Source organism: Lissotriton vulgaris, chromosome 1_1 (genome assembly GCF_964263255.1).
Source record: "Lissotriton vulgaris chromosome 1_1, aLisVul1.2, whole genome shotgun sequence".
NCBI classification, from domain to species: Eukaryota; Metazoa; Chordata; class Amphibia; order Caudata; family Salamandridae; genus Lissotriton; species Lissotriton vulgaris.
In genome coordinates, this window is record NC_141685.1 from 1,603,632,655 (window position 1) to 1,603,704,743 (window position 72,089).

Below are 72,089 nucleotides of genomic sequence, written 5' to 3' on the forward strand. Positions count from 1 at the left end.
GCAAATATATCTGCTGGCAGAGGGCGCATTATTGAGACTCATTCCAGTCAGTGTTGGACATCAGTACCGTGGTTCCAGCACCTGGGTATCCATTGCGGGTATCAACATAAGTTCAGGACCTACGGTGGGGCACTATCTGCTTTGAACCTATTAGTCACGGAGGAGGCAGCTGCGAGACATATACTGGCAACCCTGCTGGGGCCAAAAACAGAAATAAATCCAGGACATAGCCCACACTGCGGGTGAGGTAAATAGTGCACGTTTTCTGCGCTACCCGCCACGAAGCTCGTGAAAGCATGGAGAGGAGCGCCTCCTACGGTTCAGTTTAGCTCGTTGAAAACTACCACAATTTCTCAATAGACTATGTGAGCTGCAGCGTTGCCACAAGTATCCATAAGGAAAAACCGACGGCCAGAGCACGCATCACCTTACCTACTGGCCCACTTCAGTACTTAGGAGCAGAGAGGGGCCCGGTGGTAATCGGACGGCATGGGAACAGCAGGGAGGGTGTCTCATGGTGAAGACAAGTCCGCGGGGGTTGAGGGCCCAAGTGTGAGAAGTTGGCCTGGTATATGATGCTCACTATTCTAGTGAGCACCTTGCACCAGTCCAAACAACCCTTATGGTGATGGTTGTAAAGTCAATCTTATTGACCAGCAATCCTAGTGGTAGCATGGACAAAGCAGTCTTAGGCTAAATTCAAGAGGGCATGTAAGGCCAGCTGTTTTACCATATGCAATCCCTTTAATACCAAATGAAAGGACACCACACAGGATATATATAAAAAATATATGTATTTATTTCTAAACAACCCCTCTGAACTCTTTATGAGGTCAGAGGGCAAAGCACATAACAAGAGACTTAAATATCAAACAGTAAGTTGCACAAAATACAGTAATGCCCTAGGGGCACTTCAAACCATATACTAAAATAGTGGTATAAGAACCACGTCATGAACAAAAGAAAGGCCTAGGGCCTGGAGAATCGCTGGGCCTACGCTGTACTACCAAAGGATAGGGAGCAGGAGGCCCACGTGATGCGTGTGCAGTGTCTTTACACACACACGAGTTACTATAGAGTTAGAATGGGAACAAAAGAAATGGAAACTAGTTCTTTTAGGACACTTCCGGATGGACTAGGGAAAACCTACTTGAAACTAGGACACTAGGATAGTCAATACCCACAGGAGTACCGAAATACTTGCGTTACCTCACCCAAAGGAAGCGGGTGCATAGGTGTCAAAGTGTGTCGGGTTTTGGCGCTGATTCCTATGGAGCCTTGGAGAAAGATGCTGCAGGCGACCAGGAGAGAAGGGTCCAGGTGGATCCAAGTGCGGATCGAGGATGAAGTGTACCTGAAAGCAGAGGGGACAGAGTCTGGGTCACTAGCCAGTGACCAGGATGGAAGCAGGAAAGAACCAGGCGATGTCGTGAAGCAATCAGGTGATGTCATGAAGCTTGTCTCTGCAGCCATGTGGACCAGGAGGTGTCGAGGACAACCAAGAGCTGGGCACGGACTGTCCCATAAAGGATCTCGCTGTTGGCGGTGTTGGCTTCCGGATTGGAGTCAACAAGCCTTGGCAAAGGCAACCCATGCAGAAAAGGAAGATGGCTTCTTAATCAGACCAGCAAGGTCTGATGGGCTGCTCCTTTTCAGGGAAGCAGGGGCCATTCTGGATCAACCAGACCAGTAGTGGAAATTAAAGGGTTCGACATCACAGGGGCCACTAGCCAATGGGCAAGTAACCGGACAGACGCATCAAGCAGAAAAATGCAGAAGGGTCCCACGCAGAACTCGTGGAGTGTGGAGAGCTGATCTTCGGTGCAGTTGGTGCTCGGGCTGGGGTTTCTAAATCCCCAATGCACAACTTTGAGGGTGCCTCAGAAGTTGCACGGAAAGCGATTCACTGGCTTTCCAAGATGGCTGGTCCCACATCTCTCGTCGCCTCCACAGGTCTCAGCTCTGCTGTGACTGTGGATCGGGCTGCTGGAAGTCTGGAAGTCTGGGTCTTGTCAGGCTCTGTGCTCGGGCTCCAGCGGGAGCATCAACAAAGCAAACCGTTGATCGCTTGATGGTGCCTGCTTGTGCAGGGTGGTCACTTCTTGACCACAAGGGAGATTCTTCAGTCGTCTTCTCGCAAAGTAGATCGTCGAAGGTCCAGAGTTTCATTTCAGAGTTTCAGTCAGGATAAATCTAAAGTCTTGGGACTCAGCTCCTACCTATATACCAAATTCAGGGGCTGGATTACCTGCTAGGTCCCTCCTACGGGTGGGACCCCGGAAGGGGGTGGTTACACCCCTTTCTCTTTGTCAGTTTCGTGCCAGAGCTGGGGCTGGAGTGCCCCAGCACAGGTTTGAACTGGACTACGCATGGGACACCTTGAGTGCCCCAGGCAGTGTCTCATTTCATTCAGCTCTCCCTGCCCCAACACACCATGGCCTGTCTGGGGTGGTGCTAGCACCTCCCAAGACATGAAACCTATTGTCCAAGCTTCCCTCGCTGGAAGGACTCCCAGCAGCAGGAGGTCAGACTTGTGTCTGTGGCAGCAGCATCCATTTTGTGATGCTGAGGCTCTGGTTAACTTTAACCGGGATTAGTAGGAGCAACATGTCTTCTCCCTCTAGAAGGGTGGAATGCTACCCCCATTGCCAAAACTGGCGGGGGGGGGGGGTAGTATTCCAAAGCGTATGACACCTTACATGACATGTTTTGATAAAGCCAAACCAAAGTTAGCATTTAACCGCGAGGTTCATAATGCACTTAAGAGTATATGGTATGGCTATATCCTAGAACAGCTATTAGGACATGGTTCCAAAAGCTGCAGACAGGCTCAGCTCATGCTAGAGCCTCATCTCACATAAAACCAAGCACTCTGCCTCCAGGATTGTTAAGGCCTGCTTAGGAGTGACTTATAGGTGTATATGTGTCTAGATATAAGGTTAGATATAGGAATACCATACCTAAGCAAGGGGTGATTACACAACCTTGCCCCAGCTGATTGATCAACCAGTTGTGTCAGTTTGGATGACCAGCCAGGGGTGGCATAATACATGCTGCAGCCCCTGGTAGGCCTTGGATGCACCTATGCCCTGGGTACCTATGATACACTATACAGGGGCTCATAAGGTGACCCAACATCCAATTAGGTATGTACCTAAAGTACATGGAGTCCATTTTACAGAGAGAGCAGATAGCCTGGTGCCCGGATTAGCAGGATCCCAGGCCAACTAAGTCGAAAACCAGCTAAACACTAGGCAAAAAATCTGGGGTAACCATAGTCAGGTATCCACCTTCCTACACCAAGCGACTACAGCACCTTTTGACATCGAGGCGCTAGAACGCCCTCAGCCTGCTGGCGAGATTCACATACACAGAGCTTGCGATAAGCAATTAGCGACTGGACACTTTCGCAGATTAGCTCCGGAGCCTGTGGGGAAACAACATGGCTGGCAGAAGGACTACCAAGGCCGCAACGCAGGCCAGGCTGAGCAAATATGCCTGGAACAATAGAGCGGGCCAAAGAGACAAAGAAGCGGAAGATCAGCCAGAACAACAGCAGGCGAAGAGTCGCCAGAGCTTACTCTTCACAATAGAATGACAGCCATTACAATGGTTCGGACGTCATTGGAGACCAGGGCTGCATCTGTGTCTGCCGACGTTTCCCTAATACGTGCAGACTTGCGCAACATTTTTTACTTTGTTACCCCATTTACGCATTGTTGATGGTGAATATTTCCTATATGGCATTGTATGAAACGGCCTGCCTGAACTGACTACCCTCTGAGGTTTTATGTATGAATCGGCCTGCCTGAACTGACTTCCCTCTGAGGATTTATAGACACAGACTGCCTCCTTAGAGTTTGTTCTTCTGCATTTATCCCACACATGTGACTGCTTAGTTTGCCCTATCAGCTCATAGTTGGAGATGCCTCAGAGTGATGGGCCAGCGATGTGTCTGGGAACTGACGGCGCAAAATGGCGGATGACGAATGAAGCCCCCATTTTTGTTGTTTGTTGTCCTCTCCCTCGGTCCATTGGACTTCATCCTGCTGACCCTCAGACATTGCTCCTCGGCTGGACGGTCTTATCTCTGTCTCCCCCCCTAGGTCCCCGTCTCTCCTGTCACCTATCTCCTCTCCCTCCCCTCCCTCTCTCTACCCCCTTTGGATGTCTTATTTCTCTGTTCACTCTGTTGAAAAGTAATATACAATCGTGTTTAGCCTAATCATTGTGAAAATGGAACCATGAGTGAATTTGCTAGTTTGCCTGGTTACAACTCTAACCACTAGTATATGTAGTAGTTCTTTGTACTTAATATCACAATGTTGTGATTCTGACATTTCCCGTTTGCATCTTTTTCCTGAGTGACTCTACAATGTATACATTTCCTTTTCTGCTATCCGTACCTCTTCCTTGTGGGACTCTTCAACTTGCTGACTCCGTCCCTTTGTCCTCCCTGACCCTTGCCTTTCGTGGATCCTGTCTTTTCTGGATCGCTAATTTACCCTGGTATTGAATGTGTTATCTTTTTGTAATTAATGCGATTTTCTTTTGCCATTTGTTCCCCCTCTTTTGACCTGCCAGTTCCGACCCGCCTCCTAGCCCCCTGTCCCTTGTTGCCCTTTGACTAAGCACTCCTTCTCCCCTTGTTGGGGAAAGATCCAATATTCTTACTCTGGAGTCTCAGTGACCCCTCTGAGAGAGTCCACAGCATCAAGGGAACCATGCACAGCTGAGGCATGGTATGCACCCCTTACCAAAGCACTCCCTCTCCCCTTTTTGGGGAAGTATCCAGTAGGTAGGCCTTGGAGTCTCTGAGACCCCTCTGAGAGAATCCACTGTGTCAAGGGAGCCTCTTGCTCTCTCTCACCCCCCCCTACCGCTTTCCCTCTTTCATTCTTTGTCTACTTCTTCTGCCCCTATCCCCTTAATCTCTCCCCTTGCCTGTTACACCGCCTAGCCCCCTATCCCTTGTGCCCTTTAACTAAGCACTCCTTCTCCCCTTGTTGGGGAAAGATCCAATTACTTATACTCTGGAGTCTCAGTGATCCCTCTGATATAGTCCATAGCGCTAAGGGAGCCACTCACAGTTGAGGTATTGTATGGCGCCCCTTACCAAAGCACTCCCTCTCCCCTTTTTGGGGAAGGATCCAGTAGGTTGGCCTTCGAGTCTCAGAGACCCCTCTGAGAGAGTCCACGGCGTAAAGGGAGCCTCTCGCAACGGAGTTGGGGGCATGATACCACTTCCCCTGGGATCACAGCTTATTGGATTTTGGACACAGCTTTTATTCGTCTACCTGGTAGGGCCCCCGTCACCCCCGCCCCTCTTCATTCATGCTGTGTCTCTCACCCTCCCCCTCCTCTTTCCCTCCTTCATTCGCAGTCTACTTCCCCTGCTCCTACCCCCTCTCCAATAAATCTCTCCCCTTGCCTGCTTTTTCCCTTACGCATATTGTCCTTATTGCTTGTCTCGTCCTAACATGTCACTATGTTGCCAGGCTCTAATAACTGTGTAACCTTTGTAACGATGCAACCTGTAACTATTGTCTGATACTCATGTAAAGTGATCTGATACCTCCGGGTCTAGCCAGCGCCATATAAAACCTTTCTAATAAGCGGGTATGATATTCCAAAATGGATGCATCTTAGCACCATAGGGAGCGTCATGTATTTGTCTGACACTTTTATTCAAGGGGACTATATCGTAAATGCAGTAAAGCAAACAGTGTTTGAGACGTTCTTCTGTCTTTTGAAATACTGAGAACTGCATATTTTTTTTGTCCATTGCTCATTCTTGTGGCAGGCATGGATAAGTAAATGTCTGGGTTCATATTTCTTTTTGGGCACAGCTAATGATTTGCATAGAATGCCTTAGTTGCACCAATGGTGTTGGAGAGGTTGCTTCACTTTCACCTGCCTGCAGTTGGTCACTATTTTTTCCCAGCTTTGGACAGATCTGCACAAGCAACGCACTTACATTGACCCAAACTGACAATTAGGTTTCGCTCATCACAGGCAGAGTGCCTTCCTCACTAACGTACCGTGGGGAAGGCCTTAGAAAAAGCAGAGGATATTACTAGTCCTAGGCTTTGCGTCCCCGTCAATCACAACGATAGAAGATCGTGACCTCATTGACCTATTGCTAACGGCGGCAGTCAAAACGGTCCTAAATAACTGGAAAGACACCTCAAAAGCCGCGCCCCAAGCATGGCTCAACTGGGTCACGTTCTTAAGGGGGGCAGACAACATCACAGCGAAACACTCACCGAAAACACACAGGCAAGCGAACATGTGGGGACCCCTGGACCGGTACCTAACATCACATAAACCCCCATAGGAGCAGAATCGCAGAATTCAGACACTGCAGAAGGGGAACACGTTCCTGCGTACCATGCGCTCTTTCTACGGACCTCGACCTCTACGCCCCCCCCCCCCCTCCCCCCCCCCTCACTATTGTCCGGGTTGGGGAAAGAAATATCAACGAACAACGAAGCGTCGCAAAGGAAGAGGCATAAACAACGACCGACAGAACATGGACAATCGAACTTTTAACCCCCCCCCCCGGCGCTCCTTCTTTCCCTCTTTTCTCCCTTCTCCTTTCTCTATTTTTTTCCGCTCACGTATATTCCATGCTCCATGTAAATAAATATTTTTTACTCAATAAAAAATTACAGAAATAAAAAAAAAAGAAAAAGCAGAGGATATGGCATAACTCGGAAGGGCGTGTGGCCTAGTGGCTAGAGCTGCCAACTTTCGATCTGGGGAACCAAGTTCTAATCCCGTGCTCGGCTAAACATTACTTTGTTGATTCCCTCTGATAATTTAAGAGCTGCAATTACCCCAGCAGGGCATCACCTGAAAAGGGGAGCAAGCTCCCAGGGACCCGGAGCACAAGGGGGGTTGCGGGAGATGCATGACCAGGCATGTGCAGGCCCAACTAACAGATAAAGGGATCCCGGCTGCCACAATGGTTTTAAAGCAGGAACTCAAGAATCCAAAGGTTGTAAGTTCGAATCGAGATAAGACTGTGACCTCAGCCACCAGAGGCATAGAACATCAACACTCGCTGGGAAACGGGTGCAGGGATTGAGCACATTTAAAAAAAAAAGTAGAATGGGGATGAGAAGTGGATTGTACGACTTTCAATATAAACTTTTACTGTAAGGGCTATTAGAGGAGAGCGTCTCCACCCACGCAAAACACACGTGCGGGATAATGTGCAATTACTGTAAAAATGCATCCACTATAGCTATCATGGTCGGAATGAAGGAGAGCTATTAAATGAGGCATGCACGCAGTGCCGTGCCACACCTTAGCAAGTTTAGTCGCAGTATTTTAGCATTAGAAAGGCTGCGCCTCAATAGCAGATGAAGATGCCCAGGTAATTTCCACTTTCATGGGGCGGAGAGTATCACTATTCAAAAAACCCACACGAGTAAGCGTCCAGCTAAGCAATTCCCCCCCCCCCGCTCGAGAGCAGAGTTAAAGAATGAATGTACAAAGGAAAGCGCAGCAGAATTTGCCCTCCAGGAATGAGCTATGAAATGGTTGGCATTGGTCCAGCTCTGTTTCTGACAGATTAATTCAGAACCAGGATACAAGCATTGGTATATGTTTACACACAGAACGGGGCACGCTGCGCATTGAACCCAAGGATTGATCTTTGAAACCACACGCGACACGGCGATGTCAATTCTCCAATGAGGAACATTGTCCAAAACTTCTAGGAGCACGCCCAGGCCCACTCAATGACGGTAAAGATGGCGACCGTCCTTTGATGCTCTCTATTCACTGTCCTGACGAAGACCCCAACATGAGGCATGAATAACCCTTAAGCGTACACGGGGTCGAAACGTAGACTACGCCAACCTAACACAGCATAGGACTCAAAGAAAAGAATTGATTTAACCTATGTGTGATGTAACTTGGGAACTTCTATACTAATTTGATTGTAAAGTCGTGTTTGGATTTTAACGCGATGTTCTTAAAAAGTCACACCACCTTTACCCAGTCCCTCAAAACTTTTCCACTTCCCTTCCCTTCCTCACTGAGAGCACTCTAAATGTAATGAATTCACAATTACATTGAAGTAATGTTGTTGAATATATGAGACACAATATGTTGAACAAACTACGGAAGTAAATCATTGCATAAATAAATGCAATTTGAAATTTGAATACTGTATATTCCTTCTTTAGAATTATTCAGTTACATTCGGTGAAATTAACTTGTGGTATTTGTCTGTATGGTGTAATACAGAACTTATTTCGTGAACTAATTGATTTATAACTCGGACCTTCTCTTCTTTGTACAGGTAATTTCCAGGCAAATACGAGTTTGGGTTTGAAATATATATGGGTGTTATCAAGAGACAGGCTTGTCTCGAAACGCGTAGCGGTTCTAAAGAAATAAACTGGTTTTGCAACAGCCCGTAGCCTCCCAGTGTGCGTTATATCGTTGGATTGCTATTATGACCATTTTTGACCGGCTTGGGTTTTGCCAGTAAACGCACCACCTGACACGGGAGCGAATCCCAGAAGAAACCCTCTCCTGCACGTATATATATGTGATCAAGGCACTCCGGTGCCGAAACGCATAATGGCCGACAAGAAAATGACTGAATAAAGACTATTCTGTGCACCAAATTGGGTCCGTGCTCCATGTGCTTAGGAAAAGAATTTACATGAGGCCTACTGGCAGTGGAGTTCTTGGAATATATATATATATATGTATATATATATATCTATACTACTATTATAAAGAGAGAACACAAACCTTTTGGTAAGGTAAACTCGGGAACCACAGCGTCAATCCACACACCCAATACATTGTTGTAATCCTCAGGGTGTGCAGATGGACATAGGCTATAGAAAATTAAAAAAAACGTAAATTTAAAAATATAAATAAAAAAAAAGTAGTGCCCTGAAAGTAGCGCCGGCCGCGACACTGTGCTGGCCGCGAAGTAGCGCTGGCCGCAACGTACGTGATAACGAGAAGGAGCGGCGGTGAAGTGAGGAGCGCGGGGAGGAGCGGTGGCTCAGGTAAGGCTCTGGGACACGGGAAATGTTGGGGCGGGAGAGAGCCGGTGCGGGAGGTTGGCCTGAACAAATGCGGCTGAGGTAAGGCTCAGGCTCAGGGGGCAGCATTTCAGGCTTGAGTGCACTCCCGCCCCGGCCCCTGCCTGCTACGACATTGTCCGGGACACAGACAATGTCGTGGCGGGCGGGGGCCGGGGCGGGAGTGCACGCAAGCCTGAAATGCTGCCCCCAGCCCCCTTCTGCACCGGGCAATGCTGGGGCGGGCTGCTAGTATATATATAATACACGAAATTGGTGCAAAGTTGGGAGCAGCAATATATATACATATATATATATATATATATATAGATATATATATATATATATATATATATATATATATATATATATATATATATATATATATATATATCTATATATATATATATATATATGTATATATATTGCTGCTCCCAACTTTGCACCAATTTCGTGTATTCCCGTGCGGGTGCTTCCAAGCGGGTGGTGCCCCCACAACAATGACTGCTTCACTCTTCATTTCGCTTAATCACAAAGAAAAGCACTCGTGGTGGCGAGTCTTAAAAGATTTTATTAGAGACTCACGGTGTCCAGACGCGTTTCGGCTAACGCCTTTCTCGATGGTAACATGGCGCCGCCGAAACTGCCATTTTTTATGTCCATTACAGTGCATTGACATCAAGGTAAGACACATCCGCCGTATCCACGGCCACCATTTTGTAATGTGCAAATGTAAAACCAATACAGATATTATGTGCAATAATCAACACAAAATATAGCCCATGGATGGGCAGTTTCTTGTCGTTCTTATTCAGCCCACAGATGGGCTTATGCTACTGCAACAAATGCACACACATTAAAATGTCAAAACCCAGATACTACACAAATGCAAACAGAAGTATACATAACAATATAAACAGCTTCCCAAATAAAATACTATTTACCCTTATTCATTCTTTGAGCACAAAAAGTGATCATCATCAGATCCATAAACAATGTATACAGTTCTCGACATCCAGAATAAAAGACAGTCAATAGACGCAACATCAGTTCAATCCCCCAAGTGTACAGCCAGTTCCTCATGTGAATTTAAACCCCTAGGAGTCTTGGTTTGAATGTCTATTATGTACCTTGATTCTAACCTTCTAAGGCTCATTAGCTTATCTCCCCCTCTGGGGGAGATAGGCTAATGAGCCTTATAATATATTATTATAGTATAATATATTATTTAATTTGAAAAGGGTTCGTTGTCTAAGTGGAATGAAAGTTTCACTACAATGAAGATGCCCAGGTACTTCCTAGGCATAAACATGTCTGGGTTAAAATATGTATATATAGTATTAATTTGGCAAAGGACGGTGTCTTGTGTAAGGTAACTGGTGCCCAAGTGATGCGCTCGGCGTTTGTGATATACAAACCTGAAACACGAGCTCCCCTGAAGTTGAACTGCTGTTTATTGGTGCATTTTGATATAGCGCGGATTTTTCCACAAGGGGTCAGTGCGTGGTACAATACAGTTCGACCTGCGGGTGCCTCAGCAGCAACATGGTGTAGGGAAAGTAAACACTTTGGCGCGCAATGGGGTCCAGCATAGAGCACCAGAACAGGTCTTATTCTGCATACAGACTGATGCAGGCAGGGAAGGAAGGTACCAGCAACCACGTAGCGCATGAAAGCACAGGGCTCAGTGCTTATAATGCCAAATCAAGTATGCCAAGCGCGAATATCATGAAGCGCGCCCTTAGGACCCGGGCCCCCCGGGCCACGCCCCCGGTCACGTGATCATGGGCGGCCGGTCGCCCAATCGGCACTCGGTCGCCCAAGTACTTCCGGGTCAGGCATACGTATGTCCGGCTGGGGTGTCAGGGGGCGGAGACCTTTGCCCTATTTAGGGTCAGGAACCGTGGCTTCTGTCTCTCTTTGCCCTCTGCCACCCCAGCTGACGACCTCGCCGGGCGACTCCTTTTTCCACCCCCTCACCATTTGACTTAAACTTAATTTGACTTAGATTGCCCCTCGTCCCCCGACGCTCGCACCTCCCGTTGGATTGTCGAGGGAGTGCGAGGAGCTGCTTGGAGGCGGTGATCCGGAGCCCGGTGGCGAGGCTCGGCGGCTGTGAGGAGAGACGGCGGAGATCAGCGCGCGCAGCGAAGAGAAGCCCATTGTGCCAGGTAAGGGGCCGGGAGTTCTGGGGGCCTGCTTGCAGCCGCTGATTGCGGGAGGGGGTTCGCGGGTTTTTGAGGGGCTCACTTCCGGTGGTTGGTGGCTGCCGGTGGGGCTCCTGGGGTCCGGGTTCCTTTGTGGCAGCGTGGGCGGCTCGGCAAGGGGAGACCGGGGAGCGGGGCTGGTACTTGCACAGCAGGAGTCTGGGCGGGCGCACGAGGCAGCATTGGCGAAGTTAGTAGTAGCGCTCACCTCGAGGGTACAACAGTCAGTTTCCCACGCTAAATCGCGTTGTGGGAGCACCGGTCCTCACGCAGAGAGCGATGGCCCCCAAGAAGGTTAGCCATAAACGGAAGGGGAAGGACCCCGAGCTTGCGCAGTTATTAAAACTTGTATTAGCTAAGCTGGGCAAGGATCAGGAGAGCGCGAGCGATAGCGATGCCTCGCAGGATGAGCCAGAGCAGGAGAGCATTAGCGAGCGCCCGCGCAGGGAAGGGGTGCCACCCAGGGCTGCTTCCCCCCCCCCTAGTAAAGAAGCCTAGAGCCCAGCAAAAACGTAAAAGGGGTACATCACAGAAAGGGCGGAAATCTCATGGCAGGGTAGCTGAGGACGAGAGATCAGTAGGTCCCGTCCCCCCTCTGTTAGAGGAGATACCTGCTACCCCATTAGAAGATGTACTTCCTACTGCTCCCATGCCAGTCATACCTAGGGCGGACCTACCTCTAGGAGCAGGACCTGTGGGGGGAGCACCCATACCTGCAGTAACGCCAGCTGACGCGGTGGGCTCAACATTGGCAGAGATCAGGGAAGCACTGAAAGCATTGGCCCCGGGGAATCCACACCAGGCCGTGGTGAACGTGCCAGCACCTCCCCCCCCTCAACCAGTGGTGGTGGCGGCAGCAGGCACACAGGACCCGATGGCTGGGCTTTTAGCATCTGTGGCTAACCTAGTGGGACAGCTAACACCCCCGGCAGCGGGGCAGACTCCCAGCGCAGTAGCGGCAGCCCCATGGGCACCTGGGCAGGCTGTAGAACAGGGGGCGCTGTTAGAAATCCAGAGGCAGTTAGCACTCGTAGTAGAGGCGCAGAATACAAAGCCCAGTGGGACTACAGGAGCGTCACCAGCAGTAGCAACGGTACCTGTAGGAGGTAAGGCATGCGAGGTGGCGACCAAGGGCGGGGAGGCAGAGATAGCGCCGAGGGGGGTGCACGGGAATGTGTTATCCCAACCGGGAATGTTAGCCACACATGTGTCCACGGAAATGAGAGAGAAAATCTGGAAAGGGGCATATGTAGATATATTTGCGCTCATCAGGCCTACTAGGAGGGACATGGAGTTCAGGGAGAGAGAAGGTAAAGAGGGCTCCTTCAAAGACAGGAGGCCAAGGGTGGAGGAGTCTCTCACTAATTGGCTCTTTGGCTTCCATGTGTACACGACGGTGCTGTTAGAAAAAAGGCCAGAGTTAGCGATACCATTGGTTTACTACACAAATAAAATTGTGAAAGCGCATGCGACACATGGGGGGTCTGCATGGTTGGATTATGATAGGGAATTCCGGTGGGCTAAAGAGGAGAACCCGAGTATTGGCTGGGACCAGGTGGAAATAAATGCCTGGCTTGAGAACGTTAATGGTGGGGGGCACCACACGAAACAGCCTTTTCGGACCTCACAGGGTGGCCCAGGGGAAAAGAAAGGAGCTTGCTGGGCATTCAATAGAAAGTCATGTAATTATCCCGCAGGGCAGTGCAAATTCAGACATGCCTGCTCCTATTGTGGTCACTCCTCGCATCCAGAGTCTAAATGTAATAAGAAGTTCAAGGAGCGCGGGGGGGCTGGGAACAAGGAGCACAAGCCTCCTCAGCAATAGGCTTCCTTCTCCTGTAGACCTAGGGAAATTGATTTACTGGCTCAATCAGTACCCAGATAGGGCAGCAGCCAAGGTTTTGTTTGATGGTTTTTCTGTAGGTTTCCGCATTCCCGCCCTAGGCGTTCCTCCTGTTGACCTATGCAACAATCTCATGTCAGCTAGAATGCACCCAACAGTAGTAGCAGCAAAGGTAGAGAAGGAAGTGGCCTTAGGCAGGGTCGCTGGCCCTTTCCCCGCTCCTCCTCTGGCAGGTTATGTTTGTTCCCCCCTAGGAGTAGTGCCTAAGAAGGATCCTGGGCAGTTTAGGATGATACATAACCTCTCAGCTCCTAAAGGTTTCTCTGTGAATGACTGCATTGACCCAGCTTTGTGTTCTGTGACTTACTCATCCTTTGATACCGCTGTGCAGCTGGTGAGGGAACTAGGGCGGGGGGCGATGTTAGCAAAAACTGATATTGAATCTGCCTTCCGTCTGTTGCCAGTGCATCCCGAGGATTACAAACTATTGGGTTTCCAGTTTCAGCAGCAATTCTACTTTGATAAGTGCATGCCCATGGGTTGTGCGGTGTCTTGCAAGTATTTTGAGACCTTTAGTTCCATGCTGCAATGGGTTTTTTCGCGCAGGACAGGTTGTGTTAATGTGGTACATTACCTGGACGATTTCATGGTGATGGGTCCGGCAGAGTCAGGGGAGTGCGCCAGAGCGCTCAAGGAACTGGTGTCAATGTTTCGGGAGTTCGGGGTCCCCCTGGCCCCGGAAAAAACAGTGGGCCCGGCCACGTGCATGTCCTTTCTGGGGATAGAAATTGACACGGTGGCGGGGGAGTGCAGGCTGCCTTTAGACAAAGTTCAGGCCTTTTTCCGAGCGATTGACGCCACTCTGGCGGGACCTAAGGTTACTCTTCACCAGCTTCAGGTACTTGTTGGCCAGCTCAATTTTGCCCTAAGAATCATCCCCATGGGGCGCCCTTTCTCTAGATCCATAGCCAGGTCAATGGGGGGGTTAACGCACAAACACCACCGTGTTCGGCTGAGGGCAGAGGTGAAAGAGGATCTGAGGGTTTGGCGCAGTTTCCTCAGAGATTTCAATGGTAGGGTGGTGTGGCCTGCCCCTCCGGTGTCCAGCTCGGAACTCGGCCTGTTTACTGATTCGGCCGGCAGCATCGGTTTTGGAGCCATTTTAGGTCCTTCCTGGTGTGGGGCGGAGTGGCCAGCAGAGTGGCACAGGACAGGCCTGACAAAAAACATAGCATTCCTAGAACTCTTTCCTATAGTTGTAGCGGTGACAATTTGGGCCGACCGCTTCAGAGACAGGGCAGTGATATTCTGGTCTGACAACATGGCTGTGGTGGAAGCTATTAACAGGCAGGGGGCCTCCTGTGTGCATGTGCTCAGACTATTGAAACAACTGGTATTGGTATGCTTGAAGCTGAACTTGACTTTCAAGGCGGCGCATATACCGGGGGTTGACAACAATGCTGCTGATGCTTTGTCTCGTTCCAAGTTGCAGGAATTCCGGAGGTTCCACCCGCAAGCAGAGGGGCGGATGACAGAGTTCCCACCATCACTGTGGACAATTGGTGCCCCGCATTAGCGGGGCTGGTAGGTGCTTCCCTGAACGATCGCACCAGGAAATCTTACCAAAGGCATTTTAATTCCTACAGGTCGTTTGTGGATGAGGCTGGGTTGCCTCAATTGTTTGCTCCAGACGCTATTCATGGGTACCTACAGAAGTTAAGGGATCAGGGCAGGGCTGTCTCTTTCGTTAAGGCTAACTTGTCAGCAATAGGCTTCTTTGCAAAACTTGCAGGGGTACGCGACCCGGGTTGCTCTTTTTTAGTCAGGAAAGCTGTGGCGGGCTGGGCTAGACTGGAGGGACCTAGGCGGGATTCTCGTAGGCCTTTGAACATCCCGACCTTATGTGCTATGGTGGACCTCTTGCCTTTGGTTTGTGATTCCCCCTTCGAAGGCATTCTGCTGGGGGCGGCCTTCACTCTAACATTTTATGGGGCATTCCGTCTGGGTGAAGTGGTGGGGTCCTCTAGAGTTGACCAGGAAGGGGGCCTCCAACATAGGGACATTTGCCTGTCTTCAAATAGTTTGGCAGTGACTTTAAGGAGATCTAAGACCGACCAATTGGGCAAAGGGGTCACCATTCGGCTGGGTCCTGCGCCAGAGGTTTCGGCCTGCCCGGTAACCCGGATGAGAGCGTATCTGGCCCTGCGCCCAGTTGGGAGCGGGCAGGCCTTGTTTGTTCATGAGAACGGGGACTGTTTGTCCCAGTTTCAGTTTAAGGCGGTCCTGGGACTGGTGCTAGCGCGATTAGGTCTGGGAGATGCAGGATATTCGTCTCATTCATTTAGGATTGGCGCAGCTACCTTTGGCCGCAGGGGCGGGCCTGCAGAGCGATGCGATTAAAAGGGTGGGACGCTGGTCGTCCGATTGCTATCTCAGATATGTGAGGCCTGAATTGTTGTGATGATGGATCAATGATTGACTGTGACTTGTGCCTGACTTTTCCATTTCTCTCCTCTAACTTAGTATGCCCGCGAAGCTGGTGTGGGTGTTGGGGCACTCGTTCGTGCGTCGCGCTACGGTGCGTTTACATCAACGGCGAGTGGTGAAACCGGCAGACTTGGGCGGGACGGAATTCCTGTGGCGAGGCGTCGGGGGCATGCGAATTCGTCACCTAAGGCGGCTCGTGGAGGAGTTAAGAGATCAAGAAGGGCACAAGTCCCCAGACTGGATTATCATTCACTTGGGAGGAAATGATATGGTTGATCGTGGTCGCTTAGCAGTCAAAGAGGCGTTGCTGACAGAGTTTGCGTGGTTGGGAAAAATCTTCCCATCGGCCAGGATTGCTTGGTCTGCAATGATACCGCGCAGGACATGGGGCCCGGGAGTTCGAACAAGGTCCTTGAATGTGTCAGTAAGACGACTCAACGGGGAGATGGCAAGGTTGTGCTCAGTGAAGGGCCGCTTATGTCATATTCCACACCGGATGATCTCGGGAGAGGCTATGTACCACAACGACGGAGTGCATTTGTCGGACTTGGGCACAGACACATGGATAAAAGGACTGTGGTCATTTATACAGAGCGCAGGTGGGGAGGGTGGCAGACCTGAGGGCCTTGGCCACCCTTGTGGCGGAAAAGAGACCTGCGATCAGTGACATTGACTAACACAAGGGACTGCCTTACGTACTCCATAGGCCAGCACTGAGGGGGGAGACGGTAAGCTCTTCGCTGGGAAGATGTGACCACCGGCTGGGGAGGCTAGGGCGACAGATCACGAGCCTCCTGGGTCCCTGGGCAGTCCGGTGGTCGGGGAGTGGGCCCTGGAATTGGCGGACAAGGATCAGAGGGTGGGGCCCACTTCTCTTTGGCGCAGGCGCGGTGCACCTGGCGTGGTAGGCTCAGTGCGAGATGCGAGCCTGAAGGCCCCTTGGTGCTGGGGGGCGATGAGATAATTTTGCATTTATGATTTTGCAGTTATGAAGATGAATATTAAAAGTGTCTGTGATGATGATTATGCATGTTACTTTGCTTTTGTCATGTTTATGATATGTTGAAATTAAACATGGCCTTTTTTATAACCCACTCAATGCTTTGAAGATTCAATTGTGGGTTGGTGTGTCAACTAGGGGGGGCGGGGCCATGCTGGGGGGATCCGGGTCCTATGCCAAGCGCGAATATCATGAAGCGCGCCCTTAGGACCCGGGCCCCCCGGGCCACGCCCCCGGTCACGTGATCATGGGCGGCCGGTCGCCCAATCGGCACTCGGTCGCCCAAGTACTTCCGGGTCAGGCATACGTATGTCCGGCTGGGGTGTCAGGGGGCGGAGACCTTTGCCCTATTTAGGGTCAGGAACCGTGGCTTCTGTCTCTCTTTGCCCTCTGCCACCCCAGCTGACGGCCTCGCCGGGCGACTCCTTTTTCCACCCCCTCACCATTTGACTTAAACTTAATTTCCCACCCACCATCCCTGTTGCTTAGGAGTTGGAGGGGTGGTTTTTTGGTGGAAGAGAGACCTGCGATCAGTGACATTGACTAACACAAGGGACTGCCTTACGTACTCCATAGGCCAGCACTGAGGGGGGAGACGGTAAGCTCTTCGCTGGGAAGATGTGACCACCGGCTGGGGAGGCTAGGGCGACAGATCACGAGCCTCCTGGGTCCCTGGGCAGTCCGGTGGTCGGGGAGTGGGCCCTGGAATTGGCGGACAAGGATCAGAGGGTGGGGCCCACTTCTCTTTGGCGCAGGCGCGGTGCACCTGGCGTGGTAGGCTCAGTGCGAGATGCGAGCCTGAAGGCCCCTTGGTGCTGGGGGGCGATGAGATAATTTTGCATTTATGATTTTGCAGTTATGAAGATGAATATTAAAAGTGTCTGTGATGATGATTATGCATGTTACTTTGCTTTTGTCATGTTTATGATATGTTGAAATTAAACATGGCCTTTTTTATAACCCACTCAATGCTTTGAAGATTCAATTGTGGGTTGGTGTGTCAACTAGGGGGGGCGGGGCCATGCTGGGGGGATCCGGGTCCTAAAGCATTAGCTGTACAGCTTAGAGTCTTACCTACCTGAGTTCGCCCGTTCTCAGAAGCCAAGCAGGGTTGGACCTGGTTAGTACTTGGCTGGGAGACCTCCAGTTGCTGTGTGCTTGTGTTTTCTGGGTTTTGATATTAAAGTGAGTTACTCTGCGGAGCGGGCATCCAGCGCTGATGGAAGCCTCCCCTTTGGTGACATCCGAGTGAGTTAAAAGCTAATTAAGTAACTCTGACCTTTCCGTTCTCTGGAGCACGAGGGGCCATACCTGGTATCTAATTTACCCGCAATTAGGTGAGGAGGTTGATAGAAACACTGAACTGCTAGTAGGAAATAAGAATAATAGCCCCCCCGCAGTTCCTGCAGTTGAACGCACTAATCTAAGGGTTGAATAGGACCATGTGGGGGGGGCAGGTCACCATAGGGTGTCCAGTGGCAGACGAGCCTAGTCAGGTACTGGGGACCTATGATCTTCCTTGTGCAGGGTAATTGCCACCAAGGCTGGGTAACGGTGGGGAACACCATTGCAACAAGTGCTGATTAAGGGCAGGTACCCTTGAGGCCCAGGAACAGTTCTAAGTACATGCGTGCTACCACAATAGTGTAATCCTAAAGGTGACGCTGCAAAGCTAGCCTTAAAGCAGCCGAGAGTCCGTGCAGCACATAGTCCTAGAGCATGCGTTTTGAGTCACAGAGAAAATGTGCTTAGGGACGATCGGAGCGAGAGGGGTCTCAGTCTATTCAAGGTATGCAGTGCAGAGGGTTAGGAGGCCAGCTGCACAGAACAGGTAACACGAAGGAAGATCATGCGGCTGATACTAAATCAGTACCATGGAGTTGGGAGACAATAAACACCTGTGACCCAGTGCATAGAGGGGGTGGATAGGCACTCTACAAATAGGCGGGATTAGGTTCCCTGTGACCCCGGTTGTGCCAACTCGTGAAAATAAGAAACTTGTATAGTTCAGCGGGGTGGCATGTATGCAAAAAAGTCTAACATGATAGTACTAAAATGTACTAAAGCAATCAAGAGCAGCTTCCCAGACCTGTAGCTAACAAGGAGACAGATGTCTCGAGCAGGGCCCAGGGCGACCAGTCCACTGTGCTGCGGATGGTTTGTGGTAAACATAGTAAGGGGACACAGCAGTATGAAAAATCAGTACCTTGGAGTTGGGTGACAATAAAACAGCTGCTATTCAGTGTTAGAACCCCAATGGGTATAAGCACACTTTACAAACACATAGGTGTGGCCCCCTGCACCCCCGGCGTCTACTCAGGATTTCATCCTTCCAAAATAAGAAACAAGTAGTAAAGGGGCATGCGCTGCGTGGGGCAAGTAAGAAAGGAAGGGCAGATACGTGAACAGCACCGTGGATGGACTGCTCAAGCAGCATAAGGCAATATGGCTCCAACAGAGGAGATATAAATTAAAACACAGGCAGTAGTTACACACCCCCACCTGCACTGGCGGTGGGACAAGCACGGGGCTCGGGCGCACCCTCAAGCTCCATCCTACCGCACAGAAGAGCCCATAGCAATACGAAGGTTAGGTCCCCGCGCCTCCCGGCGGGGCCGACTCGGAATTTCTAGCATCCCACAGTAAGAAATAATGACAGTGCAGGGGACGGGACGTAAAGAAAATGTCCAATGCGAAAATACGAGAACAAAATGCACAGTTATGTGTTAAAAGAAGGGATAATGTGATACTAATGAGGGTGGAGGTCATGAAAGTAACATATGTTGTATGTACCACGCCTCCACAAGCGGCATCTGAATATGTCCCAATTTCTAATTTCATGGATGACCCATTGTGAGAGGAGACAGTGCTGTAAGACTCCAACTGGGACAAAAGCGTACGACGCAGAACGACAAGAACGGAGCAGAGCACACCATAGCCTTTGTGGGAAGATTGCCGTCAGACCTTGCCAGACGTCAGCCTACTGGAGATACAGCTAGAGGTGGGTACCCCAGCGCTCGAGTGGTACAACAGCATGGGCAGGCCCACAGAAAGAGGAACAGAGGTGCGAAGAGACAACACAGGGGAGGGGGAGCCGCAGGAAGACGGAAGCCTCCCTGGCGGCATGGCGGAAACAAAAGGTTTATTGGTTTGGTTATGGAAACACACCGACAGGGCGGTCTGTAGAAGGAGGGCCACTCACTCTCAGATGCCTCACGGCTGGGTGAGTACGTCTGACGAGAAATCGGGGTAGCAAACGGAGACTGCACTCGCAGCGCAGCCCCCGCCTGGCGGCAGGGCGCAGGAGAGACTAGCAAGGTAGCGAGTTGGGCCTGGCTCTGGGAAAAGGCTACCCCTCACATGCTAAGGGGCGTGGAAAACAACAAAGAACAATCTACAAGCTGTCATGGTGATTTATGACCCTAGGATATGCAAATGAGCAAAAGACAAACCAGTGATTTATGATCAGCCGATGATTTATGGCTGATGATTAATGATGCCCATGCAGAATGATTTGTGATAACAAAATGATGACAGATTTGTGACCAAATGATTTATGACAGCCAGATGATTTATGCCCATGATTTATGGCGGCTGATTTATGACGATCAGGCAGAGTAATTTATGACAACAAGATGATGACCGATTTGTGACAGAATGATTTATGATACCAGATGATTTATGACCCACGATTTATGATATCCAAATTACACCGAGCGATAACCAATTGTGATAATGTATGATAATGATTTATGACCCCGGCCTGTGTAGGTATCCAGGGGAGTTGTACAAATTTGACGTATGTCATGAGTAATAAAACTGCGGCCAACAACCACCACAAAAACAATGTCTGCTGGCTGTGTGTAGTAATACATGTACACAGGTATGGTACGGTACCGGGAATGGGCGCAGTGTGGCCGTTAAGCTACTCACTGCTTTCTAGTAAGCACTGGCCAGCGGCATAGGGACTTTTCAGAAGCCTTTGACACAGTAGATGATCAGATATTACCAGCCCACAGAAAAGAATGGGATTTGCCAACTTACACTCAAAAGTACCAGATGTTTCTCAACAACCAAAGTCAACAAGTTTGTAGGAAGCCAGTATCATAAAGACGACATGGCGATGGTCTGGGCCCCCCGCTTACCCCTGCTATTTAGTGGGTACAGTGACTACATGGACCCCATGAATTTGATCACCCATAGACTGGTTCTCCCAACATCTTGCAATTCGCACCACATATCCATGCCTACTTTCGTACAGAACATAAAAGGTTTTCTCCTCAACCCATTTCACATCCTCCTTTCTCTAGACACCGATCTTCCGGCTTGTGGACTCTGTTGCAGGATTTGTTCTCTGATACAGGTTAATTTTACCGGCTGATACTGGCCCTAGGACTATGTTACCTACACTGTGCTCACTTACAATGAGGCAACATCTGCATTCTACCTAGCTCTTACATAATTGTACAGTATAATTTTGCACTTTGTATGATGATAACCCACAATGTCTCTTTTAATAACTTGATATAGTTTGTATTATATATTGTGATTGTACTGTTTTTATTCTCTCACTCTTGGACACTTTGTGAAGCACTCTCATGCACTTTGGCCTTGTGGATACTATATACAAATCGTAAATAAATGAAACAAACACAGTCACCTACCTTTACATGTCTATGTTGTGGATGCCCGTCCTATGTCGACTGGAGGATGGATTTGAGAACAAATCCAATAGTTCCTTTTTCTTGCATTACATCTATTTTTAAGGCTGCAGTGAATGGATAAACCACCGGATGAACCTGGTCAATAGATTCTACAGCTAAGTCACGTGAACAATTCTGCTGACACAGCACCTCTATACCTGCAGCATTCTCTACATTAAGCTTCTGAAAATGGAATATACTGACTATATGCGGGAACAGTGCTACTTACTCAAGTAGGGGGGTCATGATGAGTCTGCCCTCCAGATCATCTGTTGGCTTCCTATGACACAACGCATTGAGCTCTAGGAACTTTCACAACTCATGTTGAGAGAAAGGCCTGACATAGTTTCACAGTTTAATACTCCCACGCTCAAATATTCCGAAGTACTAAAGGTTCAGAGTGGAATGGAAGACCATGCTTTCAGGTAAGCCTTCTGAACTCTAGTGACAAGGCTCAAGAACCCTGACCCATTTACCGACCAAATCAATGTTGTGGTCAACCACTTCAATGGATTACACACCATAAAGTAAGGCCTGTTGATGGATTAAAGCCATCCAAAAGCCACCACGTCATACTGCAGTGCCAATCATTATCTGTGTGATTAGTCCTGTTCAGGCACAAATGCAACCACCAACAACTGAACGTCTAGGCACTCAGGGCAAACAGCTGGCACAATAGTCACAATGTTCCACAAAACGGACTATGTTAAGCACAAAATAAAAACTATTTCATAAATGAACAATACATAATATTTCAGCAGACGCCTTAAATGTAGATTACATTGAGTGCCAAACTGATGCACATTGGTTACTGCAACTATTTTTGTACCTGATGCAAATCCACGACTACGATATGGATATGACCGGTGCAAATTTGTGCTTGCACGTTTATGCTAAGATGCTTTTTTCATGACGGATTAACATGCAAAGGAGGGCCCCCAAGCTGTTCACCAATTGATTGAGGAAAGTTACCGTATGTCCCCTCTCTTCATAAGGGAGTGCACTTTTCAGGTTATACTAACAATTGTTCCTTCAACCTCCACAAATATTGACAGAGTTTAAACATACATCTCACATACCTTGCAGAACCACTGCCTCACAAGTGAGGTAATGCACTCATGGACTCGACCGTCCTCCTACAGATGAACTGCTAAGTGGAGGGACCTACTCACAGCAGTGCACAATCACACTGCTCTGAGTTTTTGCATCATGGGAAAGAGAGTGCAATCTCGTAATGGTACAAGACCTGCCAATCTAGTTGGCTCTTGTTCTTAAGGGGACCCCAGTAGCGAAACCCATTAAATTACCCTGGGAAATGCCACCCAACATTTAGTATTCCTCCAAACAGAGCTCAGTTTGCAAAAATGAGTGCCGATGTCCAAAATGTTCCCAGGGAGACTGTCATCCCCTTCCCTCTCTGGCACCTCCAACTTTCACCCTGGGCATCACCTATTTCTACCACTTGCCCCACCTGCTTGGGCAATGCCCAGAGGTGGAATGCAGCGAGTGAAGAAAGTGAGTAAGCAGGATTCAAGGATTCCTCAAGTGAGAACATTATGAAGAGGCAGGCTAAAAGAAATATATTTTATAGTGACATTTTCAATTAAATGTTCCAAAGTGCCATATGTTTAAATTGAGCACACGACCTATGCCTCACACAATGCGCTCACATGAGTGACTGCCAGCACACAACTGTGCAGTCAATGACCCATGGTTTATTTCTCGCATAATATACTGAGAACAAACACTTGGCCATAAAGGCACAGTCCACTGCTCACACCTAACTGAGGCAGAATATACCTTACTGAATGCCAACCAGTGCCTTACAGGCCAAACACGCTACCCATGCTTGGAATAATTTTAATATGCGATGCCCCTCAGTTCATGGCTGATGGCACAGTCTTCTGTCAAGGGATGAGGCCTAAATGGAGACCATCTGAAAGTGGGATAGATATAGAGGAGTCTGAGGAGGGAAAGACAGTGTGGAGGGATGAAAAGGAGTGAGAAATACATACGTCTACTCCAAAGGTGTGAGTGGTTGACCAACAAAGAAAAATTATAAGCACACAAATTTGGCCACATAATATGCTCAATAGATGGTATGCGACGTGCATCTACCCAGTACTTTGTTATGGTATAAGTATCATAATTATGGTCTCCTCGGACCAGAGAGCAGCAAAGTGACACTACAAGGAATGAATGGGTGGAGGGAGAGGTCTTTTAAGCCATCTGTTATGAAACTCTAAAAAAAGGTAGACCATGAGGAAAGGGTGGTCTCTTCTGCTCTCATTACGGATGTGGTTGATAGGAGAAAATGGAGTGGTCTGCGGAATTACACTTGAGAAAGGATCTCGGAGTCAAGGGGCTTTTGAAGAGACACAATTGCCCACGACTGTAGTGTACTGTTATTTTTCATGTAAGTGAGGCTCGAATGCAAACAATTTTGTACAAGTGTGCTGAAAATGATACAATAAAGATAAGAATATTACTATCAAAACTGCTTCTAAACGTTGAGCCTATGAAATATCCAAAACTTAAATGAAAATGCGGGTTTGTAAAGAAAAGTATGAGATCTATCTAAAGTGACAGGAGACTTTGATATTCAGCATATGAGAGATTATCTGCCAACGAGTGTGTAATGTTCAGCAGGCTGTAAACATTAGCCATGTATCCGGACAGCAAAGCAGCCATTAGACCCCTGCAGGGTGATGCGAAGGATCTGAAAGGCTGCTGAAGGGGAAACAGGCCCAGGCATTACACTGACATCTCATCTCGGACACAGGAGTTCCTCGAGTTAATTGTGCCTGAATTAGCGTTTAGCACTACTGAATACGCAGCTATAAGGCCTACACACTCCCCAGCAGGGCTCATTAAACACCGGTGCAGGGTGGTGTCAATACAGGAAGACAGAATAAAGACACCTTAATGTATATGGCTGGCACAGCAGGAATTGTGTGGAGTGAACTCTCCAGAAGACTACCGGAAAGACTGCAGCAGAGCCAAGAGGCTGCTGCATTTACACCGTGGCCAGTCCCAGCGCTGTTCCGCCGCAGTCCGCCACAGTGATGTGTGCAGGATGTCACTGGGAAGTCACAGCAGCTGGTAAGCAGTGCTTAATTTTAGCCAGTGGTTTCCGGTCCTCGGCACCTGCACTTTATTGTCAACACTGGTGCTTGTGACAGTCTGCCACAAGGTGGCACTGTCTGGTTGATTTAGCAATTACTATTCTTATATCTTTGGATGCTTGAAAAAATCTGAATTGTCACACATGTAGCAGTGTGATGGTTAGTTGTGTTGTTACTATAATTGGCTGCACAATCAGGGGAAGTGTGTAGTGTAAGCTGCAGTTGCCTCCTGATGAGAGCCCTGGCACTCATGTTTTTTTTTTTTACAAATTAAGCTCCGCTGGTAAGGTTACTGGTGGATTGGACTCGTACTGGCAGGGACTGGGATTGTCCCCACCACACCGCACCTGTGGGAACAATACCAGTACCTGCCAGTCCGAGTCAAACGCAAATCAGGGGTAGAGAGGATTGACCGTTCATGGCAAGTGGCCGCGGCGGCTGCTATAACAGCTGGTCATCGGCCACAGACAGGAGCACGACTCATCTGAGTGGGACAGAGCACAGCTGCATGTGGAGGGAGCTACCACAGGTCAGGCGGAGCTGTCGGTTTGTTTTCGTGGATACACACACGGTTGCATACGTGGTGTCATTGCGCATTGCTCAGCCAATCAGGGTCAGTGGAATTGTCCCAGGTGAGATTGGCAGAGCACAGTGATGACACAGAGTGTGGTCATTGGCGAATTCTGTTACAATGATGGAAAGTGATCCATCTGACATAGTCACATCATCTACACAAGGGACAGGGCAGACAGGATAGGACCCAGACTTTGCGGCTTCCTGCCGCAAGATAATATTCAGAGTTCCAGTCCCAGAAACTGGTGTCAGTCATATACACAGCACAAACTAAGTACTGCCTACAACACAGCTCTTTAAGATGCATTCTATATCTGCCAAGACAAAAGTACCATCAAGACAATGTGTCACCTGAGTGACAAGAGTGAAAGCGATTGGAATATGTAGACATGGGGGTGTAGTTGAATTACCCAATCTCCTGGATCCAGGAGTAGAGACAGAACACAGTGCATACAGCAGTCATGTTACATGAATTTATAAACTATTGGTTTATTGATTATTTCATAAAGGATGGCGTAGTCTGTTGCAGCATTTGCCATTCTAAATTTCGTTTAGTTTTTTCGTTTGCACTATCCCGTTATGTCATTGTGCAATCCTTACTACTCAATACAAATATTATGAAGCCTTTGTATTGTCCTTGCATTGCGCAAGGCGACACAAGGCAAAGGCTTCAGTAATATTTACAGAGCCACGCAAGGGGCAATTTAACGCAGCACAGCCGCCTGCACTGCGTTATGTTACATTTCAACCTGGGAGGCGTTGAATGGGTGGAGCATGGGTGTTCCCATGCTCCACCCATGGGAATACCCATTCTCCAAGAAGGGTGGTTCAGGTTCCCCCTAGTACTGTGGGGGGGAAGTTCAGGGTGACACAAACAAGTCCGAATGTAATGATATAAACCGTAGAGGTGAACCACATCAATAACCCAAAAGAGATAAGGGGAGAGAACTACCCAATCAAACAAGTAAGCTTTGTGAGGATCTTGTCTTTTTTTCTTAAAAAGTCTCACACAAATGCAACAAAGAACGCCAACGCGTATTATCCTTAACAATGGACTGCAACAATGATCCCCAAGTGGAGTGGTAGCAACTTTCACATCTACGCGCCTTGCCTGTTGCAAAGCCGACGGGCCTGAGCGGCTTTTCACACCAATAGCATTACTCACCAGGGTTAGTGGCCCGACCTTTCCTTGTTACTACCACCCCACTTGGGGATCATTATTGCTTGACGTATTGACTATATTAGTGGAATCTTGGACTACAAGGAAAGATAGTATTTGTGAGTCACACGGATTGGGGAAATTGATGAAGGAAATACCTTGGTATATTCAATACAACATCTCCACACACTGATCTCATTGAGTTATCGTCTAGGATCATTATTGCCCTAAACTCAGTGGAACGGGGGCCCCCAATCAATTCAGGCTGCCGACCTACCCATCGCACTTCTGCACCGGCAGAGCGAAGGGTTGGTCGGCAGCCCGAATCATGCACTGACTACTAACCGTCGGTACGCCCACTAGTGCCCACCCTCATTGTTCCGATTGGGGGTCCTGTACCACTGAGTCCTTAGAAGGTATACTACATATCTACGTAATGTATGCATGGCATGGCTTGTATATTCTTTAATTGTCCATCCCTGTATAAGTAGAAAAAAGTTTAATGGTCCTGATGAAATGTCATGATCCTTTCAGAAAGTAAGAGGCATGACACATGTTGACCATTGACTTTAATAATTGTAGCCAGAATAGACCGTTATATCTGTCTCTTGCTCAACCTACGTTTTCTACCATGATAAAGCGACCAGGTGATTAAAATAGCCTTTGGATCCCTGTAGTCATTTGTAATACACACTCCATTCCTATTCTACTCACACTTAGTCATTCAGCCTTTCTCTTTACACCGGCAAAAAGAAAAGAACTCTCGCAAAGTGCCCCCTTGAGGGGCCCGTTGGGCATTGCAGCGCCGACCCCAATGAGGATCTGCCCGATGATGAATCATGAAACTCCCCGGGGTATGTGAGGGCCCTTCCTCCTAAAATGAGCACTCCCCTTGACTTACCCTACTGGTAGACCTAGATTCACATACAGGAACTGCACACTCCTTGTTTTCATGACAGCAGATAAGCACATCAGGTTTAAAGCCTTATGCAATTATTTCAGAGTGTATCACAGGAAATGCCCTAAGTTCTTTCAAGAGCTGTTCCCAAGATACACCTGTGGTAGGTTACTTCTGTCCAATAACCTACCATTTTCTTTCAATTCATTAGTGCCACGAAGACAATTTGGTGAAGATCTGTATTTTATAACTACTATATTCATTCATGCATTCATCCATTCAGTATACAGATAGTACCTCAAAACATCAACTAAAAATGCAACTTGGTTTTACATTTACAATTCCTATTTTTTGTGGATACTACAACCAGAGGTATGGAAACAAAAATATAGGTTGCACCCAAAAATACAAAGATACACACTCATACTCTTTGAAAACGATATGATTGATTCTCCATCAAAAGACATACGCTGCCAAGCAGAGATACAATTGGAGCAGAAGTTGTTTCAGTTCCTTTGCGCATGCTTCTAAAGAGCACTGTTTGCATATTGCATGGGGCATCAAGTAACACATTTATTGGCCGCTTGTGAAAATAATTGAGTTATGGTTCTTTGTTTTTTAATAGCGGTGGTTCAAAGGTGCATGGATTAACAGCTTAATCAAGACTGGTCTAAATCTGAGGTGACTACATGAGTGTTAACCCCTTCGACGCTGATGACGAGCTGGGCTCGTCATGGCGTAGCCTCCTCGCACGCTGATGACGAGCCCAGCTCGTCATGTAAAGTGCGTTTTTAAAAAACCCAGCGTGCGAGCGGAATTCCGCTAGCGCGCATGCGGTTAATACACTCTGGGCCAGATGTAGGTAAAATAGATCTACCGATTTTTAATTACCGAAAATTACCGAATTTTACCGATTCGGTAATTAAAAATCGGTAAATCTGAGGGGTGGATATGTAGGTATTCCAGATGTGCTGGAATAACGAATCGGAGAAATTCGGTATTTACCGATTCGGTAAATACCAAATCGGTAATGCCCATTCATTCCTATGGGCTTTGAAGCCCATAGGAATGAATGGGCATTACCGATTCGGTATTTACCGAATCGGTAAATACCGAATTTCACAAGGGTGCAGGGGGTGTCACTTTGACACCCTCTGGCACCCCCAAAACAGGCTTGGGTGCCATGTGGCAGGCATACATGCCCTAAGGGCAGGTCTGCCTGTCACATGGCATAGGTGTGCATGCACACATGTGCATGCACACCGGAATCGGTATTTTACCATCAAATTGGATTTGATGGTAAAATACCAATTCGGTAAGACCTCTGGGACTCAGAAGAGTCCCACCTACATCTGGGTGCCTCAGATTCGGTAAATTTACCGAATTTTTATTTTACCGAATCGGTAAAATTACAGAATCAGTAATTTTACTGAATCGGTAAAAAAATGCCCCCTACATACCTGTCACCCATTTACCGATCGGTAACGGCCAAAATCGGCCGTTACCGGTCTGTAAATGGCCTGAAACGGCCACCTACATCTGGCCCTCTATGTCTTATTAAGAAACCCTTTCAGGGTATTGTGGAGAGGGTGATGAGATTGAATCGTTTCAGTCCTGACAGTAGTCTCACTGTGGTATGCAGAACTGCCTTCAATGAATCTTAAGTATGTCCTGGGGGAGGGAGAATGTATGATATAGCTGTGTATCATTTGCATTGAGATGATAAAAGAGGATGGAGTGTTGGCATGTTTGAGAAGCTTAGTCAAAGATTCTAGAGTTACAGATAGAATGGATACTTGGAGTACCACCTGTTCTAGAGCTGAAGGGTATGAAAGATTATTGTTCACTTTTATTCATTGTTGTTGGTCTTCTAGGCATGATGCCTTGTCAGTGCAGTGCTTTTGGTGCTCATCCTTACCATGAGATTGTTATGGAACATGCCATCAAAGGACAGTGATACCTGCCATCCTGGGAGACCGTCCAGATTTTGTATCCCCAGAGTCTGATCCACACTCCAGTCGAGCCCTTAAAGGATTAAGATCTACAGTAAGAAGCAGCGCCAAGGCCTCATAGGGATTCCTTAAGGGCATCTTGCATGCAAACTCTTTGCTATGCACACAGTACTGTTTTGTCTGTACCTCCTGAGCACTCATATTTACACATTTTGGAGGCTCTCCCGCAGGTACTTGCAGGCACAGATAGTCACTCCTGAGTCGGCCCGACTTAACTAGTTACCTTACTATTTCTTCCCTGCAGAGATACCCTGTGTTGGCCTCCTCTCACACCCTGCAAAGAGACTTTTACAAAGAACGCATATGCTGCAAATAAGTATGGATACTTCTCTTAACTCCTATGGAAGCCAATCCTACATTATAATTAAGATCAATTAGTTTAAGTACAACAGCATTAGAATCTGGTATGTTTCATAGCCTAAATGCATATTTAAATTAAGTACATTTTCCGCTAAATAAAGGTATGTTCTAATATGCAGTGTTTGTTGTTGTAAGGGACAATCAAGGTCCCACATCCTCGGGAAATGGAGTGGAAATGCAGGGGGTGTCTCTGCAATAGCACTTCAGCATCACTTAAACGTTAATAGTAGATGTAGACACAACAACGTCTACGTACAAATTGCATTGTTTCCAGCTGATCTCCAAACTTATGGACTCAGTTCATTGATTGGTGCTAAAATTGACACAAGGCTCCCAAATGGTTTTTGCACTTTTGTTAGGTGTTATTAAATGATTAAATGGATTCCAAGACTTGGTATTATCATTCAGCTGAAAGCTCTAGTAAAACACACACTAGACACAATAAAGTTAAATTTGCACTGCACTCTCAATCAACACAGAGCTAACAAGCACTGGCAAAGTTAACAGGCCTGGCCTTAATATGCCACTGTATATAAACACATAAATGCTGTTTGCAAGCATTACTTGCACAAATGCTGATCCTCACGTTAAAGCATACATTTTTGGCTTCGCCAGCAATGGGATAAATAGCACAACGAATGTCTTTCTGTATGAAAACTATATAGCTACTTTTATAATATGAATGTTGCATGATTCATGTTTTTAGCAATTCTTAATTTGATGTACTTGTGATAAAGAACTTTTTTATTAAATTGAATCTAAAAGTTTTTCGATATCCTGTCAATTTCTGCACCTGTTGCTTCTGGTTGGATGAATGTGAGTAGAAGTGGAGTGTTTGTTAATTTATGCACCCAAAGAGAATTATACACTTGACATTGAAAACCATATAGAACATAAATAATTGAATCTGATAAACAGTTTGCTGATGGAGTGCAATTTTCATATGTAAAATAGTGCCTCATCCATTGTAAAGCAAGCATTAACTGGAAGATGGAATTTTATACAGAACAACCAATAGCAGAGGGTGAGAGGTTAATACCCCTCTGGACAGAACCAAAGCCCACGCTATGTATATTTTAAAGAATTGGTAACAAAATGTCTTGCAGATAACTGCACTGCCAAGCGGGACCAAAACATCGGCCCAAATTCTGTTATACTTATTTTTTCCGTTGCGCTGGATTCTAAATCAGGTGGTAAAGAAGCGGCTATTTGTGAACTGATTTTTTACAAAGCAAACCACATTTCTGAACATGGTAAATCGATTTTTATAATATTGTGGCAAATGAAAAAAATGTTGATTTTTGTTCCAAAATATAACTGATTCTATAAAATGGAAGACTCTGGATACTCCTAAGTCTTCAAGCTACTGTCTGTCTGTGTACAAAAAAAGCCTATATGAGGAGTATTTTCCACTGCTTGTCACACGGGATACAAAAACACTTCCCAATTAAGTCACTCAAACTACTCCCACTCTTACAATATTACACAGCCATAAATCACTGTACGGTGTATGAGCTCTGTCACCTGTCTAGGTAGGCCCTGTAACCTAAGTCAGCATAAGACCACTACTCTTCAGTCACACTCCCAAAATGCTTTAGCGGAGGACACACTACAATGCAGCACTCCCCCGCCTCACAGTGGTGCATGCTGTGCAGCTGCCAATGTGCTTTGGCACCTGGGCAGGAGTATAACGCGCTGTGTAAATGCATCTGCAATACAGTATAGTGCATACTGTATAATTTGCCCTTTCGAGGCACTGCAAATAATGACTACGCACACTGGACAGTGATGGCAGATTTTCCCACCTCCCTAGAATCCTCCCACGCGGTTCCTGTGAAGGATTTGACATTACTTTCGTGAGTTACAATTGCCCTGACAATACTCTGTGTGAGTTCGTGTCTGTAGGCCGCCGAGTCCGTTTTCTTTCGCTCTGTAAAACAACAATCAGTTGAAAAGATATTGCCAGTCACTTGAGCATCCCGAGGGGTTGGTTACTCATTAATCTGTCCACAGGGTCTCATCCATCTATCCTTTACCAGCATATCTTTTATTTTTGGCAGAATATTTTGACAAATGGGACCCAGGCTCCTCTTCTGCACTTGAAACCTTGTCAAGCTCCCGGCAAATGCCCATGTGCGGAATTACAGAAAGAGGAGACTCATTGTCAGTGCTACACAATAGGTTTATTTAGGTTTACATACAAAAGCAAATTCGTCTTTCTCAAATGGCTCTAGGCCTGGGCCCGTCATTCAAGACACAAGGGAACACTTTGGGAGGGCCGCTGGACAATGGGATCCACAGACCTTTCAGCTCTGTAAGCAGCCCTGAGGCAGCAGCAGACCTATGGCCCTGATATGCAAAGATTACGTTTGTAGAAAGAAGTCGCATATTGTGCAGTGTATTTTTGCGAATGCAATCTTATTTTGCAAACCAACTTAAGTACAAATAGGTCAGTTTACAAAATACCGAATTCCAGCGAGTCATAAAGGGACCCTCCTAATTGATATTAACTCGACCTGCCTAATTAATATTAACTAGGCCGGTCGTATTCTGTGACCCACCCCTTCCCTCCCTGTGATCGGCTACAATGGACATACGACCACCCTCCCATTGTCAGTATTCCCTTTGCTCCCACCCGCTTCCCCCATGCTCCATGTTGTCTTTTTTCCGCCCCATTACCTCTGTTCCTGCCTCCCAGCCCCGATGTCCGTATTGTCTTTCTTCCCGCCCCCTCCCATGCTCACCCGTGACCCGCGCAGCCATAACTGGCTGGGAAAGAAGTGCTCCTTATCATAAAAGAGGGAGAAGGAAAAGATATGTAATCCATCCAGTTTCCTTGAAATATATATTCTCAAATCAATTAGGGGGAGGAAGGATCACTTGTCCTGCTAACCTGGATTTACAGGTAAGTGGGATGTCCCTTGGTAAAAACCCTCATACACGTGAGTTGGTGTTGTCTGGTAGCGGTATATCTTGGTTCTCCGCTGTTATTACTCTCGTGTCTGCATAATCACGGGGTTAGTAGGTATGCAGCCTCCACCCGGAGGAAGAAACCCAAGGTAAAAGCAGTAGTGTCCAGTGAAAAAGTGGTAGTGGTGACTTAAAAGTAACTCGGACAGCCAGTTCGCTATATTTATTTTTCTGGATTCGAGTTAGTAGTGAAAATATTTCAGGTAAGCGTGGCGAGAGTTGTTAGGATTCTCACGCTTTCCATTTTCGGGAATTAAAAGGTCGACATGTTTCAGCCCTGTTCGCCTCTCAAGGTCAGTGGGCTTTCTTCATGACCATGTGGTGGGTGTTTAAAGGAGCGTATTAGTCCTTTAGTTTCTTTGAGGTCAATATTGTGCCTGCAAATACAAACGTGGTGGGTAACTGGTGGTGGAGAGAAGGGGGGTAGTATATAAATTTTTATACATTGAAGTCCAACTATTGGACTATGCTTGGTTGCAATACTCTTTCGATCACTACCTTAACAGTAGAAACCGCAGACTCAGATGTGTGGCTAAAACTATAATCATGGATTTGGTCTGCTTATCAATTCTCAATAGAGTCTAGGGTTACCCAAACAGCTTTTATCAGGGGATGTCGGTTACATGTGGTTCATTATGAATGGAGTTCCATGTCTGCATGTTAACGCATCTCTGTGCTGCTAAAGTTTATAGATGGATATATAGTGTTGGTAAAAAACGCCTCATGCATAGTAAATTTTTACAAGGTATCTGCATGTTGCAGTACCTTTCTCTATTCTGTTAATATATTGTTGGTCTTACCAGGGATAATTATTGTAACGCTGTGTTTAATTTAACATTATTAATCAAAGGCTGTGCCCAGGGGTGGGAGGGTCTCTCTGACAAACAATTGCCTGCATGTGCTTAATCAGTCTTTTTTCATTAGAACATACCTTTGCACGTTTTACTACGCGCTTCCTCGGGTACCAAGGAGTCAATGGAAGCGTGGCCCTTCACTAAAAAGATGAAGTAAATTGTTAGTTAGTTTGTACTTATCTCTTCGAGCGCCGCTCCGTCCTCGCGTTGTACCTGTGACTCGGCGCCTCCTCTGCTGCTTGTGCTGACTCTGCCGTCCTGGACCCGGTAGGATTCCCGGACTCTCGAGCCTTGTTAAATTACCTCCCAGTCATAGGTAGTGTAGACAGACTTTCTTGGGAAGGGGTACTTGTAGCGTCTTTTACCATATTTGTTTATCTAATTCACTACACTCGACTTTTTCGTTGTGGTAATATTGAATTTCAATTGAAGAAGTCCCTTTCAGCAGCGAACAGTGATATGTCAATTCGAACTCATTATACGTATCTGCTAGCTGCTTAAGAATAGGGCTGAATTCTTTAATTAATTTCAAGAATTTGGTAGGTATGTAGATTCATTTAATTAATTATTGTAAATGACTCATAAGTGTAATATACTGTCCATTCTCTTGACGTGGCTCAGTAGGGATTATAGCTCTAGGTGATCACCTATTCAGACTGGTCCATGGGATATTATCGTTGAGACCTCGTACATCTGTGCCCAGTCGATGGACCCACCTCTGTTCCTTTTCGAAGAGGATACGATCTGCATTGTGGTCCTTTGTTTGAAGAGTTTCCAGAATTACCCATTGAAGGTCATCTGTTGTGTGGCCTTTTTCCAGGTAGTGCGTCGCCATTTTGGTTGTTCCTTTCTTACACTTGACGTTACTGCGATGCTCAATAATTCTTTGTTTTGCTTTCTTTCACGTCATGCCTATATAGATCATCTTGCATGGGCATGTGATAATGTAAATAACATGACTCGTATTGCAATTGGTATGATGCCGCAATGTCCATTTTAGATTCGGTAGAAGTTGTAGTTCTTTTGTGGGACTAGTTAGTGGGCAGACTGAGCAGGATCCGCAAGGAAAGTGTCCAATGATTGGTGGTAAGTTCCACAAGGTGGATTGATTTTGTGGTACAGTGGGTTTTGGTCTCGTGTGGACCAATAGATCTTTTAGATTTCTCGTTCTTTTATTAGCAAAACGTGGTTTCGGCCAAGATAGGTTTGCTGAAGTGAGGATCCTCCAATGCTTGTTTATGATTTTCTTCACCTTGTTCGTGGCAGGACCATACGTTGTTACACATGTGAGCAGGTCTTCTTGAGGGGCTCTGTTGGTGGTTTCTAGTAGGCCTTCTCGATTTTGGTTCCTTGCTCTTTTTTTGCAAGCATTAATCACTATTCTGGGATAATCTCGTGCCTCTAGTTTCTTACAGAGGTCATTGGCTTGGGACTTATAGTCTTCCAGTTTGCTGCAATTCCTCCGTAAATGGAGGAATTGGCTGTAGGGGAGATTTTCCCGTAAAGGGCGAGGATGATAGCTGTTGAAGGACAGCAGGCTATTTTTTGCAGTGGGTTTGAAAAAAGTCCTAGTCTGCAGTGTGTCGTTCTCGACATAGATGGTAATATCCAAAAAGTCTAAGCTCCTTTTATCGGCAGTATAGGTGAATTTCAACCACTCATCTTGTGTTTAGCCATGTGTGGAATTTGATTAGGCTTTCCATGTGTGCTTGCCAAATGAGCAGAATATCATCTATGTAACGTTTCTAGAAATAAATCTGGTGATGAATCTACATACCTACCAAATTCTTGAAATTAATTAAAGAATTAAGCCCTATTCTTAAGCAGCTAGCAGATACGTATAATGAGTTTGAATTGACATATCACTGTTCGCTGCTGAAAGGGACTTCTTCAATTGAAATTCAATATTACCACAACGAAAAAGTCGAGTGTAGTGAATTAGATAAACAAATATGGTAAAAGACGCTACAAGTACCTCTTCCCAAGAAAGTCTGTCTACACTTCCTATGACTGGGAGGTAATTTAACAAGGCTCGAGAGTCCGGGAATGCTACCGGGTCCAGGACGGCAGAGTCAGCACAAGCAGCAGAGGAAGCCCCGAGCCACAGGTACAACGCGAGGACGGAGCGGCGCTCGAAGAGATAAGTACAAACTAACTAACAATTTACTTCATCTTTTTAGTGAAGGGCCACGCTCCCATTGACTCCTTGGTACACGAGGAAGCGCGTAGTAAAATGCGCAAAGGTATGTTCTAATGAAAAAAGACTGATTAAGCACGTGCATGCAATTGTTTGTCAGAGAGACCCTCCCACCCCTGGGCACATCCTTTGATTAATAATGTTAAATTAAACACAGCGTTACAATAATTATCCCTGGTAAGACCAACAATATATTAACAGAATAGAGAAAGGTACTGCAACATGCAGATACCTTGTACAAATTTACTATGCATGAGGCGTTTTTTACCAACACTAAATATCCATCTATAAACTTTAGCAGCACAGAGATGCGTTAACATGCAGACATGGAACTCCAGTCATAATGAACCACATGTAACCGGCATCTCCTGATAAAAGCTGTTTGGGTAACCTTAGACTCTATTGAGAATTGATAAGCAGACCAAATCCACAATTATAGTTTTAGCCACACATCTGAGTATGTGGTTTCTACTGTTAAGGTAGTGATCGAAAGAGTATTGCAACCAAGCATAGTCCAATAGTTGGACTTCAATGTATAAAAATGTATATACTACCCCCCTTCTCTCCACCACCAGTTACCCACCACGTTTGTATTTGCAGGCACAATATTGACCTCAAAGAAACGAAAGGACTAATACGATCCTTTAAACACCCACCACATGGTCCTGAAGAAAGCCCACTGACCTTGAGAGGCGAACAGGGCTGAAACATGTCGACCTTTTAATCCACGAAAATGGAAAGCGTGAGAATCCTAACAACTCTTGCCATGCTTACCTGAAATATTTTCACTACTAACTCGAATCCAGAAAAATAAATATAGCGAACTGGCTGTCCGAGTTACTTTTAAGTCACCACTACCACTTTTTCACTGGACACTACTGCTTTTACCTTGGGTTTCTTCCTCCGGGTGGAGGCTGCATACCTACTAACCCCGTGATTATGCAGACACGAGAGTAATAACAGCAGAGAACCAAGATATACCGCTACCAGACAACACCAACTCACGTGTATGAGGGTTTTTACCAAGGGACATCCCACTTACCTGTAAATCCAGGTTAGCAGGACAAATGTTCCTTCCTCCCCCTAATTGATTTGGGAAAGAAGTGCGGCATCTATGCTGGACAGGTAAGGGAGGTTTGTTTCTATTCGCCCCACAGTCGGGGTGGGGGTAAGCAGGTTTGGGCTTGATTCCCATAGCGTAGTACTGCCGAAAGCAAAGCCATTGCGCGACCAATTGGCTTTGCCAATGCTTGTTTTTCAAAGCAGCCCTTGTTCCTTAAAGAGTTGCTTAAAACAGTAAAAGATATGTTTTCCGTCTTAGAAAACTACAGTGAAAGCAAGCAACCACTACCTATTCACCCTGAAGCAGCCCCCTCTTCCCCGATTTCCAAAGGGGACCTCTTCACCTTTGCGAATCAGTTACCATCCCAATTTCGGAGTCGGTAAAAGATAAATGGTTTGCGACACGAATTGTCACAAACCATTGGTACTTACTTCGGAAGGAATGCTATTAACAAGGCAGTTACGATTTGGTATAGGTCTGTAAACCCATTCTGTGATTCAGAAAACATTTTCTGAATCATTAAATGGGGTGAGGACATCCGCAAAAGTGGTTTAGTGCTTTGAAAACGTAATCACTTTGTACATCAGGTCCTATGTTCTTATAGGCACCTACCTACATGAACAGTGGAAACATGTCTGATCCTGAATCACAAGAAAATATTCGGCAGGTTTATCTAGAGAATGTCTGTAAAAACCTAGTATTATTCTGTACACATGTAAATGCAATGCGCATCTACTAAAGGCTCGTTGGGGTGTAATAAGGAGCAGCTAATTACACACTTGGTGCAACGCAACTGTAACTCAGTGTCATCATTGTACATGCACAATGGGATGTCTGTTCGTTGCAGTGCGAGGATTATTACTGACTTCTAGCTGTAAAATATGAAGGGTACTATTAACAAAGGCATAAGGGGACTTTTCTTAAGGCGGAAACTCAGCATTACAAACATGTGATGTCTCTGTGTACATATTTTTAATATAAGTACGTAAAATGTTTCTGCTACCTGCAGCTGCATAGCATACGCCTGCCATTCCTATAACTTCATAGCGCTTTCGAGTCTCTGAGCTATTATTCCCCTACGAACTTGATATGTTACATCCAACTGGTCCGCTATTGAGATAGTGTTATACTCAATCAATCAATCAGGGAATTGTAAGCACGCTACTCACCCGTGAGGATCTCAAGGCGCTTGGGGGGGGGGGGTGCAGATCTGTTTAGCCTTGGAGCCAGGTCTTGAGGGCCTTCCTGAAGGTGTTCAGGGAGGGGGCGCGTCTGATGTCTGCCAGTAGCTCGTTCCAGGTCTTGTGTGGACTCCAATAGTTCAGCATTGGGATTAGTTAAAGAAGGAGTATAAGTGGTTTTGTTATGTTGGTGGTTGAGTGGCAGTGTCTTAATACACTGAGCTTTAATTGTATGATTTTAATTTAGAGCAGGTGTGGCCAAAAATACCCCTAAGTCACCTTGAGACTCATCGCCAGATGTTAGAGTCAGTGCGCTAGGAGTGTTGCTTCCTATATGGACAGTCGGAGACAGGCTGGTTTGTTAGATGGAATGTTTTATGAATGTTTACTACTGTAGTTACGCTGTTATTGGTTCCTAAGTAGTTTGTGCAGTTTGAAAGGTATGAGTGCCTCCTGTCTGGCAAAGCTGTGCTATCATAAAAGTCTTGAAATGTTCTGTCTAACGTGTTCAATTACATGAAATCTTTGAAGACTTCAATATGGTCTAGGATGTTACTATGGGTGTCTGGTGTGGTTGGGGTGTAAAAGTGTTTCAACACTATTTGTGTAAAAGAAAGAGATTTGCTGTTTCCAAATGATACGTCGAATACCCTTTCTCCAAATATGCACATGACAGTGATTAATTTATCAAACAACTAGCAGCCCTTCCTGGCGTTGTCCGGGTAGGCTTTTCGAGAGTACTGACCAGCATCGCCGCTCCTCCCCCACCAGCAACGCCGCTCCTCCCCGCCGCTCCTCCCCGCGCTGGGCACTTCATCTGCTGTGCACTTCTGAAGTGCCTGTCCGAACCCATACTTTACTCAGGCCCGCTGAAGTGGCTCGGCACCCCTGCCCGCCCTGTTGTTCTGACCCTGCAGGTATTGGCGAAGTGCAGTTGGAGTGTACCGCGCTGTCTGAAGGAGGGCTCACTTGACTGTTGATGTGGCGATCCTGCGGCAGGTGGGGGTGTTATCGTTTTGGGGAGATAGTGCCATGCGACTGTCAGAGGGTGCCAGATCCTAAGGTGGCGGGGGTGCACATTTTACTGGAATGGGAGACATTCCCCCGGATAATGTGAAGAGGTGCAAGCTGCGGTGGGGCGCGCCGGGGTCTACATGTCTAAGGCCCCCCACCCCCAGCTAAGATTGAGAAGCAAATGGCACCGTCTGCACTCACAGTCCGCTGTATTTAAACGTTCAGCGTGAAAGAGCTTTTTTCTAACACAGTCAAGTGTGATTCCTTACACGCCGTCAAACATGTAAAGTGTGAATCTATACTACTTACTCACAATATTTGCATTGTGCGATGGCTCGGTCCCTTGCTCCTTCCAGCGCTCCTGCCCGACACCGAACGCCGCGTTTACGTAACGCGACGCCCACACGCCATTGCGCCACTCGCAAGCGTTGTGACGTGGAACGTCGCGCGTCTAATCACTGTATGCATACGCCCATACAGACTACTTTTCCCCTAATGCTCCCCCCCCCCCCAATGTATATGGTGTGTTGATGTATAGCCTATGTCCATCTCCTGGACCTCCCCTTTCCAACGTTGTATTGGATGTTGTGATTGGTGGTGTACTTTTCGAGTTTACCTGGCTCAAAGGACACAGTTCTCTCTTTATAATAGTAGTATAGATAAGTGCCAGGGCCCAAAGTTCTGATGAAAAGTTCTTGACTGGTGCCGTCAAATGGCGGGGGACGTGGTGCTAAATTCCAAGGCAGCTTCCTCTTGATTCCATGCCATGCCTCTTCCACCCACCACCAGACAGTCCCAGCATCTTCAGCTCCCGGGTTATGTTTTTTTCAACCCTCCTTTCTTTCTTTGGCACTGTTTTTCCCTATTTCTCTTCCTCACTCTGTCATCCTTTTGTGTTTTTGTCTCTTGCTCTGGGTCAAAGACTGATGGGAAAAAATAAGTGCCAGTCCTCAATCATTAGTGAAGGTAGGCCCACCTGCCACACTCTGGCTTAAGTTAAATACTGCACGTGCTACAGGCAAGAAGAAACAGTGCTACAATGGTAAGTCACCTTGGGGAAGATTCACTAAAAATCCTCACACAACTCAACGCAGCATCTAAAGTTGCCAAGCTTTATTGTATGAGAGGGAGAGAGCAAGACAGCGCGATATCTACTGAGATATGGCGCGGCCCGCTCCCTTGTATTGGCGCACAATCAGGCTTTCTAGAACCAAACATACAATTTCGAACCATAGAGTGAAAGGTTTCTGTGTCATGTCTAGTATAAGCTTTGTACTGTAAGGGTATCCTTCCAGCATAAAATACTATGCCTAGACACATTTTTTTAAAATCCCTCTTTGGATGTGTGCTGCACAGTGCAGCACACATACAAAGTCATAAAAAATTGGAGAAAAATTTTTTTTCCTCCTTTTTAACGCCTATCTCAAAGAGGCGTCATTGTTTGGTGCACAACCGTGGCTAATATTGTTTTTTCTTTAACACTTTATTTATCATTTTCCATCACTGAATACTGACTACATGAGACACACAATGTAGCTTCAAGGAAAAAATAGTACCCAGTCGGTCCGTTATACTGGAGACTGCTGGATATAAAAAAAAACATCAAGACACATCACTTCCTAAACTCACAATATGGCACAATCAACATTGAGCATTGACGCAGAGGAAAAAGCAAGCTATATGTAACAGTGTCCTGACTGGTGGAATGGGAGGAGGATGCAGCGAGAGGGGAGGGAGAGTCCTGACTCTGGGAGTCCTACTCCAAAGAAAACAAATAGGACCGGAGGGGTTGCCAAATATATTTTGGTCTGGCGGTGTGGGGCTGCAATGTGGCATATACTTCACTCGTAATGTCACAATACATCATGCTGTGTAACCAAGCCTTGACAATTGGGCGGTACCCACTGCCCCAATGGAGCGCAGACTCTCTCTTTTCCAGTAACAAAACTATTGCAGTGAGCCTACGGGCATTCTTCGGGACATCAGCCACATTGCACAACAGCGCTCTGGTGAGCCACCCGGCCGCTACCATACAATGTTTGCATTCACCTCCCTGGGCCGGGTGCGGACCAGGGAGTATTTATTAAAGGGTGATGTCAGCGCACGTGGCTGACCGCATGGACTGAGTATCTGTGTGGAAGTGTTTCTTGTGTGCTCCGCTGCAAGGTGAAGGCCCTAGCTTCCTCCCCCACCCATATCTATGTCCTGAGAGAGCCTGGTGCCAGCCTACAGCGGGGGATCCCGGCGGTATCCCTGAGGGCATCACATTGGCGACGAGGCGGGATACAGACTCTGCGAGCAACCATATGGCTAGCGCGGGGTTGGCCTGGTAGGCAGCCGAGCGAGGAGAGCACACCACACCACGTGGAACAAGAGGCGGGGGTGTGAATCGGGCGGCCATGCCAGATTCACTGGAGAGAACGGCTGCCACCAGGGCCGCTGGAGGGCGGCCGAGCCACGCGCCATGGAAGAATTTGCTTGAATTTAGTCAGTTGGCAGATTTCGCAACGGCGGCACCACAATGGAAGAAGTGGCTAGGGCAGTTGGAGAACTACTTTGTTGCTACCCGAGAGACATAGAACACAGTGAGAGGTCACTGATGCTACTAATGGGTGGCAAAGAACTTATGAACTGTTCCAGGACCTGCCTGACACCGGAGACAGTGGAGATTACAACAAAGCTGTATAGGCCTTAAATCGCTACTTTGATCTGCAAGTAAACGCTGATTATGAATACTTCAAGTTGTCCCAAGCCAAACAGCGGATAGAAGAATCGATCAACATGTACTATGCCAGGTTAAGAAAACTGGCCAGCACCTGTAGTGGGGTTGATCGAGCCTTCGAGATGAGGGCCCAGCTAATTGCAGGATGCAATTCATCGGAACTGTGCAAGATGATCTTCCGCCAACCGGGGATCAGGTTGGAGGAAATACTGTTACTGGGAAGGCCCAATGAACTGTCAGACGCACACGCAGGTGAAATGGAAATGGGCTTGCAAAGAAATCGTCTGGGGGCCAGTCAGTATTCCCAACGCTGATCAAGGAAGAACGGGTCCAGGCACTCAAGAAGGCGTATGGCCAAGGGGCCAGAAAGGAGGCCAAACTGGAAGAGAGGCGCCGGAGGCAAGAGTGCCAAAACTGCGGCATGGGAGCGCACGCACCAAGATTGTGTTCCCTCAGACGTGGTCTGAAGTGAGGAGTTTTCTGTGGATGGCCAACTACTGTGGCCGATTCATCCCGCGACTGGCTACCCTGTCGGAACCATTGCGACAACTCACGAAAAAAGACACTACCTGGCGGTGGACGGACGAAGAGGCCCAAGCATTTGCTGATTTGAAGAGAGCACTACTAAAAGGGGCAACCATAGCGTATTTCCGGCCAGGAGCATCCACAGAGCTGATAGTGGATACCAGCCCTGTGGAATTCGGGGCCGTGCTCCCACAGAGGTCGGACCAGGATGAATGGGTACCTATTGCCTATGCCAGTCGATCGCTCATGGCGGTGGAGACCGGATACGCGCTGATTGAGAGAGAAGCTCTGGGCATGTCAGCATTTTCACATCTATCTATGTGGGCATCATTTCACCGTTGTGACCGACCACAAACCACTAGTACCCCTCTTCTCAGGGACAGCATGAAGCGGACCACCGCAAATCGAAAGGTGGGCTGTCCAGATCCAACAGTATCAGTTTGAGGTGGTGTGTCGTCCAGGAGCCAACAACCTGGCAAATTACTTGTCGCGACACACACTGGCTCCCAGTGGGGTGCAGGGGCACGAAGTAGACCAAGGGGCTGAAATATATGTGAGGCAACTGCGGGAGGAGGCTCGTCCTCAAGCGTTACTGCTAGAAGATATCCGAAAGGCATCTTCCAAGGATGAATGTCTACAGATGGTAGCCCGTTCCTGCAAGATCACCAATGGAAGTGGTTCCTTAGTGGAAATGACGGATCGTAGTACCCGCCACACTCCGAGAGTGCACGATTGATCTAGCACATCAGGGGCACCAGGGAGTGGAGAAGACCAAGGCTCGTCTGCAGACCAAGATCCAGTTCCTGGGCGTGGTCCAGATTGTGGAAGACAAAGTCTGGCGATGCCATGCATGCCTCATAACCGGAGCTGATCCTCGGGAAGTTCCAGTCATCACCCAAGGAGCCAGCCTATCTCCGTGGGAAAGAGTGAGTTTGGACATTGGAAGTTTTTCCGATGGCCGACAAATGGCTGTGTTGATCGATAGCCATTCGAAGTTCCAGGTGGTGGAGGTGGTGGAATCGACTGCGTTTGAGTGTCTACAGCCGGCTCTGGAAAAGACTTTTGCATTGCTGGGACTACCTACAGAGATTCCTACAGACAATGGGCCATTGTTCCAAGGGCAGGAATTTCAAAGTTTCCTCGAACAGTATGGTATCAAACATCAGAAGATAACGCCGCAGTTGCCGCAGGCAAATGGAGATGTTGAAAGGTTCATGAGGACCTTGAACAAGGCCCTACGAATCGGGGAAGCCCAAGGTGTCAACCTGGAAACCTGTCTGCATCAGTTCCAGAGAACATACCGCTAAACCCCACACTGCACGACGAAGTGCGCCCCCATGACCTTCTACTAAAAAGAGCGGTACGGGATGGAATACCTTTCATTGAAGCCTGGACTCCAGCGGTAATTGATATAGAAAGGTCCCAGGCCCGCCGCAAGAACAACAATGACAGGGCCAGCCAGAGAAGAAGGGCTAGGCCAGCCGACATTCAAGTCGGGGACTATGCGGTGGTAAAGGACCACTACCCCGGGTCCAAGTTTTTCCCGCTGTTTGAGCCTGACCCATGGAGAGTGGTGCGGGTCCAAGAGACTCTAGTGGTGGCAGAGAAAGGACACCAACGTATAGCCCGCAATGTCTTCTGGTTTAAGAAAGTACCAAGGCCCGGCACAGCTGTGACGGAGCCTGAGGTGGAACCATGGGAAGAAGAATCCGCTGAAGTGCCGGGAGATGAAAATCTGCCCGTGGGAGCTACACCGGAAAGACCTGCCGGAGTGGCCGAGCCAAGTGTAATGGGGCATGGAGATGGCAACTCTCAGGAAGAAGCTGAGGAGAGAGAGAGCCGGAGCCAACACCATTCATATGAGTTCCGTGACAATCCAGTGCCTATTTGCGGTAAGGTTCCTTGGAGTGACGATTGTTCTGAGTGTTGCACGATGCCCACGTGGGTGCTGCCACCTGGATGTTGCCATAATGACTGGCCGTGTTTTGTTTGGACAGTATTCTTCTTCAAGTTGCCAGGTTGGATGGGATGTGGTGAGCCACCCGGCCGCTACCATACAATGTTTGCATGCATATCCCTGGGCCCGGCGCGGACCAGGGAGTATCTAATAAAGGGTGACGTCAGCGAATGTTACTGACATCATGGACTGAGTATCTGTGTGGTAGTGTTTCATGTGTGCTCCGCTGCAAGGCCCTAGCTTCCTCCCCCACCCTTATCAATGTCCTGATGGTGCCTGGTGCCAGCCTACACCGGGGGATCCCGGCGGTGTCCCTGAGGGGCATCACAAGTGCCATTATGGGGGAAGGTACAAAAGTATTCGAAATCATGCGGCAAAGGGTGTTACTTTAGTCCAGAAAAGTGCAATGGGGGACATGTCCCTGTTAAATGAGGAAAATCTGCCTTAGGAAATCTGCATTTGGGACACAGGCGGGACCTAGAAGGGTCAACTTGGTCAAGGCCAGCAGCGGTGGTGTATGGTCAGTGCAACAAATGAAGATAGGGATGCTTGTGCCAATGATTGAGGGAAACAAGTTTAGTTTGCGCACAACAAAAGGACCAGTCCTTGTCAGAAATAGGATGGCCTAGAAGATCTTTCTCCCTTTTCAGTCAGACCTTGCTGTCCTAAGGGCGTCGGAGGCTCAGGCATGTGTGATGAAGTTTAGCAACCAGATGTGTCCCATCTGTGTCTGTTATTAACACTATTAGGGGAAGGAAGTTGTCAGGGGGCAAGGGATAGGTGGGGATGAGGGGGCTGAGCGTCCCATGTAGCAGTCGAAAAATGAATCTGTCCATGTAAGTGAAGTAGGCAAATCTAGTGGTATCCAAGTGGGAAAGTACATGGCCATAGGGAATAAATCTCCTAGCATGTGACGGACGTGTCATGCCAGTGTTTGTTGGACAAGTTTCTCAAGTGGAGTTTGTGAGAAAGGAAGTGCAGAAAAGTACACAATCCAGGATCAGACTAAGCTTAGGCCAGGCCCAGCACGTGGCGGGCAATGTCTGGATAGCCAAAGGGTCCAGCCTTAGGCCCTGTGGCAATAGAGCTGCAAAGGAGGTAGAGCCCGCCAGGTCAAGCTCGGGTTTGGCATAAGGTAGACAACCATGTGGATGGTACCAATGATATGCAAACTTGGCCTGAGCTACAAGGTTTGGAAGTCGGGAACAGCAAACCCACCATGCTCGTAGGGAAGAATAAGGGTATTCTAAGCGATTCTGTGCATGTGACCTGCCTACATCAATTTTAAAAGGAGCCTACATAGTGTGAGAAGGAAAGAGGATGGGTATAGTCAAAAACAAATAAAAAATGCGGGGGAGAACAACCATTTTAATAATGGCAACCCAGCCCGCCGGATAGATGAAGTCTAATCCAATGTTCATTTAGGACCAAAAGAGTTTTAACAGCAGGGCTGTAGTGAAGGCAAACCACCTGTGCCATGCCCCTGTGTAGAATTATGCCCAAATATTTAGTCAAGTCCTCACACCATTTGAGAGGATATTCACAGGGAGTAGGATTAATAACACCTGTGAGGGGGAAAAGCTCTGATTTCGCCCAGTTAAGATGTAGACAGGACAGGCCGCCAAAGCGAATAGTCTCCCTCACAGGGGGACGTATTGTCCGAGGGATACCGGATAAACTGCAAAATGTAATCAGCATACATAGATATGACTACTGGGCCAGGGGCAACAGGTAAACCACAATGCATGTGGTTTTCTTGAAAATGACTGACCAGAGGAAAAATGACTATGATCAATAAAAGGGGTGAAAGTAGGCACCTCTGCCTAGTGCCTCTAATGATGGTAAAGGGGTCAGAAAGAGAACTAATCACCCGAATGCAGGCCACCAGGTCTGAATATAGAAGTGAGATGAGGGGAAGGAAATTATGGGGGCAACTAAGTCTAGAAAATGTTGCATGTAGGAAGGGCCATTCTAATAAATCAAAAGTTTCTCCACACGGAGAAGAGGGATGGCAGTGAGCACATCTGGGGGGGGAACATCACTTACAACGCATTTATTACAACGCACTACCATTACAACGCAACCATTACAACGCAAACCATTACAACGCATTGCGCTGGGGGGCGCTCTAGGATAGGGAATATATTTAATTTACTATCCAACACCTTCCCTACTATCCACGGGGACTGGAGTTGGAATAGTAAATTAAATAATTCACTATCCAGCGCTTAAAAGCACTATGCGTTGTAGTGGTATGCAATGTAAAAACCGCGTTGTAACAGCAGGCGTTGTAATAGCCTGCGTTGTAACGTCACCAATCCCATCTGGGGATACCCTATTCAGGACAGAGAAGATTGCGCACAAACTCAGAGAAGTGGACCGGTGAGGGACCAACCTGGTTTGGATGGGGGAAATGATCTGGTCAAGTTGCAGAGACAATCTGTTATCCACTGCTTTGGCAAGGTTCTTATTGTCAAAATTAAGCAAGGAGAGTGGCCTGTAGGAGGCACAATGCCATGGGTCCTTGCCAGGTTTAAGCAATAAGGAGATCACTGCCTTCTGCAGGGTGGGCACGAGGACCCCAGCGTTGAGGGCCTGGGCACACATGTCTAGTAGGAGAGGGATGAGTATACGCTGGTATGCTTTATTAAAAGGCATCAGTGAGGCCATCATGGCCAGGGGCCTTGGAACCGTCAACAAAATCAATGGCTTGAGGGATCTGTTTACTGATAAAGGGCTCACTCAGGAATTAGTAAGCGTTGCACCTGTGTAAGCCAGACCATAGCTATTTCTTCAAAATAGACCTAATGCGATGTCTCATCAGAATTTCACCGCAAAGTGTAAAGATGCGTATGGTATAACAGTAATTCACTGAGAATTTCGTTGTTATCGGTAACATGGACCTCGCCATCTAAGTGGAGTTAGTTGATACACTCCTGGCACCAATTGGGGTGCAGGAGTTGGGCGTTCCCCCCTCGCCATATCTAAAGGCCCTGGAGAATTTTCCCCTAAAAATGGTTTCCCTCTCGGCCTGGTCCTGAAATTCCACAATAAGAATGGAGAATCTATGAAGGGAGGCATGTTAAGAGTCGACCCAGTCTTTAGAGATGAGTTTGATCTCAATGCGCGCCAGACTGCTGCAGATGTCGCGGATGACCCACGCACTTTTCAAAATGCAGATTTACCGTATGTATGCCTTGAAGGCGTACTACAAGATGTAGGGGGAGAATGGGGAGGGAGGTGTGTTTCATGTAAAATCGCGAACTTTATGTCATGTTTAAGGAGCTATGACCACACCTGTTTGCCTTTCTGCGGACTGTTCAGACCGCGGATATTCCACATCAAAAACGTGAGTTCCGCTAACCATCTGAATGAAAATAGTGATCATACAAGTCAATCCATGTGTTTGGAGCTAAAAGCGGTCTTATCCAACATACTTTAGAGACAAAAAGAAAACAAAAACCAACATGCACATAAAACATCAAAAACCACCTTCCACCCACACTAGGCATTAGATACCTAGTGAATCCCAGCAACAGTAAACAAAAAAAAACAATGAGTACAAAATGGCACACTCCTGAGGGAGCGGGCAACGTAATGACTGTCAGTGCCCATATTGAAGAGTGAAGCCTCATACAGGTACACATATTTAGGGTTACTTGAGGAGGGTCATTGGAAGCTAAATATAGAAGGTATCTAACATAGTTGAGCAGCAGCATTGTTGGACTAGCCAATTAGCAGTTCATCCTGTAGGGAAGAAGTCAGTGCTGACTGAAACGTGGAGATCCAGAGGGGAGCACTCTGACGTGGAGCAAGAACAAGAAGATTTAGTGGAGCCGAACTCATGCTAAAAGTCAATACCTCTGCCGGGGTCCAGCTGCAAAGCTAGGGTATCGGAACAGACGTCGATGGCACAGAAACCAGTCCAGAGCTCCACCATGATGGCAGCCAAGCCCCCCTGTGGCTCAGTGAACTGAGTCGCACCATAACCATCCTCAGCATCTGAGAGGGAGTCAGACCGTCCAGTCGTCTTGGCATGGTTGAAGGTGAGCTTGTGTTGCTTGGAATACCCATGACCGATGGCGAGCAGGTTTAGAGCATACTCAAGTGGCAGAAATGCAAGGAAGGAAGCACTAAAGGCATGGATGCAATGGTTATGGCCGAGGAGGTGGCCTCCAATTGAAGCCAGGGTCAGGATGTGTCGAACGCAGAAAAAGTGATTGGAAGGGGTGTGCGGGCCCAGTAAAGTGTGAAGAACACTACTGGGAGCGGCATCCAAGAAATGGCTCCAACCCAGCCAGGCGGCACCGGAGCAGCAAATGACATAGTGAGGCAGGCAAGATCTCAGGGTGTTTCAGGTCAAGACAGAGGCAAAGTCAGGGCCCATCACAGGGGTCTGAGCTTCAAAGGGGGGCACCAGGTAAGGAACACAGCCAACCTGCATGTGGTGGGACCTCAGCAAAGTGACCGCAGTGTAGCCGTAGTGGAAAGCAGAGTCAGGGGCCACATGCAAAGAGTCATGGGGAAGCAAGTCTCACTCTTGTGGTGGCAATCAATGGTATGGGCGAGCGCCCCAGTCGCTGCGTTGGGCCAATTGTGGAGGGCGGATGAGCAATAGCTGTGGCTTGCCCCAAAGTGGCTGCAGCTGGTCAGATGGTGTCCTAGCAGTGAGGTGCATATGGGAGGCATGAAATTTGCTCAATAAGCTCACATATACACCTAGAAAATTGGAGCCGTCCCAAATTCCTAGAAGAAGTTAAGAATCATTTGTTCTCCAACTGTAGGGGCAAACCCACATGAGTTAAAGACTGCGTATTTTTTTTTAATCAGTCTCTCAAATAGTTATATCACTGCTCCATTTCTGAAGGTTCTTAATGCTTTTACCTGAATTAGATTCTTACGTCCATCTATTTGTAACACTATACTCCTAGGGTCCCTACAAATCTCAACATTATCTGGGCAATCCAACAATCAATAGCTAAAATATATTCTTGGGCCTACAGATCTAAAACTAGGGTGACCTTATAGATATAGCCCTTGACATAAAATTTAATTTGATGTCTTTTAGCATCAAATATGTTTCCCTCTTAGTGTGCTCTTTTATTAACTGACAAACATATTCTAGTTTTATTTACCCTGAAACAGAGCTTGCTACTTTGAAATTCCCAAACCCAATATTCTGAATGATCTGTAGTTTTCTTCCCAAGAATATTTAAAACTGTTTACAATGCTCTAGAGTTCAGCAATTGCTTTATTGACTGTTTCTAGTGGCACATTGTCACTTACATGATTTATTTATGCAAGAAATGTATCCACAGAACGTTTTTCTGCAATATTGTAATTAGTTATCGCCTGGTCTTAGATTGCAGTAATTGGTTGATATGCTCCAGAACACCTCAACGATGATCTCAATAGAGATATTTCAGATTCTTGGTCACTGAAATGCAAAAATAGCAAATATATGTTAATGGATACTCTCTGCGCTGGTCGATGGTAGACCAAGATGCAATCACTAAGGTTGTGGTCACTAAATGTAAATCCGCCCTTGAAGCTTGTCTGAGCGAATCAGCCACTCCAGACACTAGTTTATCTTCTTTTAAAACGATTACTGATGCAGTAACAGAGTCCTCGTTAAGGGGGAATCGTAATAAGGGCCAACAACGGGGTTGGTTTGACTCAGGGTGTACCTCAGCACATTCAAGATTAAAAGATGCTTTACTTGAGACCCCTAGAAATTTGGATAGAGTGAGAGAGGCTCGGACAGATTATAAGCAAGCTATTCGAAATAGAAAAGCCATCCTGAAGAACAAGGCATGGGAGGACTTACATAAAGCATCTCTACAGAACGATAGCACAGGATTCTGGAAAGTGGTCAAAATGGCGTATTTGATTAATGAAGGAGGACCGTCCATTGAAATCGCCATAACTGAAGGCCAATGGATTGAACATTTTTCCAAACTGTATAATGGCGAGGTAAACTTTGATGTGGCGAGTAGTTGTGATGAAGAGGACCACCCTTTAGCGACAACATTCCCCCACTTAGATTTGCAGATTACTTTGGACAAGGTGAACCAGGCACTGTCTGCAAGCCAGGGTGGCAAGGCTCCTGGCCCAGATGGGGTACCTTTGGACTTACATAAGTCAAACATCTCCCTCTGGAGCCCAATAATCATCCAAGTAATTGCTGCTAGCTGTTGTACTCCGTTTTTATCCACCTGGGTGGAATCCACTATAGTCTCTATTTTCAAAAAGAGTGACCAGCAGGATCCAGGATATTACGGACCAATATCTTTGCTGGATGCCATGACAAAAAAAATAGGACGTATACTACTAGAACGCCTACAGGACTGGGCTGTGGAACACTCAGTTTTGTCCGATTTACAATATGGTTTCCGCTCAGGCATGGGACAATAGAGCAGAGTTTGAATCTTTCAATCTTGGTTGGGAAATACACCAGGGCGAAGAAGGTTAAGCTGTTTTTAGCATTTGTGAACCTCACAGCAGCCTTTGACTGTGTGATCCATAGTAAACTCTGGTCAATACTAGAAGATATGGGGGTTGACGCCCAGATTATGTATTTTCTGAAACGTTTTTATATCGAAGCAAAGGCTTGTGTACGCTGTGGTTTACAGGGCGAGTGTTGGGGCCCATTTTCAAATAGAAGAGGGGTCAGGCAAGGGTATGTTCTGGCCCCGTTTATTTTTAACCTCTATATAAATGGACTGAGCGATGCACTCCTGAAAGGTAATCAGGACTTTCCCCAAGTAGCTGGATGCCCAATACCAGCATGTATATGTGAATACAACGCTGTATTGATGTCCCGTACTCAAGTAGGTCTCCAGAGGATTTCAGATACCTTTTCTAGTTTTATGGGAGATCTTGGATTAAGACTGAACACCTCAAAGACCTTTATTATGCGGTTTGGCCAGGGTAGCAACAAGTGCAAGGACATGTTTGTGGCAAGACAGATGATTGGGGTCACTAAGAGATTTTCGTATCTCGGAATTCTCTTTGACCAAAATGATACCTGGGGACAAGCAGTCTAAGCCAAAAAATTAGTGTTATTAAAATCTATAAATGTCCTGACTAACTTTGCTAAAAAAACTAGGTAGAAGACCACCAGTGGAATTGATTAAGATCTATAAAGCAAAGTGGGTCTCCCCTGTTTTTTACGGGGCAGGAGGCTGGGGATTTGATGACTTGCTTCCTATTCAGAGGGCTGAAAATTCCTTTTTAAGACATATTTTGTCTGCTCCAAAAAGTACATCATCAACTATCAGCCACGCAGAGCTGGTTCTTCCATTTATTTCTGATTTAATTAAAGGCGAGCTAATTCTCCTATGGCACAGGCTTTGGACCAAGATTGAAACAAAGTTAAATCAAGATATCCTGATAGATGCTCTAAAATTAGAAGGGGGCCTGAAGATACCATGGCTCAGATATGTCAGGAGCTTCCTTCAAGATTTCGGTCACCCAGAATATTTTAATAATCCAAAAACTATAAATAGAACTTTTAATAGAAAGGAACTGAAGAAGGTGGCCTTTAGGCACATGGACACCATCAGAATATCCACAGAGAATATTAAGCTGACCGTTTATAATGCACAATCAGTTGATTTTAACTACTTTTTATATTCAGCCTTATTTAAGTATTGTGCCAGGCGTTTATGATAGATTCCTACTGACCCGATTCAGGCTGGGGGTTTTTCTGGGGGTTTTTCATAGACTCGTGACTATCCCCAAAATGAACGATTGGGCAGAAGATCTTAATCTGTGCACCTGTGATAGTCACTCAGTACAATCCACGTTACATGTTGTACTTTTTTGTAAATTGTATGAAGATGCGCAAAAAGTCTGTTTATTGCCTATTTTGAAATCACTGGAGCGACGGCAATGCCGACCGGCTTTTCTTGCTTTACAACGTGTGGGCAACGTGCACAATGTTTTTAGTTTTGTAACTTTTTTAAAACAAGTCATAAGGCAAAGGAAATGCATGTTAATTTATTCTCTTTTTATCTGTAACTTGAAACATGATATAGCTCGTTTTACACAATATTTGTTATGAATTATGGTTGAGATTCTTAAATGTGTGATATATGTTTGATCTTATTTGTGATTTTATCCTATGGACTGAAATGTGGTTTTTTATGTGCTTGTATCATTGTTTCACATGGCAATCGAACAAAGCTTTCCCTGACCTTGACATTGCTAATGTCAACTATCTGCAGAAATATTGAATTTGCATGTGAGCTATTTGGGGAGGGCATGGTCAGCAATACCTGCTGTCTTGTATAGACCTAGAGACTCCAGCAGAAGTCATTTAAGAGGCAAGTACAGTGGTGATATTATCAATATTTATAGTACAGATATTAGGTGAAATGCAGAGTGAAGTATCTCCTCGAGGAATCCGTGAGGTTTAAGAAAACTAGTTAGTGAAAGATGTGCATAGTCAGTACAAAAATAGTGAAGGATTGAACTGAAAGTTTAAGGTCGTACCTGAAGAAAGAGACTGATGTTTCTTAATAATTTTGTCTGGTATCTGATGGAGTTGTAGTAAGAACCCTATTGTTGTTGCTGATGGGAATGGATTTGGGGAAAACCAATGGCTTTAAGTTTACCAATCCCTTCATGTGGGAGATGTTGAGTGTTGGTTTAGGGAGAAAACAGTACTTCTGTCTTTTGTGTGTTGAGTTTTAGTTTAATTTTTGGAATCAGAGCTTGTATTCCTGAGAGGCATTTAGCGAGCTTGTTGGAACTAGTTCTACTATTAATTTTCAGATAAAGTTGTGTGCTAACAGCATATTGATGGAAGGATATTCTAGGTTTATGCATCAGATTGTTGAGTGGTGCTTTAAACAGATTGAAAAGTAATGGGGCAAGAATGGAGTTTCAAGGTACCAGGAAAAGGGTGAGGGTAGGATTTGAGTGAATTTCAATTTTTTATATCTTGAAATATGGTCAACCATATTGAAGGCTGCAGACATGTCTAGTGGAAAGGAGAAGCAAAACGTAATGTATCAACACTGATTCTAAGAATCATAATTTCTATGCTGCTGCCTGGCCTGAAAAAAGACTGGAAATCAGCTAAGAGATGATATTCAGCAGTTTAGTCCTGCAGTTGTCCTGAGTCATAGGTCTGTCGGATTTTGTCTAGGAAAGTAAGACCTGTAAATCGGCTTAGCTTTCAGACATGGTCCAAATCAGATATTTTTAAAAGGGTCAAATTTGACTTATCTTTTGAGCTCAGTAGTAGGTGAGTTGTTAAACATTTTGACCCAGTGAGGGTGAGACGTTGTGAGTGTTCTGCTGCCAGTAATTTGTCCCAATAACATTGCCCATACACCAAAAAGGGAAACATGTCACTAGATCTCAAGGTTGTCACCTTCTTAGCTCACTTTAAAGCCACGCCCCATCTTACATATTCTTAAATTTCAGAATTCTTTGCAAGTCTTATTTGCCTTCTTTTATTTCAGCTTTTTTTTCATACCTTTCAATGATGTTTATGAAGACCCAGGAATGGCCTTCCTTTGCACTCAGACTTATCCCCTCATTGTGTACATCTCAAAACGTACCTCTTCACAACCTTCCTATCTTCTTAGATCACCTCCACTTCTTTGCTTTTATTTACATTTTTTCACTACTGTCTTGATTTGATTTGCTGAGTCTAGTGCTCTGGTGCCCTTCTGGCTATATTCAAGCATTATAAATACTCAAAATAAAATAAAATAATCTGACCCATCGCTTTTTATAATACTTGTGTATGTGTCAGGATTTTTTATTTATCCCACCCACCAATCACTTAATGTAGCACCCAATTCCTGCGGTGAATTATTTTCACTTTACTTTATATTTTTAAAGACATGAGGGTCTAGTCGCAACTCACTCACTGAGCCCCACATGTGTGTCCCTAAGCTGTGTCCATTCGCCTTTAAGTTTTATGTAATTGTGGCTACTGACGTTGCTGATACAGCAACTTCTTCTGTGTCTTTCCTAAATTCTACAACCAGGACCAGTTTCCCATTGCATTTGCATGTTTCTCCTCTTTCTTCCAGACTTAAATAGTAAGACTTATCTTTTCACTTTAATTGCAGACCAAATAGGAATTGCCAACAATACCATTAAGCTGCAGCCTTTAACTTGTCTTTTAGTGACCTCATTCGTTATCTTTTATGAGGTTATAGATACATTTAAAATATGTAATGTACTGACCATTTTTTGTGAGCTCCAACGACAATGCTTATTTTAACTTAAAGGTGGTATAATTTAAGTAGCTCTTGCTGTGGTCTTCTCTGTCATGATCTGCACCCTGACAAATAAAAATGTATCTGGTACTTCTACTGCCATGATACTCACTATTTTTCATGCAAAAACACGAAGAATACCGGTTTCCTGTAGACCTTAATATGAGTGCTATCTTCAAGAATTGTTTTTTTAAGGTCTTTGCACCAGTGTAGAAATAATGTGTGTTATTCATATTTTTTCAACCTGTTCAGTTCCTGTCCTTAGTGTGTTTCCTGTTTTTAACTGCTTAATCCTGTCTGCAGCTTTCATGGGACAGTACCCTGTCTTCTGTCATCATTTAGGCTTCACTGGATGCAGCATTAGTCTGCCCCTTTGCTATGCTTTAACTGCTGTTCTCTAAAACCGACTTTGTTCTTTCATGTACTGTTCTAAATAATCCCTCTACTCCACATGTTATCTGGTATAATGCTTTAAAAAAGTCTGCCTTTTCTGTATAGTCAACCCAAACCTTTTGCCTTTTCCTGTGACCGATTTCTACTGGCATTAGACCTCTATGCACAGTGACGCTGCTATTCAGTGCCAGTGTGTGAAAAAGGTACAATAAAATTGGTTTTACTCAATTGACCTTTTTAGCTTTCCTTATAAAGCCATAGTAGATGGCGCTGAAAATGCATCAGTGGCACAGAAGGTAAATGTCATATGTGGGCTGCCGTGTGTCCACATATGTGACAAAAATATATTGCTGCCAGGAGCACTAGTTCTGGATGGACTTCAGTTAAAAGCATTGCAGTGACAAATACCAGTAAAAGTGCATTTGCTAAAGTAGGAACAATTATTTTTAGATATTAAATAAGTAAGTCTTAGTTATACTTGTTTAACCAAAGGGCTGGGTACTTGCCTTAATGTGACATTCTGTCCACCTTAATAGGGTTGGTGGGTGTTGTACTGTCCTTCCTCCTTTGGTTCCCCTTATTCAATTTTAGTCTTTGTGGTGTTCTTTATCCTTATTAAATCTTTCTCTATTTAATTTTTTTCTAAATTGACTTGGCAATGTTATTGTTTTATATGCCTGACTTTAAAATTGTTGGTGCTGTTTGAACTTAACATACAGATGGCGCCATTGCTACCAGGGGTTGAGCGGAGCATATCTAAGAACTATGCTTTAGGCTAACCAGATTCTGTTTAATAAACTGGGTGTGGTAGGCCCCTCCCAAATTAGTAATCCACTTTCTGAGAGTGGCCAGTTTCCCCCATTCATCCACCACTGGGCCCAGCAATTTAAAGAGTGAACGGTGTGGGGGGACTTTTTCAGAGTCTACCCTAGGGCCCGTGTGCGTCCACTTAAAGGCTGCTGTAATGGGGGGGCAGGGATCTTTGAATATATCTTCTGGTTACATTTTTGCATGCTGTTCAACTGGATCTTCAGGCCTTCTTTGTATCTCAAGAGATTTTGCTCTTTTTTGGCATTTTCATTATGTAACATAAGGGGAATGGGATCAGGGAATCTTCCTTTCTAGGCTCATCGATTGCAGTGTGCTATGAAAGTGTCCCCTATCTGCTTCCTGCTATTTCTCTTGTTTGAGGCTTTCCTGTGCTCCCTTTCTTTACTTGCTTTGCCACATATTACCTTTTCCTTAATGTTTCTGTGTTATCTTATTCCAGGCCTTTCATTGTAACCTTGTAAGGCTCCCCACTAATTCAATGGTGGCCTTGCATTTTCAGCTTGAAAGTCTTTTTGTTCTCACCCATTGCAACTCACATTTATTAGCTTCTGCTTCTGGCCTAGAGCTCTGCACCCTTTCCCAGGAGGTGCCTACTCAGTCACCTGGCATCTGTGATGATTTTCCCTTCGGGAACCTGTTCACATTTTCTATGAGCCACCTCTGACTGCTGCCTGAAGTCCAAGTAAACCATTTTCTGTCCGTTGGAAATCACGCCTTGGTTGCTGGTCTCACACATTAGGGTCGCTTGGGTCTTCATTCATTTACCTTACTCCTTTGGTGCTGATTATCATGGTTGTGGAGGAAAGAGCAAGCACAGGGTGATCTAACCCCAATTTCTCTGGACAATATATCTTTATGCATGCCTAACTCAGCTATAAGAGTAGCATCACAGCTGACTAGCTTCTGTTCTGATTGCCCTGTAGGATGCCTGCATTTTCCAGGGTGCAGCCTCTTCTTCAAGCCAAAGCACTTGCATTAATGCTAAGAGCCATCTTAAGTGTCATGACAGGCCTTATCTATGGCCAACCTCAGCAAGGTGTTTGGTGCAATCTACTATGATGCAGCATTGTGATGCACACATTTACCTCCCAAAATGGTGCCTTCCTCATCATCCACTCAATTTTAGGGTTATGTCGCAGAAGCCATAAACCTACAGTATATGTGTTTTAGTAATGCAGGGTGCTGAGTGGAGAGATGTACTTTTTGGCCTAATCACTTCATTCTCAGGGTAGGCCAAGTCAAAGACTCTTTTTGAATTTTCTTCATGAAGGACGCCCTCTCTAAGGCTGCTTGACTCAAACTGTTTATGGCCCAAGGAATGGTTATGATTAGTGAAAATGTATTCATTACTCAGTAATCAGAAAGTAATGAAGTTTAACTATTTCTATCAGGTTATTTTTAGAAATGTAATTTAATTGACATCTTAGAATTATGTTTACCTATTTTTAACAATTGTACATTTTCTGTGTGTTATAGTAGACATCTTAAGGAAAACACTGAGAAAGTTGGTCATACATGTAAATATTTTGAAATTGTAATAAAATAATAGTAAGAAATCTTCTCTGTTTCTATTTGTAAATTAAATAGTAGTATCTTGTATACGGAGCTATAAGTACCAAACATTCCGTATCTCAATTTTTCTCACACTCTGCCTTCACCTAGTAAACTATGATTCATGTAATCTCTTCCACAAAGTATGACTGAGGAACTTAGGGGCTCATTATGATGGCGGTCGGACATCAGTCTGCCCGTCATCATAGTGGTGCTGGGACCGCCCGCTAGACGTGCGGTTGTCCCCAGCCCAATTTGGATGTGCCCACCAGTATGGAAGGCGCATCCTGGCATTTTAACATTGTGAACGGTGCTGCTGGCTGCAGCACCCTTCGCAAAGTTAAAATGCCACAATGTGCATTTCCAGGCACATTGTGGCAGGCACCACCCGGTGCCTGCCACGTTGTGCATGGAAATGTAGTGGGGTACCATGGATACCCCCTCAGTGCACCTACACCATCTCCCCACACAGAGGGGGCCTGCAACGGGCCCCTAAGCCCAATCCTAATATGGCGGACAGTGCCTGCTAGGCACCGCCACCATATTAGTGGCCCTTTTCTGCCCACCAGGCAATCAGTGCAATTGCCACCAGTGGAAAAGCAGCGGACAGACTTTGCGTCCGCCGCAATACCCAGCGTCATCCTAATTTGGTGATGGGTAAATCTCATTGTGATGGCGGGAGGATCGCCACCGCCGGGCCAGTGGTGCGGTCCTCCCGCCATCATAATGAGCCCCTAAGCGAGGGACACAGATTATCTTTACATTCCCAGTGCTTCAGCAGATTACTTTATGAATGTCTTTAACCCGTTAACCGCAGCGGTAATTCCGCCGCGGTGCGGGCGTTTTCGTGCGCGGGTGGGGCCGCGTCGGCTATTGGCCGACGGCAGCACTGGGAAGGTAGTGCTGCCGTCGGCCAATGGCCGACGGCAGCAAGGAAAGGGTTAAAGGTACAGTATAATGGCTGATTCTGAGTTTTTGTTTCTGTTCTACAATGCGGTCTCAATTTAAGCTTTATTTTCAGCTTCATTTGATTTCATTGGTCGTATCAAAAGTACACTTAAAAACAAAACAAAATAGTTTTGGTTAATGTTCATTAAAGGTTTTATTGTATGTATCTATAATGATGGGTTACACCTCAAATTCAACTACCACAGTACTACCTAAAATGGTCACAACATCAAATTCACTATTTGTTGGCTCTAATGATGTTCCTTTTTTCCTTTTTAGGTCGAAGCCTTTGCATACGAATTCTTGTGGGCATTCAGAAAGCTTTACCAGGAATACATTTCACACATTGCCTACTATTGGCTTTGTGTTTTGTAACTCACAGTTGTTCGCTATTTGTTTGCTTTATTTGCTTTAGGCTGTCCAGCTTGATTTCCTCCCTCCTGTGAGCATTCCTTGTTTACTGTATCCTTCAGAGTACTGGCTTTCTGTAACAAGCATTTGCAATGCAAAAAGTCTCGAATTTGCGAGAGTTTGAACTATTGGCGTTGTAAATAACAAAGCCTTTTATTTGTATGTTTCGAAACCGTGCAAGCGGTGTGTAAACACACACTTTGTACTTATAGTCTTAGCTTACAAGAAGCGAGGCTGGCAGTAAAAGAGGCACAGTTATTGCCAGCCTTGCTTCTCATAAGCAACAACTATAAGTACAAAGTGCGTGTTTAAGCACTGCTTGCAGGTTTTCAAAACACATAAGTAAAAGGCATTGTCATTTATAATGTCAATAGCTCAAACTCTTGTAAATGCGAGATGTATTGTATTGGAAATGTATGTTAATCTGATTTTAGCTAAAACAAATATATATAATGTCAGTAGCTCAAACTCTTGTAAATGTGAGATGTATTGTATTGGAAATGCATGTTAATCTGATTTTAGATAAAACAAATCCACATATTCCTGCATAGATTTGTGTCCTACAGAAACAATGTGTACTCAGTGCCTGATGCGGGCAGGCTTAGAATGGAATAATAATTTTTACCCTCCCGCTATCCAACGCTTTCCCTACTGTTGCACTCTCTGGAGTGGGAATAGTAATTTTTACCCCTACGCTATCCAACGCTTTCCCTACTGTTGCACTCACTAGAGTGGGAATAGTAATTTTTACCCCCCTAAGCTATCCAAAGCTTACCTTACTGTTGCACTCATTGGAGTGGGAATAGTAATTTTTACCCCTACGCTATCCAACGCTTTCCCTACTGTTGCACTCACTGGAGTGGGAATACTAATTTTTACCGCTACGCTATCCAACGCTTTCCCTACTGTTGCACTCAGAGGAGTGGGAATAGTAATTTTTACCCTCTCGCTATCCAACAAATCTCTACTTTTTTTTAGATTACATTTATTATTTTTATATTTTAAGATTTTTTACATTATTTTAAGTATGTTTTATTGAACTGTTTTTAATATGTTATTTTTAATATATTTAAAAATTTCGAACGTATCTTTGATCTTGCCAGACCCAACAAGAAGAGATCTGCTAAGGGCTCTCAGTTCTTTGTTCATCCAGACTTCTGCTCAGAGACGGTTACTCGCTGCTGGCATCTTCGACAACAGATTTCTCTATTTCAGGCTAAGGGAGCCCAGGCATTCCTGCTTTTTCCGGCAAAATTAAAGGTTATTTTCAAGGGACAGACAAAGTTCTTTTTCTCTGAGATACCTGCTAGGGAATTTTTGGATTCAATATAGTTATATCTAGGCATTGCATTATACTGTCTGTTTGATAAATGCAGGGCAGTAATCATCTAAACCTCATATCTTCTTTTGTTTCTTTTTCTGATGACCAGAGAGGTATATATAAAATGCTGATCCCTGTCCTTTTTTTCACCAATGTCTTTAGGTTATCTGCTATTGTTCTAGAAAGGGGGGAAGCTATTGGTTCAGTGGAGCGGAGTGATACGCTTGCTCAACCATCGTAAGGACTACAGTCCTGATGCCCGCTATGGGGGGCGAGGGGTATGGGGGGTCTTTGGGTGGGTGGGTGGGCTTTGCTGGGGTGGTTGGGTTGTTTGGGGTGGGTTGCGGGGTGGTGTGGTGGTGGTGGTGGTGGTGGCGGACGGAGCTGAACAGACCTGAGGCATGGGACAGATGTCTCTGTTTTTCAAATGTATTCAACATATTTAACTTGATGCCAACCTTTTCATTTCTCATTAAAAATCAGCTTGATTGCAAATATCTGTTTTATAAAATGTTTAATAGTTTCTCCGAGCTATTTTTGTTTTTTGTCCTTAATCCAATCTTATGGCTGCTCCTAGATGACATGTGCAACTTGGAATATTTGTGGATTAAACGATCCTAAAAAACGCAGGATTTTTCATAAGATGTTGCAGGTGATGTCGGTGGATTTAATTTGCTTGCAGGAAACCCATATCCCTTGGGGCAATCGGGCTTATCTCAAATTTCTGGGTTATGATCTTGTGGCTTATACCCGACAAACCTCTACAATTAGGGGTGTGGCTACTATCTTAAAAACTGGAGTTGGGCATGTTAAAAGGGTAAAGCAAGATAATTTTGGTAGATGGGTAATAGCGGAACTCCTGGTTAGGGGCCGGCTGTTTTCTGTTTGTTCGGTATATGCCTCCAATCTGGACGACCCGCAGGTTTTGAGGAATTTAAATATAGAGCTAGCTACCTGGCCCCATCCAATGTTTTTCTGTGGTGACTTTAATATTAATATCCCCAGTCACCTAGATATAACAAAACATAATGTTTACGGTGGACGAAAACCCCAAGTTTACAAGGCACTTCGGATTCTTTTAATTGAACACGGTCTGACTGATCTCTGGCATTATCATCATCCAAATCAAGAGGGCTATACTTTTTATTCAATACCTCATAAAAAATTGGTTTGCATTGATTTTGTCTTTATATCTCTTCAAACTGCAGGGTCTGTCAAGATTGAAATTAGCCCAAGGACTATATCCGACCATAATCCTATTATTTTCAGTTGTCCCTGGGATCGCCCTGTCAATCAAATTAGACCATGGACTTTCGATAGGAAACTCCTATTAGATAAAACTTATCAGGATCAACTCATTCTTTGGATTTCAGAGTTTTTCGAAATTAATAGTAATACTGCCTCAGTCGGTACTGTCTGGGATACATTTAAAGCCGCATTGCTCGGTGAAACAAAGAGATTTGCCTCATACCGTTGGAAAATAGAGCAACAAGCAGTTAAAACTAGACTGGCAGCTCTTCATCAAGCTGAACTGGATCTAAGTCTTAATATCCGTATGGGGGAAGATCTAGCAGCTAGCTTGAAATCAGTTGCTGTAGCAAAATCAAACTTACTGGAGCCTTTCTATAAAGATATAGCAACCAAATACTTTCAATTTCGATCCTCAATGTATGAGCTTGGAGAAAATTCTGGCAAGGTGTTAGCAAAACGCCTACAACAAAGGGCTGTAGCTAGCCAGATTATTAAGGTCAAAGATCAGTTTGGAATAGTACACGACGCAACTAATGGTGTGATGAATGCCTTTGTGGATTTTTACTCAACCCTATACACAGAGGATATGAACATAATTTCCCAACAACAAACCAGTCTCTTTCAATTTTTTCAATCTATTGACACCCAGAAGGTCACAGATGATCAGAATCAAACTCTGGCTGAGCCTATCAGCTGGGAGGAAGTGGTAAACGCTATGAAATCCCTTTCTAATGGTAAAGCTGCTGGGCCCGATCTTATTCATTTAGAATTCTATAAAACTTTCTCACATACATTCAAGCAACAATTGCTAGAAGTTTTTCGCCTTGCTCAGACTGGGTCGGTTCCTGATTCCTGGCGCCAATCGACTATTGTTCTTTTAAAAAAAAAAGGAAAGGACGAATTAAATCCTGCATCATATCGCCCGATTGCGCTAATCAATACTGATAGCAAAATTTATTCAAGGATACTTGCTTTCCGTTTAAACCAAATAATTCTCCCTCTGGTTTCTATTCGCCAGCACGGGTTTATTCCCGGTAGGGATACGACTGACCACATCAGGCGTGTTGTAGCTCTTCTAGATTGGGCAAAGGTTACAAACTCTCCCCTTGGTGTGATCCTGTTGGACGCCGAAAAGGCGTTCGACAGGGTCTCCTGGGGGTATCTATGGGGTGTTTTATGCTGGAAGGGCTTCACACCAGTGTTTATCCAGGCTCTGCAAGCTATGTATATATCCCCAACTGCTAAAATTCGTATCTCAGTCACTGAATCACATTATTTTCCTATTAGCAGGGGCACTAGGCAAGGCTGCCCCTGTTCTCCTCTTCTTTTTGCCTTATTTATTGACCCTTTTTTATGTATGATAGAAAACTCACAGGCTATCACTCCTATCACTGTTCATGGAATCAAATATAAGGCACTGGCATACGCCGATGATATTGTAATATTAACTGACAATGTCGCCCGATCATTTCCAGCATTGGAGTCTCTAGCAGCTCAATTTGGCTTAATTTCGGGCTATAAGTTAAATATTGAAAAAACCCAAATCTTACAATCTACCGCTATGCCAAATTCTCATCTTTCTACAATTACAGAGGCAACATATCTCGGTATCCAAATCTCTTCTGACGTGGAACAGATTCCAGATTTGAATTATTCTCCCATTATTGATTCCCTTCATAATAAACTAGAACGGCTGGATCATTTACATCTTTCGTTGTTTGGCCGATGCAATATCCTTAAAATGATTGTTCTCCCTAAATTTTTATATCTTTTTAGATCCCTTCCATTGTTAATCCCTAGTCTAATTTTGATAAAAGCAGAAAGAATATGTCAACGATTTCTATGGTCATATCGCAAACCAAGGAGGGCGGCCAAGTGGACATGTCTCCCGCAGGATCGTGGGGGCTGGACCGTTCCGAACTTATTATATTATTATTGGGCAGCTATGATCCAACATTTTGCTTTTCCTCTATTAGGGCATATTCCTGAGCTTCCGGTACATATATCTCCATCAATATATTCAATATCATTGGGAGATACTACAAAAGGCGTATTAACTCGTATTCTTGAACCGAGCTATTTAAAAAAAAACAAATTTAAAGTACTGTGGGCTCTATTTTCGGTATGGCAAAAAGTCCGTCGTCATTTTCATATTCCCAAGATTAATTATTATACCCCATTAAATGCTTGTGGATTACTGCCAGTGATATTTCAAGAGGGGGTGGTAACTACTTGGATTTCTCTTGGTGTGAAGGAGATAGGCGATTTAGCTGATCATGGGCAATTGGCTTCTTTTGCTTTTTTGAAAGAGAAATTTCATATGCAGTCCAATCATTTTTTCAAATATCTGCAACTGAGAAGTTTTCTTGATAAAATATTTCCTCAAAACTTAACAATGTTTGAAAAAGTTACAATTGTTGAATCTATAAGAAAGAAAGAAAAAATTGGTAGTCTATATCAGACTCTCCTATCGCAACTTCCTGATGATTTAGATGACCAAAATAACAAGTGGGCGGTGAAATTTGGAGTACCTTCTATTGATTTAAAATTCCCATTGGTTTTAGCTAGGTCTGTTTTGGTTTCAGGTACTCTGCGTACGCAAAGCTATATGGCTATGTATAATCTTTATTATACGCCTGCAAAGCTTGTTAGATGGGGGGTTGTTAGTGGGGGTAAAGGGGCGTTTTGCGCAAGATGTAAATTTCATTCTGCAGATTCTGTTCATATGTTTTATAAATGTCCGGAGCTATCTTTGTTCATCAATCAAATTGAAACTTTTCTTACTCAGATAACTCAAACTTCTGTTAAAATTTCAGCGGAAATGGTAATTACTGGTTATGAATATTCTACAGCTCTTGAAAAAACGAGACATCTCCAAGCATTTTTGTTTATCGCTATGGCTATGATCAGACTCTGTGTTACATCACTTTGGATAAATCCTGAACCCCCTACTTTTTGTCACTGGAAGACCAGGATGCTGGCATGGTTTAAACTAGAGACTTCTGTACAGGCTTTTAGAGGAAAGAAAAGACGTTTAACTGCTTCCAAGAATTGGGCACCTTTTGAAAAATGGTTGGCGACGTAAATAATAATGTTCTTTAATAATTATTGTATAATTTCTTCTTATGTACAATTATGTATGATTTATCTTTGTTTGCTTTAATCTGTCTCCCACCACCATGGGTGTAAATGGGGAAAAAAAAATTAATAAATAAAATAAAAAAAAAATAAAAAAAATTCGATATTTTAGTTATCTATATTTTTAACATTCTATATTTTGGATTCAATATTTTAGTACTTACCTGTTTGTAGATAGGGATTCTATATTCTGTCCTTCGATATTTTGGAGTCGATATTTTGGTCATTCTATATTATGTCCCTCGATATTAAGTCACTGAATCGGTGCAATCGCCACCAGTGGAAAAGCAGCGGACAGACTTTGCGTCCACCGCAATGCCCAGCGCTATCCTAATTTGGTGATGGGTAAATCTCATTGTGATGGCGGGAGGATCGCCACCGCCGGGGCGGTGGTGCGGTCCTCCCGCCATCATAATGAGCCCCTAAGTGAGGGACACAGATTATCTTTACATTCCCAGTGCTTCAACAGATTACTTTATGAATGTCTTTAAGGGTACAGTATAATAGCTGATTCTGAGTTTTCGTTTTCTGTTCTACAATGCGGTCTCAATTTATGATTTATTTTCAGCTTCATTTGATTTCATTGGTCGTATCAAATGTACACTTAAAAACAAAAATAAATAGGTTTTGGTTAATGTTCTTTATTGTATTTATCTATAATGATGGCTTACACCTCAAATTCAACTACCACAGTACTACCTAAAATGGTCACAACATTAAATTCACTATTTGTTGACTCTAATGATTTTCCTTTTTAGGGCGAAGCCTTTGCATACGAATTCTTGTGGGCATTCTGAAAGCTTCACCAGGAATACATTTCACACATTACCATTGGCTTTGTGTTTTGTAACTCACAGTTGTTCGCTATGTGTTTGCTTTATTTGCTTTAGGCTGTCCAGTTTGATTTCCTCCCTCCTGTGAGAATTCCTTGTTTACTGTATCCTTCAGAGTACTGGCTTTCTGTAACAAGTATTTGCAATGCAAAAAGTCTCGCACTTGCAAGAGTTTGAACTATTGGCGTTGTAAATAACAATGTCTTTTATTTGTATGTTTTGAAACCGTGCAGGCGGTGTGTAAACACGCACTTTGTACTTATAGTCTTAGCTTACAAGAAGCAAGGCTGGCAGTAAAAGAGGTACAGTTATTGCCAGCCTTGCTTCTCATAAGCAACAACTATAAGTACAAAGTGCGTGTTTGAGCACTGCTTGCAGGTTTTCAAATCACATAAGTAAAAGGCATTGTCATTTATAATGTCAATAGCTCAAACTCTTGTAAATGCGAGATGTATTGTATTGGAAATGTATGTTAATCTGATTTTAGCTAAAACAAATCCACATATTCCTGCATAGATTTGTGTCCTACAGAAACAATGTGTACTCAGTGCCTGATGCGGGCAGGCTTCGAATGGAATAGTAATTTTTACCCTCCCGCTATCCAACAAATTCTCTACTTTTTTTTACATTATATTTACTACTTTTATATTTTAAGATTTTTTACATTATTTTAAGTATGTTTTATTGAACTGTTTTTAATATTTTATACTATTTTTAATATATTTATAAAATTTGATATTTTAGTTATCTATATTTTTAACATTCTATATTTTGGATTCAATATTTTAGTACTTACCTGTTTGTAGATAGGGATTCTATTTTCTGTCCTTCGATATTTTGGAGTCGAAATTTTGGGCATTCTATATTATGTCGCTCGATAATAAGTCACTGAACCTTGATCTGGGGCTGTATTATGGAAAGTATTCTGGGACGCAGTGCGCTTGTGCGTCTGCTTTGAGCACCCCCAGGAAAGGGTTGTAGATGCTTGTGCAGCCCTTTATGTAATACACATAGCGCTAGTGCACACATGGCGCTATGGAGGTAAGAACGTCGACGCGTTTCGAACCCAACAACATTAGACGGGTTCTCCTCAGGACATGGACTGGGGGGTCGTTGTCACTGTGAAATAATTAAAAAAACGGTTTCAGTGAAGGGGCTAATTTGTATAAACTCATCGCTTGGACTCAACCACTCAAAAAATAAAAGTACCTTAATGGTGAGAGGTTCGGATCACTCCCTGTGGATAAATAGCGTAAGAGGTCTAGGTTAGAAGCAATCCTCCACTGTCTCTATTGTACTACATGTAAACATTATATAGGACTGAGACATACCTTAACAGTATGCAGAGAATGCCGCTGAAAAGGGATGGTGCTGGCCCGTGTCAGTTGTTCATTATGCAGATCTGTATAATCTAGAGAGAGGGTGGGGACTTCTTAGTATGGCTCGTGAAACCACTGGCATGCTAGGACGGTCGGAAAACTTGCAAATGTCCTACCTTTGTTACGAGGCAGATTAGTCCTAACTGCACGCGTGTGGAGGCGGCAGCCGCCGCACGGGCTGTGAGCTGTTGGTAAAAAGAGCGAGCGTTTAGAGGGACGTGATTTCAAACTTGTCCAGGATAGAATGTGTCCCTGCGAGGTGACTTACTTCTCAACAGAGTTTAGGAGACGCTGCGGTCCGGCACACAACGAGTTCTGGAAGACAGCTTGTTGGCCCGGGGGGCGTGTCTACCTGTATTTGAACAGACTGCGGTCCTGGTGTGTTATGGGAAACGTAGTTTTTTAACTATCACATCTTTTTGAAATAGAGTGCAGATGTGATGTTCAGCACGAGACAAATATTGGGGAGTGGAGGCGTCTTTAGATTTAATGAATACCAGGACTGATGGATAATCTTTTCGCTATAATTATCAAAGTTGGTACGCTACGATCACACGAGCTGCAGCAGACAAAAGCAGACTAGCGTTGCAGACGTACAGATCATTATAGATTGCTGAATTCATTCAGATCATTCAAACCCGACATGGCGGTGTTAAATTTTAAAATGAGGTAAGCCTCTTTTTGTGCCAGTCGTGCATCCGGGTCCCCGCCGACACCCGGAATGTTTTTGATACTAGCCAAAATAGTCCACTTGAGATCATTGGCCGAATGTCCTTTTTTCAGAAAGTGGGAAACAAGGGGTGCTGTCAGAACTTTGTTATTTATCCGAGATCTATGTTGGATTATGCGTTGACGTACTTCTTGTGTTGTTTTGCCTATGTATACTTTCCCGCAGGGGCAGGTTATGGCATACACTGCGTATTTTGTTTTACAGTTTGTGAAGTCCTCGTGACGCCAGTGTTTTGTGCCATCAGTAAAGTGAGTACCTTCCATCATCAAGCTGCACACCGAGCATGTTCCCCACTTGTGGTGTCCTTTGACTGGGCCCATATTGAAGAGGGTGCTCTGTGTCTCTCTTTTGGTTGCCGTCCTGGTGGAGGAAATTTGCTGTCCAATGCTGCGATTTTTCTTTAACGCAAACAAAGGTTTGCCGATCTCGGGAATGATTTCCTCAACCAAATGCCAGTTATTCCGGATGATTTTTTGTACCGGGGTCGTGTGGGGTCCAAATGTGGATACACATACCATCCGTTCCATTCGTGGTTTCACTCTCTTCTGTAGCAGGTGTTCCCGAGGTGTCCATCTTGCCCTCTTCATGGAGTGTTTCAAGAGCTTGGCTGGGTACCCTCTATCTTTCAATTTGTTGGTGAGGGCTTCATCATGAGTGACAAAGTCTTCTGTTCTTGAACAATTCCTTCTCACCCTAAGGAATTGTCCGTAGGGGAGGTTGTTCTTGAGACTCTTTGGGTGGTAGCTTCTGTAGTGCAAGGAATTGTTTTTATCAGTTTTTTTCTGGTACAGAGATCCAAATTTTACCATTCTGGTGGCTTCTTCCACTGAGGGCTAAACTCTTTGTTTGAATATTTTGCGGCTGAGCCCAGTCGCGGAAGCAAATCCTGCCGCTTGCTGCGGACCCGTGATTACGCCCAACGGTGCGATCAGTACACCGGGGAGTGGTGTCCAGAAGCAGATGACCACAGACAAGAGGACACCCAGAGCCACATGCTCACCAGCCCACATGGGTTTTAATCGTACTTTTATTAACTGCCACAATGATGACCTCACACGAGGTAAATGGTGTATGCACTACAAGACCCAGAAGGCCATTTCATCTGACCACGCCCTTGAAGGCAGGCTTTAATATCACGAGTGCATACTGCATCATCATTGCCAAGCAGGAGCCATTGAAGAAGGGATAGACTCCCGAAACCGGTCTGGCTGTACACGAACAGATGGTGACTGTTCTCTCTGCGTCTCCTGTTGAGCTGCTCCTTAAAGAAATGGATCCAAATTTTACCATTCTTGTGGCTTCTTCCACTGAGGGCTAAACTCTTTGTTTGAATATATATTATCTATATATATATATATATATATCTCCAACAGTTTGCAAATGGGAATCCATTCAGGTCCTTGTGTCTCCCCGTTCAAGCAGCATGCGTTACAGCCCAGATGACTTGAAGATGCTTTATTAATTCATACAGTATTTATCAACTAAAAGTGCATCGTGCAGCTACCACAGAGCCTATGCATTTTGGCCAAAACCTTCCACAGGCCTATATATATATAGCTCTGTGAAAGGCTTCGGCCAAATCGCATAGGCTCTCTAGTGGCTGCATGATATACTTTAGTTATTAAAAATTGTGTGTATATATATATATATATATATATATATATATATATATCGCTGTGGCAATCGAAACACGTCTGGGCGGACACTTGTCTGTACCACTGTGGAAATGTGCTTCTTTAAGGGGCACACCGGTGCAGGGTTCATCCTCATCTGTCCACGGGTCCTTAGACTATCAAAATAGAGATTGACACTGAAGCTGGAATTTAAAATAACATATTTATACACTCATGAGTGAGACCACATCCATAAAACACCCTCAAGTGTTCCAGGAGTGAGTGGCTTGAATACACAGACCTTGGTGCTTATATACAGGGTTTTCTGCACTGGTAAGCATGTTACAAATAGAAGGTACAAGCATACAGAGGACTAGTTACCGACCAACATGCGCAGAAGGGAATTCACTTAGTCAGCAAAGTGGGAGGGGGAGCATGAGTGCGGATGGCAGCACTAAGTTATTGACAGTCTGATACCAGGTGTTCTGGCAGCTACAAACTCTTTAGCATGCATATTACTTTTAACTGAGTAAGGAATTCAACTAAAAAAGACAGCACAGGCAGGGGAAAAGGGTAGTAGCAGAGGATGGGAGAATTATGAAGGAAACCTAAATGGATACCACAGCCAAAATGGCTGCAGCTGATGCCAAGTAAAATATTACCCGTTTTCCACACCACTTGGGTGAATATCAAATTAACTATGGAACTGTGAACCCGCATCTCTGGAACTTCTTTGGAATACGTTGGTGGGCCGTACCTGTGGTGTTTCCCTCTTGGCTGCAAGACTCGAAACGCGTTAGGCACAAATAAATCTGAACATCTTGAAGCAGCTCTTGCTCCTGCAACCAAATTAAAGCTCTGTATAAAGCATCCTGCTGTGTAGCGCTCTTTTGTCTTTTGGACAATCTTTGGAAACACATTAACGGCTGTCCCGTCGTGAAAGCAAGCATAGCCAATGAAATAAAGAATGGAGCCGTTAGGGTACAGAACTGCTCGAATCCCCAGTTGCGGTCACAGAGGAACTGTAAATTAAGCTGTTTTCAGATGTCAGAAACCCACCGGAGGGAATAATTAAAATGAAGAAATGTGACAAATCACGGAACCCCACCAGAGGGCAAAAACGAAGGTAAAGCAGCTCTACAATGCCCATAGTGCACTACGTGAAGTTACTCACCTGCGAGATCCCACTAAAAGGGATTTAATCACTGGAAATTGCTGCTACTCCGTAATGCCGCCATTCTGCCTGTGATCAAGAGCCAGTAGACTCTAAACGCGTTCGGCACGAAGAAATCTTAACATCTTAAAGCAGCTCTTGCTCCTGCAACCAAATGAAAGCTCTGTATAAAGCATCCTGCTGTGTAGAGCTCTTTCGTCTTTTGGACAAACTTTGAAAATATATATATATATGTATATATATTAAGTCCAATTGCAGGCGCTCCAAGTGAGGAAGACCGACACAGAGCAGATTTCATCAGGATTTATTGGTAACCTGCCAGCACAAGTAGAACAGCAAATCCCTCCAATTATCGTAGAACGCCGGACGCGTTTCGGGAATGGCTTCCCTTCTTCTGCGGCGAATGTTTTACTAGAAGCAGCTTGCACAGTGGGCACGCACCTGTATTCACAGCCTGCCTCCGTGGCGTATGTATATATATATATATATATATACATACATATATATATATATATATATATATATATATATATATATATATATATATATATATATATATATATATATACATATATATATATATATATGTACATGTGAACAAGGGCTTGTGGAGCCCGAAACGTGTATTGCCCTCCTGTTTTACCAGCTGACACTGCAATAAAGTACCTGTGAACTTCAGTGGTTCGTCTACTACCTTGCTTGCTTCGCCGGTCCTGGGTGGATTTGGATGTGGCGCTTTTGGAGCTTAAAAGCATAAATATATATATATATATACATACATGGAGTGGTGTGGCTCACTGGTTAGAGGCGGCAGACCCGGGAGCAGAAGTCGGCCGGGACTAGGGTTCAATTCCCGACGCGGCAGGGTCGTGGACTTTGGTCAGCGGACTCGATAATTCTCGCTTCGGTGCCTACTCTAATCAGGGGTCCCACTTGGCAACTCTGGGCATCAGCTTGCCTAATCTCCACAACGGCCCCTCCAATGCCGGGGATGCTTGGCTCCACCTTGGGGACTCCCAGCAGGGACCATCCCACTGGGAAAGCCAGGACGGGTTCCCCAGCGTTACACAGCGCCAGGAAACCTCTGGGTAACAGTGCGCTTTACAAGCTCAAACATAATAATAATAATACATACATATATATACATACATACATATATATATATATATATATATATATATATATATATATATATATATATATATATATATATATATATATATAAATATATATATGGTTCTTCAATCTTAAAAACAGGCACCGACTCCGTGGGGTAAGAATCAAAGATTTAATTTAATCCAAAACGACCAAACGCATTTCGCCTTGTTCACTACATCTGATATACATATATAGATCAAGGCTCACCCCGAGCCGAAACGCGTCAGGACCGAGCCGGCAAATAAATACTTTTGGCACAACTAAAGTGGTCCGTCTCCATCTTGTGCAAGTATGCTGTGGAAGGACGGAATTCAGAAATGTATATATATATAGGTATGTAGATAGATAGAAAAATTGATGGATAGATAGATAGATAGATAGATAGATAGATAGATAGATAGATAGATAGATAGATAGATAGACAGTCAGACAGACAGATAGACAGACAGACAGATAAATAGATAGATAGATAGATAGATGGATGCTTGAAGGTCTTTGCTGACGCAACCACGCCGCGCCACAAGAAAAGTGCCTGAACTCCAGGTAAGTCCAAGAATGTTTATTGGGGTAGCTGATGCGTTTCGACAAGGAGGTCTTTCTCAAAGCTAGGGAGCACACATTGTGGCATTATATTTATGGCATACAGTGAGACACAGTGGAGGAAAAATTAAACATGTGAAAAAGGCTTTGGGCATTAACAGAAAAATGACAACTCATCAGTCACAAAGAAAAAAGCCTATGTAAGTCAAATCTTTTTGAAAGAAAATTAAAAAATTGTTTTGTTCCAAAATTAAATAGAGGGTGCCTCCCCCTAACAGAAATATATATAAATATATATACATGTATATGCAAGGTACAACAATGGACTATATGTAATAAGAAGGGAATTGCAAATGTAAGTGCAAGTGGATAAGATCACTACATAATCCCTTCTAGTGCCCAGAAAGAAAATCTCCCCAAAACATTCATTATTTTACATTTCATTACAGTTCTTTGGTCCAGTGACCTTAGAAATCAGGTGGCATCAGGTGAGAGAGAGAGAAAGATAGAGAGAGAATAGAGGAGACATGAGAACGCTTTGTAGTGTGGTGGGTCAACCACCACTGCAGGAAAATAAAGCCCTAGAAATTGAGTGAACGGCAGTTGTAGACAGGCTACCTGCGGGACAGATGGCATTATCCTAAGTGAACATGAAGCTCCTCGTCCTGGTT